Source organism: Dermacentor andersoni, chromosome 10 (assembly GCF_023375885.2).
Source record: "Dermacentor andersoni chromosome 10, qqDerAnde1_hic_scaffold, whole genome shotgun sequence".
Lineage (NCBI taxonomy): Eukaryota > Metazoa > Arthropoda > Arachnida > Ixodida > Ixodidae > Dermacentor > Dermacentor andersoni.
Genome location: NC_092823.1, coordinates 96,686,163 through 96,758,251, shown reverse-complemented (window position 1 = coordinate 96,758,251; position 72,089 = coordinate 96,686,163). Strand labels below are relative to the sequence as shown.

The 72,089-nt window shown below is 43.7% G+C and overlaps 1 protein-coding gene, 1 long non-coding RNA gene and 1 pseudogene across 2 annotated transcripts; 2 read left to right on the top strand and 1 right to left on the bottom strand.

Annotated features, from left to right (window-relative positions):
• Nucleotides 1-16,596: 16,596 nt before the first annotated feature.
• On the bottom strand, nt 16,597-18,275 carry LOC140213474 (uncharacterized; annotated as a pseudogene).
• A 20,441-nt stretch (nt 18,276-38,716) lies between these two features.
• On the top strand, nt 38,717-48,523 carry LOC129380729 (male-specific histamine-binding salivary protein-like). Its single transcript, XM_055062563.2, has 5 exons — nt 38,717-38,865; nt 42,565-42,746; nt 47,225-47,307; nt 47,755-47,835; nt 48,289-48,523. The coding sequence occupies exons 1-5, from the start codon at nt 38,734-38,736 to the stop codon at nt 48,438-48,440; spliced, it is 630 nt and encodes a 209-aa protein (XP_054918538.1). The 5' UTR covers nt 38,717-38,733; the 3' UTR covers nt 48,441-48,523.
• A 9,259-nt stretch (nt 48,524-57,782) lies between these two features.
• On the top strand, nt 57,783-68,075 carry LOC129380730 (uncharacterized). Its single transcript, XR_008608914.2, has 6 exons — nt 57,783-57,913; nt 61,043-61,069; nt 63,155-63,181; nt 65,647-65,673; nt 66,738-66,764; nt 67,948-68,075. It is a non-coding gene; the product is annotated as an uncharacterized lncRNA (long non-coding RNA).
• Nucleotides 68,076-72,089: the final 4,014 nt, after the last annotated feature.

The window sequence follows — 72,089 nt, the reverse complement described above, 5'->3', positions numbered from 1 at the left end:
CAGCGCTGTGGTGTTGTCTTCACGGTGGAGACACTTGGTGACGATGACCTTCGTAGCAGTCTTCTTTTTGTGGTTCGGCTCATGACAAGCGTGAAATCGTCGTCCGACGAGTCGACGCCGTCCGAGTACAACTCGGTTGCCTCGCTGTCCGTGTCACTTGACGCATTGCCACGTTTCCTGGACGCGACCCCACGTGATGGCTTGGCTCCAGGAAGGTCTTCGAGGGCTTCTTCGTCCATTGCCGCAACACGGGAGCGGCAGCTCCCACAGTTTGGAAGGAAACAAAGCGAGACAAAGGTACAAGCGTTCTATGATAGAAACACTTCGTCGTCGTCTGGATTCATAATGCAAGGAAGGGGTAAGGCGTGCAGACACGGACGCTAGAGAAGTGAACACGAACGCCATTAAGGAGGCTAAAGAAGCAGGTGTGTGCAGATGAGCAATAGAACAAGGAAAAGCGCTCAGAGTTCTACAAATCTAGCTGAGAATAACAGAAAGCCGAGCTTATTAGTAAGGATTCATAATGCAAAGAATGGGTACAACGTGCAGACACGGACACAAGACATGGACAACACCGTGTTCATGTTGTCCACTTCTCTTGTGTCCCTGTCAGCACGCCTTACGGCTTCTTTGCATTAGGGTTAACACGCGCTGTACCTCTCAACGTTTGAGCAACTTTGCCAAGCGCTTCTTCAACACGTCACTGGGCTGACAGCTGCGTGCTTTTAAATTATTTCTGATTTTTAATGTTTTATCGCTTTAGGTGAGGGAATACGACGGCCCCACGTAGAGCGTATTCTTGCGAGAACTCTACAGCATTCAAATACAGAGCAATGGAGATAAAATAACCTTTTTAAGAATATAAGTTATGAACTCTAGCCATAAACTAGAATAAATATACGTGTTTTCAGGCAATTCATAGCCAGAGAAGCCATTATTCTCCTTATTTTTACACGCTACAATTGACCAGCGGTCCACGTTGTACAGATTCGAGCTGTTGATTTGGCAACCACATGCCTATTCGCAAAAGCTTCTTGAGGGAAAATAGTGGCCGGAATTAGACGGACAAAATGTGTGCACCAAGGCTGTCTTGTGCTGTAATTTATCTCCGCATCCACAGAAGTGAGCCAGTCACAGCTTTGCTCTAAAATTTTAGTGCAAGTTGAAGATTATTTGCGGCTGATTACTTGTCACCCGCGTCGTGTTATATTCGCGATTTTCGAGCCCGGTACTAATGAGTATTGCTCTATTTAAAAACTTTGCTCTAACATGCGCGATGTTGCCATGTCGACGGATGTCGAGTACAGTATGAGCGACCAACCTGGTGCTATTAACTCAATCAGATGTATGCGAGGTGTGATTTTAGCTCCACCACATTTGTATAGTTTTGCACGTGGCAAATGACAAAATTCTTACTTTTGATATACATAACTTGATCAGGCAGCCATCTTTTCCACGAGAAATCAAAGTGTATATTTGAATATTCGCAGAATTACAGTAATTACGTTTTTGAGTATTTACTTGACAGCACGAATTGCAGCATATGAATTGCAGCTTGCGAGCTTGCAAGAAACTTGAAACCGATTCTCGGGACTTTACAAGTACAACAAATATATTTTAGTGTTTAACTAAATGTGCTCACGTTATAGTTACTTTTGCTTGTTTATGCATAAAACAGCGCTTGCTCAAAAGAAGTGGTAGAATAGTTAATTTTACATCACGATTGACGGCCAATATCGGGAATGCGAAGGTTTGCTCTCTTAAAAGTGACGGATCAGCATGAATATCCGAAAACCAGTCCCATCCTCAGAATTTGCTCCAAGTTGTTCCTCGCAAAACTACTAGGTGCGATACGTAGGTTGATATATGTGCTTCGAGGGGGTCTAATAATAGTATTTATTATTGCGATAGAAATTACGTGGACACTCCAGGCGCAGTTCTGCCGTTGGCGTCGAGATCGCCGTGACATTCCACATAAAGATCAAGGCCGATAACACCATCGCCGTATGCTGTATGTGCGAGCGAAAGCTTGGGAGCGTTAGCCGCTGGTCGCGGCTGAGTCTCGCACGCGCGAGATTCAGCGGGAAGCGGGGAGGGAAGGTCGCCGTCCTCGGTTGCGCACGGGACACCGGTGTGAGGGCACGGCAGGATGGCGGGGAGTGGGAGGGTGTAGCTGGTGTAGTCCGGTGGCGGCACCTTACGGCACGGCGATCGGGAAGCCATACCTACAAAGCGACATGTGTAATATGAGGATTTGTTATAAGACGCAAGAGGCACAGTCTAGGTGCACCGGCAGTACTCGAATGCTGGTCGCGCGCACAGTCGTCACAAGAGCGCCTTCTTCGTCATCTTCTTGACTACAATAGCCCCCGGGAGAGAAGAGGACCCATGCTGGCGACTTACGGCATAGTCATAGAATGGCTGAAGTCGGTTGACATAAAGAAGTACTTGAAGCGGACTTGCCTTGAAGAAGACAAGTCCGCTTGTAGAAACGTTGGCTCCTGCTTTCACCTTGTTCTCGTTTTGCTCATCGCCTTGAGTTTTCATCTCATGCCTTGCCCCTGTTTTTCCTATTTTTCAGCCTTTTATGGATGCCATAGGCCGATTATTGCAATCTGTGCACGTGGGAAAACACTCAAAGGAGATATAAATAAGTACGCATAGGCACACAACTTCTGGAACACACAAGTTCGGCGTCCTTTCCTAGCTACTCAACATAGCCAGCTCATCGTAAATATATGGTAATTTTGGTCACTTTATGTAGGTTGAAATGAAACAATAAAAATTCAGCAGAGTCACATAAGACTGCGCATGTCTGGGAATGCGAAAGCATTATTGATGCTTAGGTGAAATGTTTTCGATTCATGTTTTCGACGTGGATTTAAGTTCTTTCTGACGCGCCGTGGCTGCTAACTGGCTGCTTAGCAATGCTTAGCATGGCTGCTACGCGCGAGCTCGCGGGATCGAATCCCAACTGCGGCGGCCGCATTTCGATGGGAACGAAATGCGGTAAGACCCGGGTTGTACAAATTTATCGAGTCCTCCACTACGGGATGCGTCATAATGAAATCGTGGTTTGGGCAAGTCCAAACCCACGATTTAGTTAATCTCATTTTTAAGCTATTTTCGCTGAATCAGTGGATGTGTTTGCGTGTCAGTTTGTCTCATGCTAGAAACATGCGACCATTTTGCTCGCCGACGATCAATTTTCTTTCATGCCTAACGATAGGCTTGAAGCGACTATGTCGCCTTCTTTTGTGTTCCCTTGCTACGTCTTCTGAGGCGTGTTTTAGAGGGCGAGCACCTTTCGCAGCTGCCGCTGAGCTAGACACTTAGGAGTGCATCGCTGTAGAAAGAGCGCGTATGAAATCCGAAGTGCGAGGGGCGAGCGGGAGGCAGCGAGGTGACGTATGCATTGACGCACGCACAAGGCACACTGCATTAATAGCACTGCATTAATAAGCCTGCCGCACTGGAGGTCCCCGGAATAATTTTTGCCACGTGATGTTTATTACCGTGTACCTAAATCTTTGTACATAGGCGTTTCCGCGTTTACCCTTCGTCCAAATGCCGCCGCGGTGGCTGGGCCTTTCTCCAGCGACTTCCTGCTTATCTACCCACTTTAACCCTTATAGAAACAATTACCTAACTGCCAATAATTTGCTAATATTTTAGTGCACAACTTTTTATAAAAAATAACTAGGTTTTATTCAAAAAGCACGGTTAATCCGTTTCTGCTTCCACTCCCCTGTTTCTAATTTTCTTCCAGTACCATTCCAAGTGGGCTTCACATCAATGCATTCTGAAAAGTAGCGCTGAATGAACTCTAATGGAGCACGGCTGCGACACTTGCGGCTGTCGAATATCGACCATACTCGCAAGTAATCGCACCGCTCAAGTTTTCATCCTATGTATATGTTTGCCATCTGTCAATGGTAGGACATCCAGTATTGCTTGAGTAGATCGGAGGAGCACTGAAATGTCTGCAAAATGCGCATATCCTAATTAATGAGGGAGCCCTCATTTCCCAACGATGGCACAGGAATATTTCGTAGCGTACGCATCTTCAATTGACATTTTAGGCGGTTTTTGTTGGTGTGGTAAACGGAAATCTATTGAATTCAGGGGTTAGATGTGGCAAAACCACGATTTCATTATAAGGCCCAACGCATTGGGGCACTCCACATTAACTTTTTCTACCAGTGGATCTTTAACTTTCCTGCGATGCTCGGAACACGCACTTTCCCACATTTCGCCCCTAACGAAATGGGACCGACTCGGACGGGATGTTATCCCGCGACATCAGGCTTAGCAGTGCTACTCTGCAACAAAGAATATAACTAAACAAGATACGAGCGATTTCCTTGCCTACTTTAGTGCTTCAACCATAGAAGCAGCAGTGCTTGCCCGAACGTGTGATTATTAACATCTCGTGAATTTATTGTTTTTATTTTCCTATAAAACTTCGCTCTACCAATTCTCAATTCAACACTGTCACTTAGGTTTTTTGGAATGTTTTGCAATGAGCAACTATCTAATCAATAAAAATGATCTTGAATGATATTCTCAGTGGTTGCAGTACCTCAGTTGGGCTAGAAGAGATGCCGTTTAACAAACGTCGTGAAAACGTTTTGCTGTGGTCCTCGAATTGATTTATGCATTCCCTACGATTCGGACCATTGGCGAAATATCTTATGCTCCGGAAAGGCTCTGGAGTCCTGTGATGTTATTATGAGCTTGGAATGGTGTCACTAAGCATTTTCAAAGCTTTTCTCGTGCAAACCACAAAAGAAAAGTTATAGTTGGAAGTTCTCATTCAATCATTTGTAAGGTATTACGCACGCGTTTTCGTAACTGGTGCTTTTATTTTGACGCAAACATCTTGACGTTAGCTCAGGTCGTGACCAGAGTCTCATATATAGCCTCTCTCTCTCTCTCTCTCTCTCTCTCGCTCTATATATATATATATATATATATATATATATATATATATATATATATATATATATATACAGCTGAATGATGCGGCTTTCCGGCAAATTTATCCGTATGTGGGCTAATTCATTTGGAAGAGCAAAATAACTTTGTATAATAATTACACTGAGAATTTTTGCTATATGAACTAAAGCTCGGCTTTTGGCGATTACAAGAACCAATGAGAGCCCCACGCATCTGGTTACTTGTAACGGGCTTCATAGATTTTTTCAGGTGGCCTTGGGGTGCGAAATTAAACAGAAAAACATAGCACAGACATCTGAGAGCCAGCTCGCAAACTAAGACGGCACCAACTGTGCAGAAAAAACGATGACGTTTAAAAATAATGTGCGGCGCTGTATCGCAAGGGCATCCTCACACGGCAGCAGAAACGTCATAAGAACGTCACGCAGCGAGAGCAACGGATCGAGGCTTTCCAAAAGCTGTAAACAAAAAGTGTGAACAGATGCTAGCATCATGCGAGCACACAAGGAAACAAAAAAATACAATAACGGTTTTGTTCGAGAAGTTCAGCAGAGTCTGTTTCCATCACTACTGCTTTAGAGTTCCCTGACGTGCGGGAAAGTGCTTAGGAAGGACGATATGGCAGACGTCAAGGGAGGTGCTACGTTCTTAGAATACTGGTACTGCGCCGACGATGACTGGGCACTTTAATAATCAAATTCGCCACACTATCTATGGCACCAAAGAGCGGTGTATGAGCTTCGGCTTGATTTCGGGTTGAGGCAGTGGTGTTCAGAATCATGCATTGTTTGTGGGTGCTTTCGCCATCACCTGATTTCTAACTTCGGGCGTTTGTCATTTATTTTTAAACAAAGCTTGTATTGCCTTACAAGTAGCGTTGCAGTGGTAACACAAAAACGCATTTCCTCCCAGAGTAGAGCAGCTGCGAGAAAGGCACCTTTGATGAGGTGACTGCTGTGTCGGAGCATGAGTCATTAGCAAAGGCTCCGCAGCCAATCAGAGCTGCTATTTCACTCCAATCGGGGAGGGAAAGGGCAGTAAAGGGTATCGCACGCACTGCGCCGGCTTCGTTTCCGCTCAACTCATGCTCTGAAAATGGATGGGGCGCCCACGCGTTGCGCATTCCCCCAAGGAACGGGCAGCGTTCGACGAGTGGTGGTGAGAACTCGCTCGTGATAGGGCTCGATTTCGGCGCGCCGATACAACCCTTGAGTCCTAAATACACACTGACCTATCGTTAACGACCTATAGATTCCCCGATGGTTCGACGCACTGGCGCCGCCAACTTAACCGGACGCAGCGAACGCGCTCCGACGCACCCGGCGTCTAACGACGCTCGCCAGTGCGCGGAACGCGTCGGACTATAAACGCGTTTATGGAGCTGGCCGAGCCCAGGCAATCTGACAAAAACGAGACGATACCGAGCTGAGGGAGCTGAGAGAGCGGGAGGCCGAAGCAGCCCGGTACCGTTACCTGTGGGTTACCTAACCATGGCGAAGACCAGGTGCACGAGCGATAAGCTTCGGTTAGCTCCCCCTTTCCGGTGGGGGAATGGTTCGCAATCTTTTATTGATTTATTTATTGAATTTTATTGACTGAGTTCATGTGACGTCTTTAGAGCTATACAATTTAAAACCTCCAAACCGCCTTTGCTTGGTTTTCTGTCCCTTTGGAATTTGTTTTCTTGAAGCCAACGCTGCCATCGTACTGCTGAGACAGGGACATTAACTCCAGCATCGACGTCGCTATATGTTGAAAGATAACTGCTACGCCACGGCCGGGGCGTCATGAGCGTTGTGAAATGGTGTTGGCGTCATCTAAAGATATTTCAGCTGTTTACAGATGATCCCTTGCTAACGGAAGTATCTGAAAGTGTACAGTTGAGACAGATAACACGCACGCTGTATTATTTTGTTGGGCAAAGAGCAGTACGTATATTTGGTACTGTGCTCTGTATATGATTAAACTTTATTTGACCAATGCGGAACAGCAAAGGTGAAGTCGATTCCCTACTATAATGGTGATGTTACCAGGTTTTTAATATATTTAGTTTTCACACTTCGTTTACTTCTGCCCCAGGTTGTGTTCGTTGTAAATAATTGAGTCACTGATTAACATATCGATGGGCGCACCTTCTATACCAATAGCGCTCTTTGCCTATATATGAGCAAGCATTTCTATGCCTACCCTACAAGCAAACCCGTGCGTTTCCACGTAACGCATTCGTTTCGGAGATACGGCCTGCAGCTGCGAGTGATTTGACCTTTGTGCTGGCTCTTTCTTCAGCCCGAACTAAGCCGCGAGAAATCAGTGAACATGAAGCCATAAACTGTCGCCATCGATGATTGTTTTCAAGATTGGGCCAGCGCGGCCCCACCATACGTAGCCCTCGCCTGAGTAAAGCTGATCACGGATGATAATTGAGAGGAGGCAGTGCCCCCGACCACGTCTTCATGCGAGGTCTACCAAACGTGGCGCCGTTCGATTACGTCACGAACTACAGCACACATCGGTCAGTGCTCATGTTCCACGAAGAGGCCGCGTCATCGAAACACACAGTCATGCAACATAGGCGAACATTGCTACTTCTCACCTCTTCTTCATCGTCTCCCGCTAGTGTCATTTAATATTTCTATATTGCAACACGCTTCTCCGTTTCACGATTCTTTCGCGGTGTTTCTCGCAATTATATCAAACACAGCTGCATGCCACAAAGAAACAGCAGGTAATTAGTAGCAAATGCTTACGCATCACTTACACAGCTCATACAGTAGATTCTTCATTTATTATATTTAGCCTGTTTTGATGGCAGTGGCCAGACATTAAGCGGGGTGGACATGTAATCCTTGCGGATTCGAGTAATACTGAGGTATGGTTTTCCAACGCAAAATGAAGCTCTTTTAGTCGCCTGTGTGTCGCCTGAGGCTTTAAACTCTTGGTCTGTGGTGGCGCTAGCTTGCATGCGTTCGTCATCCATGCACTCCGTTGCGCGACGTGTCATATGACACGTGACAAATGACGACGTGACGTGATGACGTGACGCGACGACGTGACAAATATGGCTTCGCATCTCTTCTCGATATGTGTCATCTCATCGTAGCACACCACAACAACTTCTAGAATGAATTGCAAGAACCGTTGGATCTTCGGGGCTTAAATGCCAATAGCCGAAGGAGCATGTGGCCTTTAATAATAAATGCGCACAATTGCAGCCGTCGTCATGCCACGCCTGTCATGCATTTGTCATTGTGTTGTCATGCCAGCGTCGTTTTGATGCCGTGATTTCTTTGTAATCGTGCCGTTTGGCTCATGCTGCAAGCGTTGTTGGACCGTCGTTGGCATCATCACGGTTCTGTAGTTCTCTTGCAACCATCGTTTGTGTCGTCTGCATGCCATGCTGTTTAAGAAATCATGTCCTCAGAATTTGTGCTGCGAACAATATTCGTTATTTACAACGACATAACTCATTTGTACAATTGTTTGCGTGTCCATTTGACTTCTCTGTTCTGCTTAAGCAATTCGCTTCGTCTAAAAATTATCTTGGATTTTATATAGAAGGTGGTTGCTCTATTTCAGCTAATCTCGTGGTGAGTAGAGCGCTAAGCTAGGCCAAATGAATCAATAACTCAAAACCTACAGAACGTGAATAAGGAAAATCAGTTCTACGGAAGCCGGAATTCGCGAGCAAAATTGATCAAAGTGCCACCCTTTCACGTAGTTTCTCCAAATCGTCGCCAGCGCAAAACAAAAAGCTGTGGATTAACGTTGAAGCCGGTAGCAACGTTAATATATTCAAAAGTTACAGTGCGAAGAACTCCAGCTCACGGAAATCTGACTTGAATTGTCGAAGAGACAATGTTTTCCCGAAGGCAGGCTTGAGAAAGTATACTCATTTAGTTGTTTACAAAGAAAAACTTGATGCAGTCATGGCAAAGGAAGACTTTTATGCTGCTATCACAATGGTTGTTTAGTTGCGCTTCCTTTGGTCGTGCTGGTCTTTAGCGACATTTAGGCTTGTACTTCTATAGAATTTTTAATATTGATGTTTTCCTTCCACAGAAAACTGCTGCTTCAATATTTATGACGGTAATCCTGCAATAAACCTTCAGGAAGGATGGACACTTTTCTTAAGAAAGCTCATATTTGGAGCCAACATATTAAATGTATTGATGTAGTTTTGGATCTAATGTTTCAACTTTTCAGTCTATAGGTGGGCCACTGTACATCGCCTGCAGGCCTGACTGCTGTATGTAATTATATAGTGCCCCTGTTTTGCTGCCGCATGCAATCAGATGGTTCAAATTCACGAAGAAATTAAGAATGTCACCGGTACCAAAATCCTCACAATAATTTGGGGAGCAGCCTATATGGAATCGAAATTCTGTGGGTACAATACAATACAATACAATCTTTATTGTGCATAAAGGAAAACAAAGCACAGATAGCAGGCCTACCAAAGCCTAAAAGGGCTTGACTGGCAGTGCCTGACAGTCGGGTCACAGAAAATTGCACAGGGTTAATAGCGGAGTTAGCTCTGCTATTAACCTTATTATTAACACTATTATTATTGTTGGTCCAATATAACACTCCTCGAAGCCATTCTCTTTTAGAACCGCAAAACGAAGTAAAACGCTCAACGTTTTCAACTGCAACGCAACTGAGATATTATAAGTGCAGCATCTAAAGCAGCGGTTATATCGAAATGGAAACAAATGTGTGCTAGCGAGGTCCGGACCAGGGCATTACATACGCTCACGAGCATGTAAGTGGACGTCGACTAACGTGCAGAAGTTTCGAACGGACCAATGTAGAACTAAATAGAATCGCATATATAGGTGTAAGGCAGCTCGTATAGCTGCGATATCAATTACACGTAATCCTGCTGTGTTAAAAGGCGAATGAAAATTGTTATTAGAGCACCTTTCAACTTCTTTTAGATAACAAGATGACTCTACCTGGACACATTGCGAAATTTTCGGTACAAAGTGTGGGCGCATATCTTGCATTTACGGTGCATCATATAATGCTGGTATAGTGGAACACGATCGTTTTCATATCGGAACAATGGAATGCACCACCTAATAAAGTTGCAAACACCGCGGATGAAACTGTGGTCCTTACAATTATATTACATTACATTATCAAAATGTATTGAGCCAAGTCACTGCTTTCTTTTTTTTACGTTACGTTGTCCGTTATATATGCTACTAAATTAGAGAGCGTCCCTGTACGCTTTTTAGAAACTCACATATGCCGATGAACAAGGACCTTTAAACTATGTGGACGCAGGTTCCCACTTCAATATTTAAAAAAAAACGTCGGAACACATGAGTATCTCCTAAACACTGCAGAATCATCAAGAGAAATCTCAGAATATGTTCTGACGTAAATGCTCTTAAAATATCTGCTCCAATGCCTCGTTTGGAGACAAACAGGCGCAGTTGTTTCCAAAGAAAATATAAATATAGATGCTGGGGAACTTTCTTTCGCTTCTACACCTTTCGAGTTTCCAGCTGTAGTCACCGATGCGACACGAATCTTGCTTACGTTTGAACAAGGAAGTGCAGGAAGAGTTGCTGACGGCAATTACTGCTCGACGTAAATGCTAAACGGCCGTTACGTACGTCTAAAGGTGGGCGGAGCAAGCAAGAACACACAAACAGGCGATAGCGAAAGATTTCTATTTCAGGCCGAAATTGGCCGTTAGTACAGGTCACAGTTTTCATGATTCACATCCGCTATACATCTAAGCATTTAAGGAACTTTCAAAACTCTTCCAGCATACTTCAATGTTTTTTGAACCGCGCTCTCTATGTGAAATGTCTTAGTTTACTCCTTTATTTTTATGTAAATTGCCGTGTTGGTCACACACTTTGCATAATTTCACTCGAAACAGGATTCCGTTTCAAATCTAGCAGAAGAGATATAAAATGAGTTCTTAAGTAATCAATGGCAGATGTTCTATTCATAAGATACGCTAAAGAGCGGCTTTTTTGGTCGAATTGTAGAATCAGCGACGCCGTTATTGTTCTCATGTATACGATCTAAAAATTGGCAGCGGTCGATGCTGTACAGAATCTATCTGCTGATGAGAGGACCACAGTCTGGTTCTCAAAGGCTCTAGAGAAGAGTTAGTTACAGCAGTTATATTGGTGAAATACAAACTGGAACGTTATCTTCGAGGGTAAATATGTCGGAAAATAATTGGGCTTTTTAACTTCGAAAGACAAATACTTACTGTAATACACCTCCCATACTAACTAAGCGCCAAACCGCAAACAAATTCTTGAATAGTTGTGTTTCACGAAGCAACTGTAGGGCGTGGTGCAACTTGTGCCTCGAATGAATCAGCAGTAAAAAACAACAGTGAGAAGGAGATCCCTGTACACAGTGCTCGTTGCAGGAATGGCATTCATACGTTCGGACGGTATAGTTAATTTCAGTGAGGTTCCGGATCTCAAATGGATACATTATTGCGCCAAAAAGGAAAAAAGAAAGACTTAGGAGAGAAAGTATACTCTCTCTCCTAAGTCTTTATTTTCCTTTGTGGCGCTATAATGTACCCATTAGATCCCAACCAACTGGCCCAACAACAAGTCCTGCTCTGAATCTCAAGGTGCCCAAAGTACATATTGACGCTTGCCTTGTGCATTCCTACTTTTCCTTCTGGAATACACAAATTGCGCGTCATTTCCAAGCCACTCAACATAGCAAAGGTTACCTATTGCTGCAACCGGAAATTTAAAAAAACATGTTAGCACACGCAAAATTCAGCTAACATCATTACCCCGTGATAAAAGCATGTCGCCCGAAGTGCAAAAACTGCAGGCACCTCCAAAGTGCCATTAAAATAACAGCACCGCAAACAGTTATACACACGAAGTCAAATGTAGCGTTACTGTACAAGTTATGATGTAATTTGTATGCTTGAATACAAAGCTCCCTCTGTAAGAAGCAACACATTGCTGCAATGGGACAATGAATGAACGTCAGATTAAATGGACATCGCGCCGACACAGCTAAAAACATTCCCAAAGCCGTCGCGGAGCATTTCAACCAATGAGGTCATAACTTTGATGAACCATAACTTTGAGGATCTGACTGTCAAGTTTCCGTTCTGAACGAGAAAGGAAATACAGATAATCATACCTTATGCATAAGTTCAAGACATTGCAACAAGAGGCGTAAACGCTTCAAATGGAGCTTTGAAATCTATTCGCTATGCTAGATTTCAAGCTATAGGCAATAACACTTAGCTTGGTTGCTTTACTGCCTTTTCCTTCCGTTTTTTCCTCTATTTATTTATTCATTTGTTGCGTTTCAGTAGTTCCTCTAATTTTTTTTTCAACAGCACCGGTTTCTTCCGCTCGTTCTATTATCTCTTTCAGAGACGCGATAACCCACGACCCCCAGTGAAACAGGTACCAGATGGGTTCTGTGCACGCCGTTGACGCGATGGCAGACACACGGCCGTTGACACGTGATTGACGGACGGCCGTGTCACTGGCCTCGTGAACAGCACTCCTTTATTCTGAATTTGACACCCTTGCCGGAAACACACCTTCGCAGGTTGCCCCACACACCCGGCTTACGCCCCCTCCTATTTAGAAGAACCCCAAAAATATATATACTGTGGCGAGGAAAGCATATGTCGCCTTGAAGATGACAAGTCCACTTGTAGAAACGTTGGCTCCTGCTTTCACCTTGTTCTCGTTTTGCTCATTGTCATGAATTTTCATCTCATGCCTTCCCCCTGTTTTTCCTGTTTTTCAGCCTTTGATGTATGCCATAGGCCGATTATTGCAATCAGTGCACGTGGGAAAACACTCAAAGGAGATATAAATAAATACGCACAGGCGCACAACTTCTGGAACACACAAATTCTGCGTCATTCCCTAGCTACTCAACATAGGAAGGTCATCATAAATATATGCTAATGTTGGTAACATATTTAGGGTACTTTAGGTCCTCGCCGGAGCATGGTATATCCCCGTAAGCAAGTGAGCTGATGTTCACTAACAAGTTCACTTCTTGTCGGCAATATACATGACAAGAGTTAAAAGCGGATGCCGAGCACGAAAGCTTAGAAAAGGAAAAACAACGGTACCGTGCGGGAGCCGAAAATTCTTTCCGTTTATAAACTGACCTAAATTTCCTCAGAAAAGAATATAGCTTTGTTTGCGCGAACACTTTGTCCTTTAAAGTAGCTGAATCAAATTATGTTAACGTAAACGCTATCAAAATGCAGGCTCATGAGCCTCTCCTAATGACGAACAGGGGACATTGATCGGGGAAAAAGATGTGCGAGATGTGAAAGCTATTGAACTTCTTTTTCGTTTCTATGCCACTTGCACTGCCAAATGCCGTCAATGAAGGGCTTGAATGCGGTTGACGTATGGACGTGGAAATACAGGAAAAACTGGTGGTGAAGCTTAAAGCGGGAGATAAGAGGTAAACTCCCTACATTCACACAATATACACGGTGGCATCAATAAAACAAAAGAAACAATTGCTAGCCTTTCTGGCGAAATGTCTGTCCTTGGTGCTTGCAACAGTTTTTATCTTAGTTCTCAGGATTAACACGCTTAGAACGACAAAATTCGAGCTAGTTAGTAAGGATTCATTATGCAAGGAAAGGGTAAGGCTTGCAGACACGGACACGAGAGAAGTGAACACGAACGCCATTGAGGAGGCTAAACAAGCAGGATTGTGCAGATGAGTAATAGAACAAGGAAAAGTGCTCAGAGTTCTACAAATCTAGCTGAGAATAAAAGAAAGCCGAGCTTATTAGTAAAGATTCATAATGCAAAGAATGGGTAAAACGTGCAGACACGGACACAAGACACGGACAACACCGTGTTCATGTTGTCCACTTCTCTTGTGTCCCTGTCAGCACGCCTTGCCGCTTCTTTGCATTAGGGTTAACACGCGCTGTATCTCTCAACATTCGAGTGACTTTGCCAAGCGCTTCTTCAACACTTCACTGTGCTGACAGCTGCGTACTTTTAAATTATTTCAGATTCTTCAATATTTTATCACTTTAGGTGAGGGACTACGAAGGCCACACGTAGAGCGTATTTTTGTGAGAACTCCACAGCATTCAAAAACAGAGGAATGGAGATAATATAACCTTTTTAAGAATATAAGTTAAGCACTCTAGCCATAAACTAGAATAAATATACGTGTTTTCAAGCTATTCATAGGCAGAGGAGCCATTATTGTCCTTATTTTTACGCGCTGCAATGGACCAGCGGTCCACGTTGTACAGATTCGAGCTGTTGATGTGGCGACCACATGCCGGTTTGCGAAAGCTTCTTGAGGGAAAATAGTGGCAGGAACTAGACGGACAAAATGCGTACACCAACGTCCTGTTGTACTGTAATTTATCTCCGCATCCACAGAAGTGAGCCCGTCACAGCTTTGCTCTATAAAATACTTTGCTCTAACATGCGCGATGTTGCCATGTCGATGGATGTCGAGTACAATATGAGCCACCAGCCTGCAGCTCTTAACTCAATCAGATGTATACGAGGTGTGATTTTAGCGCCACCACATTTGGATAGTTTTCCACGTGGAAGATAACAAAATTCTTTCTTTTGAGATATATAACTTGATCAGGCGGTTTTCTTTTCCACGAGAAATCAATGTGTTTATTTGAAGAATAACAGAATTTCAGTAATTGCGTTTGCAGCATATGAATTGTAGCCTGCGAGCTTGTAAGATACTTGAAACCGATTCTCGGGACTTCACAAGTACAACAACTAATTTTAGTGTCCAGCTAAATGTGCTCACGTTACAGTTGCTTTTGCTTGTTTATGCATAAAACAACGCTTGCTCAAAAGAAGTGGTAGAATAGTGAATTTTTACATGAAGATTGACGGCCAATATCGGGAATGCGTAGGTTTGCTCTCTTAAAGGTGACGGATCAGCATCAACATACAAAAACCAGTTCCATCCTCAGAATTTGTTCCAAGTTCTTCCTCGCAATATTACTAGCTGCGATACGTAGGTTGAAATATGTGCCGTGAGGAGGTCTATTATTAGAATTTATTATTGCGATATAAATTACGTGGACACTCCAGGCGCAGTTTTCCCGTTAGTGTCGACATTGCCGTGACATTCCACCAAAAGATCAAGGCCGATAAAACCGTCGCCGTATTCTGTATGTGCGAGTGAAAGCTTGCGAGGGTTAGCCGGTGGTCGCGGCTGGGTCTCGCACGCGCGAGATTCAGCGGGAAGCGGGGAGGGAAGCTCGCCGTCCTCCGTTGAGCGCGGGACGCCGGTGTGAGGGCATGGGAGGATGGCGGCGAGTGGGAGGGTGTAGATGTTATACTCCGGCGGCGGCTGCGTACGGCAAGGCGATCGAGCAGCCATACCTTCAAATCGAGATGTGTAATATGAGGTTGTTATAAAACGCAAGAGGCACAATCTAGGTGCACCGGCAGTACTCGAACGCTGGTCGCGCGCACAGTCGACACAAGAGCGTCTTCATCGCCCTCCTCTTGACTATAATAGCCCTCGGGAGAGTAGAGGAGCCTTATTGGCGGCTTACGGCATAGGTAGGATGAGGGGGCCATAGTGCATTGAGGTCGGTTGACATGAAGAAGTCCTTGAAGCGGACTTGCCTTGAAGAAGACAAGTCCGCTTGTTGAAACGTTAGCTCCTTCTTTCACCTTGTTCTCGTTTTGCTCATCGCCTTGAATTTTCATCTCATGCCTTCCCCCTGTTTTTCCTGTTTTTCAGCCTTCGATGTATGCCATAGGCCAATTATTGCAATCAGTTCACGTGGGAAAACACTCAAAGCAGATATAAATAAATACGCATAGGCACACTACTTCTGGAACACACAAATTCTGCGTCATTTCCTAGCTACTCAGCACAGCAAGCTCATCTGAAATGTATGGTAATGTTGGTAAATTTATGTAGGTTGAAATGAAACAATAAAAAAATATCAGCAGAGTCACATAAGACTGCGTATGTGTGGGAATGCGAAAGTATTATTAACGCTTAGGTGAAATGTTTTCGATTCATGTTTTCGACGTGGGTTTGAGGTATGAGGCCACCTTTCAGAAAAAATGTTTTGGTATCGAATGCAAAGTGGAAATTAGTGATCTTTATTAACGATTGCCTTCTTGTGTTCTAATCAGAGTGTTGAAATACACACAAAAGATTTATATATTTGTATTGTAAAAAAATTTACTAATAATGCATCCCACGCCACCAGTCATTCCTCATATATACCTCACCACAAGAAAAATTCCTCTTGCATTTTTGTACATAAGGTCATGATCTATGCAATGAACTAAAATAGTTACGATATCGTCAATCGTAGTTCTTTATTTACAATATTACCAAGAACGACGGTTTTCAGCAAGGAATGTTATTAAAAGAAATGCAACAATAACAAATATTATTGCTCAATTTTATTGTCTCTAGTTGGTTGCACAGCCTGATATACCAAGAATAAGTGTTGAAAGTTTCGTTAAAAAATTTACTCGAGGAAAAAAGTTAGGAATGTTCGCGCAAGCTGAAACGGCAGAGAAGTAAGTTTCGAGAAGAACAACAAAAAAGATTTGATAAAGCTACATATGCCATACAGTAATATCCAGGAGGGTTAAAATCCACCACATTTGTAGCTCAGGTCCTCCTTAGGTTTGTCTTTACTTTTTTTCGCTCGTGCGTCTGCTCAATTTCTTTCCTTGCGTTTCTTGCGGCATCGGTAGACTGACGGGATGATCTCTTGATGCGCTGTTGGTCACCTGTCAAGCAAGCTTTCTTTGTTTGGCGTCCAGGCTCGATCCCAGTGTGTTTCAAGACATGCAGCGTTCCTCTGTTGCCATTGTTAAAATGGCACATGGCATCATACAAGGCAAACTTCAGTGTTGGCAGGATGACATAGACATTTTTATGTACCCTTTGCCAGAGCATGTCGTTGAAACATTCATTGACATTCTGTGTCTTGCCATGCAAACATTTCTTGAGGAGCTCGTCTGAACAAAGGTCTTTGTACGGAACCTTTACTCTGTTCAGAACGTCATTTGAACGTCCTCCCTTGTGCTTGTAGTTACATTGGCCAGCCGCTTTAGCTCGGTTGAAAGCACACCAACTGTTTGCTCCTATAGGGCACAGTCCACGCCTTGGATTGTCGTCCGTGGATCTGCAGTGGAACAAACTAGCTAGCGTTGCTTGTTTCATTCCTGCAAGATTTCCGACGTTGGCTCTGATGGCAATGCCACAGTAATCTTGAAGGCGGTCAATGAGCCCATCAGTCAATTTTCGTTTGCCACCTAATCCACGCACTGTCTTCTACAGCTTTCTTAGCCGGCAGCCAACCCGTTTTTGGACATGGCCAATGCATTCAAATTTTTTCACGCTATTTGGTCCATAAATATCCTTCACTGTCGAGTAGCTCTTTGAGTCTCCATCTCCGTAGTAGTGTTCATATTTCAAACCGCGCGTTGTTTCTGACCTCTCAAACATGCGCTAAAGTCCAACTGGCTCCATACCACCGGCAGTGCCTGTGTGGTTGGCCTGACATGTTGTGTGGTTCGCCTTCCATTCCAGGAATTCACTGCTTGTGGGATTCAGTTTGCTCTTGGTCTTGGATGACTTGCATGTGCTGGACAAAGCTTCCACATCAATTATTTTTCCTGTATCCACAGATATCAAAGAAACACAGCCATTCAATGAAGAGTGGCCACGTTTTTGCCATGTGCCATCCCCTGACACTCCGCACTGATTACTTTTGACAGCCTTCTGCACTTCAGCTGCTGCATCAATCATAGACTTCGATGCAACCTCCTTTGCAGCGCAAGACACCTTCAAAGATATATTATCGTAAGCGGAATGCGATGGGGGTGGAGGCATATTGATAACTTTACAAAATGTTTTCGCACCCATTGCCCACTTCCTAGCTGTCGCATTGCATATACAAGTCGAACATTGTTCTAGGTTGAATGCCCCGACTTTCTTGATGACGAGAAATGATCCTCATAGCCACATTCAACGCACAGAGCAGCCAACACACAAGACACGCCTGCACAGGAGCACTCCTCAAGTTTCAGGGATTTTGCCAAGCACTCCGGACACGCCAGTGATGAAAACACATTTGACACGATGTCAAGGTCAATTATCCTGTTTCCTTCCGGCGTAGAATACGATTTAAGGTCATCGTAGTCCTCCACATCGCCGAGTTTCAAGGCACTTGCCGAAGCACTCACGTTGGCGGAATTGGGTTCGTCGCCCACTTCACCTGTCGTGTGTCTATTTGCGGCAAATTTTCGCTTTCGTCTCCTCTGCGCTCTAAACTTCCCCATTTGCGTAAAGCGCGTAACAACTAAGTGATGTCGTTGAACCACACGAGTCACCGAGCAAGTAGTCTGCGGCTTCTTCAATTTGCGCAGAAACGCTCCAGGGTACACAACGCACGTGATCGAAACATCATGCGTTCTTCTTGGGAAGACGTTTGTTATTAAATGAAAGCAAAAATAGACACAAACGCTTAGAAAAGTTATGATTGTAAACTGAAAAATTGTGGTGCGAAAAAAGGTAAGACCTCCAAAGGAGCCAAATATTTTTTGATATGTGGCAACCGAAACTGTGTTAGTTTCGGTTTGGCAAAACGCACTGGGGGTTACGTATTTGGCTGAATCTTTGGAACGGTTTTAGTTAGCAGCATAATTTTTTTCGCAAATCATACAGAAATGAATGTGTAATGTGATAATATAAAATTCAAAAAAATAAAGTTTTCAAAGTGGCCTCATACCTTAAGTTATTTCTGACGCGCCGTGACTGCTTACAGGCTGCTTAGTCATGCATAGCACGGCTGCTAAGCACGAGCTCGCGGGATCGAATCCCAACTACGGCGGCCGCATTTCGATGGAGACGAAATGCGGTAACACCCTAGTTGTACAAATTTCTTGAGTCCTCCACTACGGGTTGCGTCATAATGAAATCGTGGTTTTGGCAAGTCCAAACCCACGATTTATTTAATCTCATTTCGAAGCTATTTTCGCTGAATCAGTGGGTGTGTTTGCGTATACGCTTGTCTCAAGCTAGAAACATGCGACCATTTTGCTCCCCGACGATCAATTTCATTTCATGCCTAAAGATAGGCTTGCTGCGACTACGTCGTCTTCTTTTGTGTTCCCGTGCTACGTCTTCTGAGGCGTGCTTCCGAAGGCGACCACCTGTCGCAGCTGCCGCTGAGGTAGAAACTTAGGAGGGAGTGCATCGGGGTAGAAAGAGAACCGATGAAATCCTAAGTGCAAGGGGCGAGCGGGAGGCAGCGAGGTGACGTGTGCATTGACGCACGCACAAGGCACACTGCATGAATAGCACTGCATTATTAAGCCTGCCGCACTGGAGGTCCGCGGAATAATTTTTGCCACGTGATGTTTATTACCCTGTACCTAAATCTTAGTACCCAGGTGTTTCCGCGTTTACCCTTCGTCCAAATGCCGCCGCGGTGGCTGGGCCTTTCTCCAGTGACTTCCTGCTTATCTACCCACTTTAACCCTTATAGAAACAATTACCTAACTGCCAATAATTTGCTAATATTTTAGTGCACAACTTTTTATAAGAAAATAACTAGGTTTTATTCAAAAAACACTGTTAATCCGTTTCTGCTTTCACTCCCCTGTTTCTAATTTTCTTCCAGTACCATTTCAAGTGGGCTTCACATCAATGCATTCTGAAAGTAGCGCTAAATGAACTCTAATGGAGCACGGTTGCGACACTTGCGGCGGCCGAAAAACCAACCATACTCGCAAGAAATCGCACCGCTCAAGTTTTCATCCTGTGTATATGTTTGCCATCTGTTAATGGTAGGACATCAAATAGTGCTTGAGTAGATCGGCGCAGCACTGAAATGTCTGAAAAATGCGCATATCTTAATTAATGAGGGAGACCTCATTTTCCAACGATGGCACAGGAATATTTCGTAGCGTACGCATCTTCAATTGACATTTTAGGCGTTTTTTGTTGGTGTGGTAAACGGAAATCAATTAAATTCAGTGGTTCGATGTGCCAAAACCACGATCTCATTGTAAGGCCCAACGCATTGAACACTCCACATTAACTTTTACTACCAATGGATCTTTAACTTTCCTGCGCTGCACGGAACAAGCACGTTCTCGCATTTCGCCCATTACGAAATGGGACCGACTCGGACGGGATGTCATCCCGCGACATTGTCCTTAGGAGTGCTACACCGCAACCAAGAATATAACTAAACAAGATGCGAGCGATTTCGTTGCCTACTTTAGTGCTTCAACCTTAGAAGCAGCAGTGTTTGCCTGAACGTGTGATTATTAACATGTCGTGAATTTATTGTATTTATTTTTCTATAAAACTTCGCTCCGCCAATTCTCAATTCAACACTGTCACTTAGGTTTTTGGAATTTTTTGCAATGAGCGACTATCTAATCAATAAAAATGATCTTGAATGATATTCTCAGTGGTTGCAGTACCTCAGTTGGGCCAGAAGAGATGCCGTCTAACAAGTTTCGTGAAAACGTTTTGCTGTGGTCCTCGAATTGATTTATGCATTCCCTACGATTCGGACCATTGTCCAATTATCTTATGCTCCAGAAAGGCTCTGGAGTCCTGTGATGTTTTTATGAGCTGGGAATGGTGTGACTAGGCATTTTCCATGCTTTTCTCGTGCAAACCAGAAAAGAAAAGTTATAGTTGGAAGTTCTCATTCAATCATTTGTAAGGTGTTACGCACGCGTTTTCGTAACTGGTGGTTTTATTTTGACGCAAACATTTTGACGCTAGCTCAGGTCGTGACCAGAGCCTCACATATAGCCGCAAGCACAGCATTCAAATACAGAGCAATGTAGATAAAATAACCTTTTTAAGAATATGAGTTAAGAACTGTAGCCATAATTTAGAATAAATGTACGTGTTTTCAAGCAATTCATAGCGAGAGAAGCCATTATTATCCTTATTTTTACACGCTGCAATTGACCAGCGGTCTACGTTCTACAGATTCGAGCTGTTGATGTGGCGACCACATGCCGGTTCGCAAAAGCTTCTTGAGGGAAAATAGTTTCAGGAATCGGACGGACAAAATGCGTACACTAAGGTTATCTTGTACTGTAATTTATCTCCGCATTCACAGAAGTGAGCCCGTCTCAGCTTTGCTCTAAAATTATAGCGCAAGTTAGAGCAAATTTGCGGCTGATTACTTGTCACTCGCGTCGTGTTATCTTCGCAATTTTCGGGCCAGGTACTAATGAGTATTGCTCTATTTAAATACTTTCGTCTAACATGCGCGATGTTTCCATGTCGACTGATGTCGAGAACAGTATGAGCGACCAACCTGCTTTTAACTCAATCAGATGTATACGAGGTGTGATTTTAGCTCCACCACATTGATATAGTTTTGCCCGTGGCAGATAACAAAATTCTTACTTTTGAGATATATAACTTGATCAGGCGGCTATCTTCTCTACGGGAAATCAATGTGTTTAATTGAATAATAACAGAAAAGCAGTAATTACGTTTCTCAGTATTTACTTGACAGCACGTATTGCCGCACATGAATTGTAGCCTGCAAGCTTGCAAGAAGCTTGAAACCGATTCTCGGTACTTCACAAGTACAACAAATAATTTTTAGTGTCCAACTGAATGTGCTCACGTTGCAGTTACTTTTGCTTCTTTATGCATAAAACAGCGCTTGCTCAAAAGAAGTGGTAGTTCCCTCGCTGCTGTTGCCGTGCTTCTCCACTCCAGCGTTTTGACAGCGAGTGACACTGTGCTTGTTTATCTAGTTAGTAATCGAAAGTTTACAAGTTAGATAGTAAGTTAGATAGTAGCCGATAAATCTACTATCCCACTTCTTACAGCTGCGTACTAATTTATTATCACAATCGAAGCTTCTTCTTCCGAGCGATACATATGCGACGTGCACCAAGTGCGTAGAGTGCTGGTAGCCTTGCATGCGCTGTGCTTGTAGCGTGTTCACGGCCATAGTGTAAATTACTTATAGCCACTGTATCAGTTATTCAGCCCAGATTCTTTGAGAAAATATACCAAGGAATGGCAGAACATTGAACACAGACAAAATAAGCTCATAAATAGAGCGATATGGGGATTTGATTTGATTTATATACGGCAGTACTTAAAGCATACGCTTCAGACGCCACAATTTTAATTTTTTTCTACTTCTAACAAAGGCCACATGGCCAACAGACGATTACACACAACGTTTCTCTGACACAACGCTCAATCGATTCTGTTTACATACTAAAAAAAAAAAACTGGATGAGACATTTTGCTACAATATTACTTCCCCTGTAGCATTCTTGAGGTGAGGTACCGTTTTTTAAATCTTAGTCATTTCAATGCGGTAGAGGTGTTTAGAGTGCACATTAGGCACGTTGCCCGTGCCTGTTCCCACCATCTGGCAACACTACCGTCAGAAAGGCCGCAGGCAGCATCTTGTACTACGATTTCGAAGTATTATACCTGCCTCCCATCAGGCTTCACCCCCGCAACTAAGCCATCGATTCCTCCATGGTGTTTGGCTCGACCCGCAGTACACCTCACCGTACCAGGAATCAGGAAAAAATCTGAGCTATCATCACCTGCTCTTAAACAACTAACTCTGCTCCTTTTGCACGAGAGGTACGCCGAACACGTACATATTTATACTGATGGATCGGCAACTCTCCAGTGTTCCTCGGGAGCCGTGGTCTTCCCAGCGAAAGCCACCACCATCAGTTTCAAGACATGTCACCCAACGAAACCGATGGCCGCGGAACTTGCAGCCCTTCGCGCTGCACTTCGTCTCGTCAGCCAAGAATAACCTCGAAGATGGTCAATATTCAGTGACTCGAAGGCTGCACTGCAATCTCTGCTATCGGCCCTGCGGCGCGGACCACACGAACAACTGGTATTTGAGATTAGAGAACTCATTCATACCTTAACTGATAAAGGACACCACGTGACATTTCAGTGGCTTCCAAGTCACTGCGGAGTCATAGGGAACGAACACGCTGATAACGCCGCTCGGTCGGCTCTTGAAGGGGACGAAGAGGAGCCGATACCGTTATCAAGGACAGATGCCGCTCGAAAACTTCGATTGATTAGCCGTGACATCACGTTCTCCTTGTGAAACGCTGGAAGTTTTCACGACTACCGACTCCACAATCTTGACTCCTCTCTACGCCTTTGTATTCCGCCTGGACTCTGCCGTCGCGAAGCTACCCTGCTTTGTCGACTATGGCTAGGGGTGGCTTTCACCAAGTCTTTCGCTTACCGAATTGGATGGGCCGACGACGCCTCGTGTGAGGACTGTGGTGACGAGGAGACTTTTCAACACCTTCTTTGTGACTGTCCTCGATATAATTTACAGAGACAATCACTCGCAAACGCGATAGCGCGCTTTGACCAAAGACCTCTCACAGAGGAACTTATTTTAAAATACCGCCATCATAAGCCTTCGCAGCAGAGGGCGACGAGTGCACTGTTGCGGTTTTTGAGGGCGACAGAATTGGACAGGCGGCTGTAGCCTGAACAGATGTTGACAGTGCTTCAAGTGTCACTGTGCTGCGCGATGACAGTATTCAGTGACAGTGACCGATTGTGATTGTGTGTCTATTCTCTTTCCTTTCCTTATCTCTACTTTGTCACCACTTTACCTCCCCCTCCCCTCTCTCCCCAGCGTAGGGTAGCCAACCGGATCTCTTTCTCTGGTTAACCTCCCTGCCTTTCCCCTTTCCTCTCTCTCTCTCTTAGTCATTTCAAGAATGCGGGGGGTCTAAACTATGTTGATAAACAAATCTAAATAAACTATATTTCAAGTGTGCCTTCCAAATAGTCGAGTTGCTACAAAAATAACTGCGCTTACGCCGTGATTATTAGTGGTCATTGGCGGTAGCTAGTATGCATCACGATGTACGGTGGTGTGAACCACTGTGTGAGAAATTTGACTTAATTTTTACACAATTATGGATCTTTACATAACTATCACATCTTCACTGCTTGATTTTGATTGTCGGTGAAAATTAGTCAAATAGTAGCGATGTAGGCAAACGAGTAGTTTTGGATTGGAATATGCGTCGACAAGAACAAACAAAACTTTCAAGATGTGTCGGGTTCAAACACCTATAGGTTGGTGACGCTCTTCAATAAAAAATTCCTGCTGACGGCATTCATGTTAGACGTCACTCTTGAAGTCAAGTTTTATACCAAAGAGATTCGTTTCTAAAAGTATGGCCTGTGAATGACTTCTTTTAAGTAAACAAAATATTTTATATTAAGCACTCGCCACGACCTAAGGCGCTGGAATGTAAGTTCCTTTTGATGCACCAGCACTTCTCCGGTGCAGGAAAAAGATGCGGTGGTCGCGTTGGTGGAACACGGCGTGTGGCGTTGACTCCTCACGATGATGGCTGTCTGACACCGCTAGCTCTACGCGCATTCCCCGCGATTGCAGCTGCCGCTGATGAAGTAATATGTTGGTGGCACAAAGAAAGGGACAAGCGATAAAAATTTACAAGCATCATACCATCTAGCAGTTGCTGAGGTAACGGCATCGTTGCTGCTTAGGTGTAAAAGGGCGCGTGAAGTTTGCGTTTGACTGTGTACGTTTAAAATCTTTTAGCTGGCAATGCGGTAAGAACACGCTGGTATCGCTAGCAAGGTGTAAAAAAAATTTAATTATGGTGTTTTACGTGCCAAAATCACTTTCTGATTATGAGGCACGCCGTAGTGGAGGACTCCGGAAATTTTGACCACCTAGGGTTCTTTAACGTGCACCTAAATCTAAGTACACGGCTGTTTTCGCATTTCACCCCCATCGAAATGCGGCCGCCGTGGCCGGGATTCGATCCCGCGACCTCGTGCTCAGCAGCCCAACACCATAGCCACTAAGCAACCACGGCGGGTAGCAAGGCGTATGCGAACTGGAATTAGACATGTCTGATATGTGGTGGCTTCTTGCGACCGTCACCATCTGCGTGCCCTGGGGACAACTTCTCTTAAATAACATAAAAAAGAAAGAAAGAAAGAAAGAAAAAAAGAAAAAGAAAGAAAGAAAGAAACCAGGAAGTGAGAGGGGTGTCGATATTTAGTGCTGTTTTAGCGCGAATGTTTCATTTCCCTTTTTTTATGGTCCGACCACGCTCCGATTTTTCGACAGCAATGCCAGCATTTTTTTGTTTTCTTTTTGTTAGCTCGCAACTCGGCTCCACTTATACCTTCGCCAGCGTGTCAGTAGTCTATACCAGTGTCCTGTGTCTTAATGTGACCATAACTACACTGTTAGAGATGGCACTTGACTATGTTCCTTCCTTGAAGAACCTGAGTGAATGTGATGGAAATGAATGACACTGCCAGAGTGGTTTGGAAAGACGACTCACTTTTGTGCCCAGTGGGCTTGGACAAAATAAAATTGATGAAAAGTAGAATAGGCAACACACAGCCCCATTATATTGATATAAGCGAAAGTTTACGACAGAATTATTGAATGAAACGCAATTTTTTGCCATATCGTGCCTTCATATCCAAAGGTTATCAGAGAAGACTGCGTTGCACCATACTACATATGAGGCATTGCAAGCTGCTTAATTTGCGGCTTTTGAATCCCAGTAGCACACGAAGACGCTGGGAGTGAAGGAATATATTGCTGGTGGCGTTCCTTCGCGTTGCAGTGGTCAGTCATCGTCACGGCCTAACACAGCGTGACCGATGCCTCAGCGTGAAAATGCACGATCACGAATACTCTTCACTAAGACGCTTCACCAACAGATCACGTCCGATATCTCAGTTGAAATTTGAATTGAACAAACAAGCCTGGATCAAAGGTGCAAATAAATGAAGAAAGCGTCTACAACGCAACACGCTAAGTAGATTATTTAGTAATGGAATAAATTATTGGAGTGCTTTTATAAAAAAAAATATTCTATCAATGCAAAGGCTCCCTTGCGAGGATGTTCTTGTGCTCTATTGGACACAATTCGTGCGACCATGTAAAATCAACGGATGCCTAATGAAAAAAAGATTTTTAAATAAATGATCTTCTTTGTGATATGTGTTACGATATGATACGTGTCGGCACGTGGATGATGACATACGTTGGTATCAGACACCTCGAGGCAAGCGCATTCGAAATCATCCCCATTTTTCTTGGTACTTCTGAAGCGCTTGTAAACCGAGATAATTATCACCTAATTTTACGGAAATTACCCAGTTTCGCATTCGAGGTCGATAGTTTCAAAGTAATGGCGAAACTACCTTGTGTCGTACCTGATGGCGGGGGGAAAAAGGGTCGCAGTTTATTTCTTGCAAGCCAAGTGCAGGAGTCCCAATGTTACAAGCAATGCCTGTCTTCTAGAGTGACGTGCTACAGGAAAGCAGATACCCTATATCTGGCAGGAGTCACGCAGGAGTGCTTTTATTAGTGGAAAATCTCAATAAAAGCTTTAGTTTTTTTGAGCGTCACTGCTAGTTCGAATATTTCGGAACGTAAATGTTTCGGAACTGCCAAAGTAAATGAGGTTGTTTTCGACACACTTGTGTTCACGTTTCCAATGTCACAATATAGGTAGTCAAAAGTAAAAAAAGGTGAATCATTACGGTTTTTCTTTCATGTTCACATTACTGTATGGCAACACCATCAAATCGCACGAACGCATATATATATAGCTGTATGATGCGACTTTCCGGCCACTTCATCATTATGTGGGCGCATTCACTTGGAAGAACAAAACAAGTTTAATAATAATTACAATGAGAATTTTTGCTATATGAACTAAAGCTCTGCTTTGGCGATTTGAAGATCCAATGAGAGCCCCTCGCATCTGGCTACTTGTAACGGGCTTCATAGAGTTTTTCAGATGGCCTTGGGGTGCCAAAGTAAACAACAAAACATAGCACAGACATCTGAGAGCTAGCTCGCAAACTAAGACGGCACCAACTGTGCAGAAAAAACGATGACGTATAAAAATCATGTGCAACGCTGTATCGCAAGCACATCCTCACACGGCAGCAGAAACGTCATAAGAACGTCACGCAGCGAGAGCAACGCATCGAGGCTTTCCAAAAGCTGTAAACAAGAAGTGGGAATAGATGCTAGAATCATGCGAGCACAGAAGACTACAAAGCCTAATAAAATAAAAGCGTTGTTCGAGAAGTTCATCAGAGTCCCTTTCCGTCACTACTGCTCTAGAGTTCCCTGACGTGGGAAAAATTCTTTAGAAACGACGATATGGCAGACGTCAAGGACTTGGCTGCCTTCTTAGAATACTCTTACTGTGCTGACAATGACTAGCAATAATCAGATTCGTCAGAAGCTGTTTTATGGCACAAAATAGCAATGTATGAGCTTCGCCTTCGTTCCATGTCCAGGCAGTGGTGTTCAGAATCATGCATTGTTTGTGGGTGCTTGAGCTATCATCTGATTTCGAACTTCGGGCGTTTGTCATTTCTTTTTAAAGAAAGCTTGTATTGCATTACAAGTAGCGTTGCAGTAGTAATACAAAAACACAGTTCCTGCCAGAGTAGAGCAGCTGCGAGAAAGGTAGCTTTGATGAGGTGACTGCTGCACAGGAGCATGAGTCATTAGCCAAGATTCCGCAGCCAATCAGAGCTGCTATTTCATTCCCTTCGGGGAGGGAAAGGGCAGTAAAGGGTATGCACGCGCTGCGCCGGCTTCGTTTCCGCTCAACTCATGCTCTCAAAAAGGAAGGGACGACCACGCGTTGAGTATTCCTCCAAGGAACTGGCAGCGTTCGACGAGCGGCGGTGAGAACTGGCTCATGACAGGGCTCAACGTCGGCGCGCCGATTCAACCTTTGAGTCCTAAATGCACACCGACGTACCGTGAGCCACCTATAGATTCACTGATGGTTCGACGCACTGGCGCCGCCAACGTAACCGGGCGCAGCCAACGCGCTCCGACGCGCCCGGCGTCTCACGACGCTCGCCAGTGCGCGGAACACGTCGGACTATAAACGCGTTTTTAGAGCTGGCTGAGCCCAGGCAATCCGACAAAAACGAGAAGATCCCGAGCTGAGGGGGCGGGAGGCCGAAGCAGTCCGGTACCATTTCCTGTGGGTTACCTAACCATGAAGAAGGTCAGGTGCACGCGCGATAAGCTTCGTTTAGCCCCCATTTGCCGGTAGGGAAATGGTTCGCAATTTTTTGTCGATGAGCAATCAGTGCATGAGGATAGCTACAGGGTCTTGTTGGTTGGCATATCTCATTTTGTTTCAGCGCGTGCTGAACAAGGACAACAGAAAGGCACATCAGACACACAAAGCGCTAACTTTCCAACAACAGATTTATTTCCCGTTCTCGTCGCTATATATACAGCCTCGAAACGTCATACAGTACATGTAAAATTTTGGTAAAAATGAACAAAAAAATGTAAACTGGGAACCACACGTAAGCAGTTTTTTGACACATATTCAGACATGTACAAGTTCAGTACGAACAAAGATAATTGAGCTCTTTTGAGGACAATGAAATGGATGGTTTAGTAACGCATGCGTCGCCGAGTGTTGATAGGTATCTAGCTTCTATTATCAAGCGCGTCATCTCATACCTGCATCTCACACCAATGTTTGAAATGCGAGTTTGTACGCTTATGTCCCATATGACAAACACACTCACAAACATTTCACTTGTACGTAGTGCAAGGGGGGTGTACGGGCACAACTAAATTTAGTGGCCGCCAGCTTGGATATGAAGTCCCACCGAAAGCTGCCATCTTGGATTCGGGAAGCCAAAACTATGGCGCCGCTTCGTCCCATGACATTAATCACGTGGTTTCACCTCAATCCGCCATATTGGACCTTTACATCATCATTCGCACCCGAATGTAGCCCCTCCTTTTTATTTCAAATTTAGAAACTATGGCGCAATCTTTCATTTGACGTCACACTCACGTGATTTCACTTCTAGCCGCCATATTGTATTATGACGTCATCATTGGCACACGAATTTTGCCGCCATCTTGAAGTTGAGATTCGTAAACTATGCCGCCATTTTTTATTATGATGTCATAATTACGTGGATTTACTTCTATCCGCCATGTTTCATTATGACGTCATCATTGGCGGGAGCATTTGGCCGCCATCTTAGATTACGATGTCACAGTCATGTGGCGTCACCAATCACCAATTGGGTTGCTATTGATTTACTGTGGGGTCCGCCATCTTCGGTTTATCAGTGACGTCATCAATTGGCGGCCATCCTTGATATATTAGTGACGTCACCCATCAACCAATCAATCACCGATTAGATATAATAATGACGGCACCAATCAAACGCCAGTTGGGTTGCTATATTGATTTACGATGGGGTCCGCTATCTTGAATTACTCAGACTGAAACTTTCACGCGAAAGGGAAGTGGTAGCAGACCCCAAGAAATTGAGAAGCGTGATAAGAGCTAACGCTCTCAAAAATTGCGCAGGAGACAGAAAGGATGATTATGAATGTAAGTGACTAGCAAAATGCTTCTTAGCTATTCGCTTCATTAACGATATGATGCCCCTGAAAGTGTATATTTGCTGCAGTCAGAACATGGAGGTTGCATTCATTGTTTCATTAGGTAATTCTGCGCAAAGCAAATTTATTAACCTGCAAATCCGAAGGTGCACTGTAGGTTCCTTGTACATATAAGTAGTTTTGTTATGTATACGTTTTGTTTTGCTTTCAAGTGGGCGCGCGCTGGTGTGGAAGATGTCTTACAATCTCCTATTTCGCGGTTGCCACAGGGGGAAGCATGGCGGGGGACAAGGAGGGTAGTGACTCCGGAGTCATACACAGCTGGTTGGAGTCATACACAGCTGGATGGTTGGCGCTAGGCGCCACATGCACCCGAAACTGGATGCTGCTAGAGCATGTGGCCGTTGCATCAGCCACATTGTATCGTTAGCAACAGTCCGACCACCAGCGGTCACGAAAACAAGTTAAATTGCTACAGAAAGTTGTTCATTTTGAAGCACACAAGAACTTCTTTGAACATAGCCATATACGTAAAACAAACTTGACTGCTCTGCAAGAGTCTCCGTGAGGGTCCTTCATAGAACCATCGCTTCTTGCTTGTAGGTAAACGCTATCATGGTGGAGTCCTGGGTAATCTTTTACCAAGCAATTCGAGCGAAAGGATTCTTCAAAATTCTTTTTTTTTCATTTTATTTATCCTAATGGTCAATCGGGCATTAGATAGGAAGGGGGGAACATTTTAAGTACAATAAACACTAAAGGTTACATGCACACAACAGAAAATATAGCGGTACATTATGATAACACTTGCATAAAGACTCTTGCATAAAGAAGTATACGTACAATTCACCCCCAAAAGGGGAATACCAAAAATAAAAATAAATTTACAGAAAGCAATACAGGAATCTCGACATGAAGGTAATGAAGCGCGGGATGATTTATTTGATGCATCATAAAGAAGAACTCAAGAACACCGTAATGAAAGTTAGAGGATATGCCATTTGCGAGTGTCAAGACTACCGAACATGTTTCTGATTACGTGAATGGCTTTCGGTAGGTGATCAGAATTGATTAAGTGCTTCTGAAAATTTATCAGCGTTTTCTTTTTCAGCGACTGGTCTCGGCAACTCGTTCCACTCCTGTATTGCCAAATGGAAAAATGCAAAACGAAGTAGATCGGTGCAGGCATATGGTTGATGATAATTAACCCTTTTAGACGTGACTTAATCCCGTTGATTGAAAACTTGCTTTCACCATATCTCTTGCTTCTTCAGAATCATGGAAAGTGTAAAGCTGCAAAAAATATTAAGAATTTTCATTTGTTTAGTGACCTTTTTCAAATGTACAATATTTCGACTCGATGCGAAAACTCATTATAGGAAATTTAAATATGAGAACATACACTATTTCGTGTTTTGAAAAGCTTGAAAAGCACTTATTCAGCCAGTTGAAAATTATGCACAGTGCATGATATCGTGAAAAACAATGAAAGAAGTGAACCCGCTACATACAACATACTGACACAGAGAGAAAGCACCCAACCGTGTACCTTCCCACTCATTTTGCCAAAACATTCTGCAGATTATTCAAAATTGGAGCACAGACCCAATAACAAATGTTTCAAGATCTATGAAACACATTTTAAATATCATTACTTTCATCAGTGCTTTTGCTGTTGATGCCCTATCCCGCTGTGCACAATTGTGTAGACAGTGTCTCAAAGGCCAAAGAGAGTGGTCTAAGCGAAGAAATGTTGCAGCTGGCGTCGTTATTATTGAGGTAGTGTAATTTGTATGGTTTTGATATGTATTGCGAAAGAATGTTAAATGATACGCCTTCCTTCTTCATTGTAGTGTTGTAAGGTCAACGCAGTCTTTGGTTTTAGATACACTTTAATAGGGAGAGTGGACTCATTTGATGAACCTAGCAATTTTCTTTTGTAGTGATTCAAGCCTCTTGATCAGGTATGCGGGATGCGAGTTTTAAATACCAGACCAGTAGTCAAGTTTGGATCGAACCATTTAGTTGTAGGCAAGAAGTTTTGTGTCTTCATCAGCTTGGTGAAGGGTGCGTCGGAGGAAGCCAAGAGGCCGATTTGAGTTGCCCAATCGCTAGTCAATATATGTTTCAACTCAGATTAGAACCTAAATGAACATATAAATATTTAACTCACTAAGCCGGTTCAATTATCTCATTATTTATTGTATAGGTGTGCAGCACAAATATTGTACAAGTAGTGAACCGCAATAAATTTGTTTTCTTAACATTATTATTCATCTGGCAATCGGGCCACCACTCATTTAATTTCCGCAAGTCATTATCTAATTCCTCGCAATGGCTATGGTTAGAAACAGAACGGTTAATTACGCAATCGTCAGCAAATAGACGAATTTTAGTGTTGATACCAGTGTGAATATCGTTAATAAAAACTGACAACAACGCTCCGTGGTGGAAGCTCAACATTGCGAGCAATTCGCTGCAGCCTCGAGTTAATCGGCCTTGCACCGTTACTCTAAGGGATAAAATTAGACACGGGATGCGTAGAAGCCCTGAGCAAGAGCTCCCTCACAATACTAAAGGGACAAATGCACCCTTCAGAGAAAAGTGTAATAATACTAGGCGCGCTAACAACTTTGAAGCATTTTCAGACTTTCAGCAATTTCCAACTTATTAGCTTTATCAAGTAAGTGCGTCCGGATCGCGTGACAACGCGACCTGGACGCCATCTGCAATGCACGTAGGAGAGCTAAGACCTTGTCGCACTTGACGTTTATAGGGAACACCATGGCTTCTTCGAAGGCTAAAATCCACCTGGAATGTTCATCTCAATCAAAACAAATCTGGGGAGTGCAAGCACTTCCTACGGGGCTATTGCCACTGTGACCCACGCCAGTTATCGCCGCAAGCAAAAAAAAAGGAAAATTTCAGTGCCCTTCCACTCTGTGAAGAATGATGACCAGCGAAGCTGTGTATGTGGGTCCCTTAATGGCGAACCGCACATCCGCCGCGGGTCGGCCCAGCATTGCACTAACTTCGGCATCGGCCCACGTATGGGGAGTGCTTAACGCCTGCTTCACCTCTGCCGTGGGTCGGCCCGGCATTGCATTATCTCCGGGATCGGCCCAGGTATGAGTAGCTTTTTTGCTTACCACAACGGCACGAAAATTTCCTTGGACGATAGAGGTATACAGCTTCGCTGTAAAATGGAGTTCGTTCGCGTCAGCTAGGCACCAGAAGCAATGAAATAAGCCCAGGAGAATTTCTGCCGCTTTAAGTATTCCTTTATCCAAAGCTGGGGAGCTGGCTGGTCGGAAAATTTCAGCCCTTTGGGTTGCAGCAGTTTAACGAAATGTCTTTGCAAACACTATCGCTGCGTATTTCTTTGACAATATGTTTCGCAGAAGACTCATTTTATATTACTTCCTTGCCAAGAAGTACGTATTCCCCGAAGTGCTAATTGTTCAATAAATGATGGCACTTGTTATCCATGAAGCACCTTTCTTCCCATTTGTTTTGTCTTCATTGCTATTTCAACAACTACATTATCACCATCTGGGTCAACGTGAGGGAACCCCAGAGCGAGCCCATCTCGCTTCATGGTCTCTACAACGTCACTCCAAGAAGGTTTTTGGACGCAACAAGGTAAGTTCTAAACTTGTGCCGTCCTCAAGTAAGCAACTTCATACCCCTCATTTTTCGCTGTGGTCTAGCGACAATATCTTCACGGTAGAGCAGACACATCTTTCAAATAGATTGCACCGACATAATTAAATTTTAAATAAATTTTATTCATTAAAGTATGCGACTCATATTAGTCTGTTTCAAAAATATTTCGGATTTAGATCACCTCGCGCGGCCTGTGTTGGGTGATTAAAGGCAGATAAAGAATATGGCTCGAAATGTACACGTATTTTTGGCATCTGTTTTCTGTGTGTCAAATAATATTCCACACTTGCATAACAAACAGCCGGTAGTGAAAACAATTAAGACAGGAATACCTAGACCCAGCGTGGTTGCCTAGTGGTTACAGTGCTGCACTGATAAGCTCGACGTCGTGGGATAGAGACCCGACCACGGCGGCCGCAGTTCGAAGGAGGCGCCGTGATCACAGTCACAATCATCGACGGGGACAGAGCATATAGCGTAATGCGCGCTGCTTCTCACCGCTTACTGCGCATTGAAGAGAGAGGCAGCACGAAGGTCAATTCACTCTCTCCTGCAAGCGGTATCTTGAAAACAATTGTCTGACGTGATTTAAGAAGAAAAGAATGCTATTGGTATAAAACGTGCCATCATCGAGATTTGAAAGAGTAATTCAATTATTTGCAACGAACACTTCCTGAGGCAGAAAAGAACGAGGTCTGAAACTAAATATTTTAACTACCTGGCAACTGCATCAGTCTAGTAGGGAATCGACTTCATCGTTACTCTTCCGCATGAGACAACTACACTTTAACCATATATAGAGGGTTCTAGCACCTTTTAACGTTGTCTTACTTGTTCAATAAACGATACATTTGTACGGGTTATTTGCTTCAGCAATACACTTTCGGATTTTCCTGTAGCAAGGAATCACCTATGAACTGTTAATATATTCTTCAATGACGCCAACGCTATTTCCAAGCGTTCCTAACGCCTGTGTGAATATATTCTTCAATGACGCCAACGCTATTTCCAAGCGTTCCTAACGCCTGTGTGAACTTTAGCAGGTTGTTTGCTCTCAGGTTATAGTGACGTCAATGCTGACTTTGAGGTCGTTGTCTGAACAGTACGGTAAAGGCATTGGCTTCACGAGAAGCAAAGACGTTTTGAAGACTTTAAATAGTACAGCTATACAAATGACTGACGAATGCCGCCCGAAGCTGGAAACTAATTTCTTGTTTCTTGTTGAACAAATTAGTATGCGACGTTTACCTTGAACGCGACAAGTGTTTTGAGGTCTCCTTGGTCAATAAAGACTTGAAATCACTTAAATTGCGTCATTTTTTGACGACATATTTCAGGCTAATTTGACATTACGAACGATGATAAATAAGGTCTTCGAGCGGCGTTGGCTTATATTTCAAACATGCACGTGAGGAATGGCTAGACATTTCGCATAGCTATTTTTTTATGGAATTACGTAGCCTTGTAATTGCTTGCGGGCCCCGAACAGAGGCGATTTACCGTGAAAGGTACCGAGCGGAATGGTTTTGCCAGCAGTGTACGTGGTGCTGGAAAATACAATGTCTCATTCACTCTTGTTTCTTAGAATAATCTATTTCTCTAAATGCGTAGATGGCGTCTATGTGAAATATATTATGTGCAGAGAGTGCTTAATTGGATGTGAAGGAACAATTAGGGGGGAACATAAACCATTTAGGTGAGAATTTGCAAGAAAACGAGATACCTCTTACGACATTATGATACTATGTATTCTTTATGTAAAACAGGCAAACTGTGGTTTAGATAATTAAGTCCTGACTTTACTTCATTCATTATTTACACTTGCTTCTGTAAATACAGCAATTCATTTTACTGAATAATAAGTACGCGGAGAAAATTTAACACTCTCACTTGCAACGTTTGAGTAGGATAGAATAATTTAAAGCAAATGTATACCTTTATGTGATTATGTATTTTCAGCAATTCGGTCAATTAAGTGCGCTAACTTCAGCTTTTGTTAGACATGGTTCTGCTTCACTATTTCGAAATACCTTACTTATATTGTGTTAAAAATCTTATTTGATTTCCGCTTCTAATTACGGTTAAATACTATTGCGGTCCCAGGATAATCTTCAGAGTGAGAAACTTCTTTTGTCGCAATATCTAGGTTTACTGTCAAACAAACTGGTTAAGTTCCCTGCCTTTATTGATTAGAAATGCATCACTTTATTATGACGAAATATTATCAACGGTGAGCTGATATGCGTCATTGCTGTATGTAAGGTGGTATTTAAGAGCACAGTAATATATTTTACACAGCTTGGCAGCTCCGTCGGTATGGCCTTTGAATGTGAACAAATAGGGTGTGTCCCCCCAGTCGTGTGTGTCCTAACTACCAGATACGACGTTGAGACCAAGCGCGTTTTGTTATCCGCCACCTTGCGCACACATTACTTGATCACTGATAACACAAAAAATTCACCCAATGTGCGCAATAGTCATAAATATTTACCAAAAGAATAAATGATTTCAATATTGTGTAAGCTAGAATGTCGAATTGTGTAACACATTTGAAACATCATATTCAGCTACTTCCAGGTCGCTACTTGTTTCAGTTACTTTTCCGCGTCTGAGTATTGCGGTGCAAAACGCAAAAATAAATGCGAGGGGAAGACAGACAAGCACGTCTCGCGCATGTCGTTGCAGTGCTCACCAAAAGGGTTTTCAAAAGATTATCACTAATTCCCGACGTGAAGAGCGCGAAAATACCTCAAGGCCATGGCGCAGCTGTTGGCTGCCGTGCAGAGAACAAGCAGCCACGTCTTGCTGTTCGCTAGAACATATGTCAACGGCTTTGGATGTTGACAATGAATAGGACTGAAGTTAACCGAAAATAGAAAGACGCGCATTCGCCCAAAAGGTGAAACGTCGGATTGCGATAGCAATTAGTGAACAGCAAACAAACGAAGTGTACTAGTTTTATTGACCGTATAAACTTGCAAATAAAGGCACGTTTACTAAATTAGCATCAATGCTGCCAGGTGCCCACAAGCAAACATCAACACATCTCACTGTGTGACCGCGGAACTACGCAGTCAAAATGCTGGAGTGAGGAAACGCGGCAGCAGCAGCGAGCGAATTGACCCTCGTGCTGCGTCTCGCATCATCAACGCCAACTAAGCAGTGAAAGCGTCACGCAGTGAAAGATGGCGAGCTTCGTCCCCGCACTTCGCTTTCTTGCGTAAACGAGATTGAGCCGTCATCACCGGATCAACCTCGCACGCCTCCACGCGCACATACAGCATACGCCACGTGGTGACGATTTTAGCGCCATTGGAATTAATACGAAACCTCGAGGCGACGTCAACGCGACTGCAGAAATGCGCCTGGAGTATGCATATAATTGCAATCGCAATAAGAAAACAAATAATCGCTCTGACGCAGCTGTTTGCCAGTAGCAGTAGCCATAAGGTAGGCCGCCATTTTGGTACTCTTTCGTGGTGACCACTTAAGACATTGAGTATCTTCATCTTTATTGTGATAGCAATTATATGGACACTCCAGGCGCATTTCTTCCGTCGCCGTCGGTCGTCGCCGCAAGGTTCCGTATAATGTCCAGGGTCGATAAAATCGTCACCGCGGGCCCTATGCTGTATATGTGAGGGAAAGGGTGCTAGGGTGAGCTGGCTAACGTGGCTCAATCTTGCGTGCGCGAGTAAGAAAGGCGGGGAGGAACGCACTTTCTACTTCCGCGAACGATACACGGGGTGATATTAGGTTGGGGGGGGCGTTTTTTTTCCGGCGGGTACTGGTTACGGCGAGGCCGTGAAAGCACCGTATCTTGAAACCGATCTGCAACGTGGCCAAAGTGCCCGCCCGTGGTGGCTTTATCTTCAAAGCGATCTGCAATGTTTGGAGAGTGCACATAGTGACGGTACCTTGGAATGCACTGTGTTTTCGACGTCATGTTCGCATCGAAGGGACAAATGTACGAACTTGAGCTCACTGGCTGCTGCTGCCACGGTTCTTCACTCAGAGTTTTGACATCGAGTTTCCGTGGTCATCGAGTGAGATGTGCTTATGTTTACTTGTGCGTGCGTGACAGTGTGTTTGTTAATTTAGTTAGTAGGCGAATGTTTACAAGTACATACGGCCAATAGAACTACTACCCTTGCTTCGCACAGCTATCTGCTAATTTGCTATCTCAATCGGTGCTTGGCCTTTCGGGCAAAACTAAGTCCTTTTAAAACACGTTTTGAGCTCTACACTCGCGTCCTGGAAACTTGTGGTAACGTGTTCAGTCGGAATTTATACTTTAGACATTTGCCCCATAGCGTTCACACGCTGAACAAATAAATGGGGAAAATGGAGCGAGCTGCAAATTGCTAAGTATATGGTTGTGAAATGCGATGAAAAATTTTACGGTGAAGCTGAAAAATTTATGCAAATAACTAAAAATTGACGAATTGAACCAGTGTGCACAAAGTGACTCCTAAAGGCTCACTGACACTTGACCGAGCTGACACCGATTTCGGTCCATCGACTGTCGGCTACAGCGTTTTTACGTTCGTGTCGGCACCTCTGTGACACTGCACCGAGGCCGAGGTCCCCCCGACCGTCGGCAGATTGTCCGCGTCGGTGCAGTGTGACAGAGGCGTCGACACGAAGGAACAAAACGCTGTCGCCGACTCTCGGCAGACTGAAATCGGTGTTGGTTCAGCCTAGCGTCTGTGAGCATTAACAAAACACCGTTGGTATAATCGTTGTATCTCGTAGCCCTTTTTTAAGCAGCCTGACCCGCGTTAGCCACAAACGCTTTATATATGGGAACCATGAGTTTCATTCGATGGCTCGGACAAACAACAAATTTTTTTTTTTGTTTTAAATAAGAAAGGCAAACGAATACGAACTCAAGATACTCTCCGATTATTTATTCATGGCACCGTCTAGCAAAGGCAGATCCTTCATATATTTGAAAAAGATGAATATCTTTCATTCTTTGGGTAGTCTGACAAAATAAAGTTGCTCGGATTCTGGTTATAATGCCACACACGCCCTATCGTTGCAGCGGTTGCAGCGTAGGCCCTCAGATATTTTCGGCCATTTCAGTTTGTGACGCTGCATCTCGATCGACATGCATGACTGCTCTCGCGTGTGTGTCTTTCTCTTTCGCCAACATTGCAATGCGCTCTCTGCACTGGGAGCTGGCACCAGGATTTCGTTCTCAACATGTAGGCGCCACAGCCAGTGAACCACTAGGGTGGGCGAAAAGCTTGCATGTTGAAAAACACCGCAAGGTGTAGAAACTAAGATAGCTTTTGTTGTACACGTGATGGAATGTGCCAAGGTAAAAATGCACCGACTAGTACGCTGTGCCCTACGTCAATCCTTTCCTCAGTAGTGTGCGTCGAACGAAGTGAGAGCTGCATGTGCGTAATTCAGAACGATTTCTAAATATCAACTTCTACGCTTGAAACTTCCTAGATCACTGAACTTTCATTCTAAGGTTACAGCTGGTATGAACATATGAATTATCAGGAGATCTTCCTTGATGCATGTGGTGACGTCGTTCATGGCTGGTGAAGTTTTGTGTCACTCAGGCACCTCCACCTATAAATTGGAGGCAGGATTGCCTGGTTCGCTAGATCTGCCTTCGCAGCGGCTTCATGATGCAGGTAGCACTCTTGCTTTCTCTCTTTTCCGCAGCTGTCGCTTCAAGTGGCAGCGGCAAATCAGCGGACACCAAGCCTCTTTGGGTGAATGAAACATTGCTTGGAAGATATCAAGATGCCTGGAAAGTAAGTGGTCACACTTTATTCGCCAAAACACAAAAAAATATTGTCTAATGGTGCATTTGTTATGCTAAAGGCGACTACATTATTGATATCAGCACGCGGATATGAAAAATACATTCCAGATAATATACCCTAGTTCTTCCTATTACAATATTTGAATACTTTTTTTCAGTGTCCTTCTGGGTTGTCAGAGCGCGTTTGTTATGTAACTAGCAAATTGATAAATGATGCTTTCAAAGTGTTTGTTGAAAACGTTCCATAGACGCTGTCACGGTGCTATCAGCTTAAATATTGGGGCCCTGTAACGTACAACTATTCCAATATGTTATTATTCCAATCTCCTGACGCCAAATTTACGTAATCGCCGACGCAAGCATCGGAAAGTCACCCGCAGGGTTGTCTGAACAGACAAATCAAACGCTCTCCTCGTTTATAGGCGGTCACTTTTGACTGCTTTAAAACGAACAACATTGTCTACACTGAGCGGACTGTCTTAACTAATTGGCTGAAAAGAGGCGAGGAGCACGCTGAAGTTGAGGGGAATTCGATGGGGCCGAGCCAATGCACTGAAAATTGACAACCGGATGAAGAGGGTGGTGCCGGCGCCTGCGATTGGTCCGCTTTCCCTTACTTTGCTTGAGGTGGTGGTCGAAAATAGCGGTGGCATGCAACGGAAGGTTAAGAATTCCACTAAACCGGATCCTTAGCAATGGAGACTTGGCATAGCGAGGTCGTCAACCTGCTGAGAGTGCTCGAAAATGTTACACTTCCACGCCAAAAGGTTTATTGTACGCAAATAAACTCAAGATCTGTAGATGCGAGTAGCGAGTGCCTCAGCGATCGGCGGCAGCCGTCTTTTATTCCTTTCGGAACGGGGTCGCTTGCTGCTATTCAGGAAAATATTCAGTCTTTTTCGGCATATTAATGTACCTTTAACGCATACACGTCACTTTACGCAGTGACTTTTCGAGGTTTCGTAACGTCGCGTGACAGGCAGTTGAAGTGGGTGCAGCCCGAAAACATTTGACCAATAGCCGTGGCCTAATGGTGGAAAACCGTCGAATCAGGAATAACAATATTCCTTTTGTTCGGTCCAGTCATGCATAATCAGTGTGTTGTGTACACGTCATATTGGACGGGGAGCTATCGCTGTCTTCGTGACGTCGGGTGACAGACAGGTGAAGTGGCAGTATGGTATGGTATGAAGAACTTTATTCAGGTCCTGAGGGATCAGTCTGGGACTGATGCGGGCCGCTCCCACGTTGGTACAGAGAGGCAGGGCCCCTTTGCCGTCACACGAGCCCTCTAGACAGCCCTGAGTTGGTCCGCCAGCACTTCACTGTGCAGCATCCGCTGCCACCACTGTTCACCTCGAGAACCATCACCGGCCAACGCCGAGCAGCGCCAAAGCATGTGTTGTAAATCGAGCAAACCCCCACACTTACTACAAAAGACTGAAACCCCGCAGTCCGGATTAATTTTATTCATGATGACCGGGTTAGGGTACGTTCTTGTCTGCAGAAGCCTTAATGTAACCGCCTGTGGCCTATTTAATTTAGAATGCGGCTGGGGGAATGCCCTGCGCCCTAAGTAATAGTGCTTGGTGATTTCGTTGTAGGCTAACAGTTGGTTCCTGTACTCAGGAGCGGTAGATCCAGCCCCTTCAGGGAGTACACGGCACCCTAATCCTCGTGCCTCCCTGTGCGCCGCCTCGTTGATGTTGAGGGGCTGCCTCCACTGTCCCCATGTGCGCCGTGAACCAAGTAACTGTATGTGAAGAGATATCCTTACCCTGCAGCAGTCTATTAGCCGGTTCCGCAACAAGTCCTCGCGAGAAGGCTTTAATCGCAAATCGCGAGTAACTAAACACAAGAACTCTTCTTGAATCAATTAGTGCTAGAGCAATAGCCACTTGTTCGGCAACCCCCGGATCTTTGGTGTAAATGGAAGCGGCATTTCTAACTCTCCCTTTGCCATCTTCCACCACCACCGAATATGCATTTGTACCATTAATCCATGCGGCGTCATGAAATGCAGACTCCTCCTCCTGATCCTTTGCCTATCGCAACAAAGCCCTAGCTCTCGGTACCCGCCTCCCTACATTGTGCACGGGGTGCACATTCCGCGGAAACGGGCGAACCACGATATTTGCCCTAAGGTTCACGTTAAACTCGTGTAGGGGCGCCTATCGTGCGATACAGCCAGCCATTCTTCAATTGGCTCTAAAATATACCTACCCGCTGGTGTACCTAGCAACCACTCCCTCTGTGCAGTACGCTGAGCCTCGGCAATTTCATCTAAAGTATTATGAAACCCAGTCGTAACAACATATCATTTGACGTAGTCATAGGCAGACCAAGGGCCGCCTTGACGGCTTTTCTGATTAATGCTCCCAATTTATTTTTCTCCCCCCTATTCCAATTTACCATAGCTGCCACATACGAGAAATGACACCTAATAAATGCGTGCACTAAGCGCATCGCACCTTCTTCTCCTAAACCCGTAAGCCTATTAGAGATCCTTCTTATGTCTTATGGCCCGCTCCGTCTTCTTTTAATGTTCTGATGGTTATAATGTTCGATGTAATGATCTAATGTTCGATCTAATGCTCGTTTTAATGGTTCTAATGTTCGATCCGTTCGCTTCAAGTACAAAACCCAGGACCCTGATTGCTTCAACGTTGGGTATCACCGACCCTTCCCTAGTATGAATTCTAATGCAAGGCTCAACTTCCGGTACCCAACCCTTCGGCCTACGATCTAGCTTCTTAGATCTGAAGATCAACAACTCCGACTTTTCACTGGAGCACTTGAGCCCCGTGAGACCCAGATACTGCTCCGTAAGCGTGACCACCTTCTGCAGCCTAGCCTCAAGCTCTCCATCACTACCACCAACACTTCATATAGTAATGTCATCCAGGTAGATAGAATAGCCAATATCCTGGACAGTGTCCGGTGTATTAGCCAACTGCGACATCGCCAGATTGAATAACATAGGCAAGAAAATGGATCCCTTCGGAGTACCACAGCAACCCAATTTAAAGACTTCCGGCTTTATCTCCCCGAACCTGAGACATGTCCTTCAGTCCATGGTTCAAAAAAGTTTTTAACCATTCGCGCAGGGCTGATTGAAATATTGGAATGGAAAAGTTTGGAATAGGTTTACGTTATAGCGCCCCTGATGTTGTAACTCCATTGTTAACTCTCCTCAGCAAAAATTACGAGCATTTTATTTGAGATTCGTGCAACACGTTTTAACGCTAAAATTTTTCGCTTAGCTAGAGCCTGCTGATAAGTGAGATGGTATCAAAACTCTTTTATCGAGGCATTTCACATAGTATAGATTTGAGAATCAAGTAATTTTTTTTATTTGGAAATTGGCCGTGTTTCAGCTCTCTATGCGAGAATGCCGAGAAGGGCATATTTTTTTATGGAGCGTGTCCTTCGTCGCTGAGTAATCGGTGCTCCAAATGCACAAAGTGAAATAAATGTGGTAGAGCAGCAACAAAGTATCGGGGCCTATTAATTATTTAACATCTCACAGAAGAATACATGGATATGCAGAGACATACTAGAGCATGAATTAGTTTGTAAGTTATGCAAAATGATTCAGCAGTCGGCAGTCAATATTTTTTAGAAATATCAAACAAGATACAAGACTATCATTTTAATTGCCATTTTGTGCTGTTACTACGATTTTCAGAGCATTGGACAAGACAGCAACGTGACTTATGTACTCGCGAAGACCACATACGAAAATGATACCGGATCCTGGGGTCAACAATTCAAGTGCCTGAGTGTAAAAGAAACCAACAAGAATGACACAGCTCACACAGTTAAATCTGTTTTCACGTTCAGAAATGCGTCTAGCGTGGGTAATACATAGTGAGTATCTAAACATTTCACTCGATTAGTCGAAATCACTGAGGAGATATATGTAGTTTTAAAGTTTAAGTAAAAGGGTGCTTGGCGTCATCGTCCATCCTATCTATATACCTTGCTAAAGATGTTTACAATGGTTATTTTCTCGGCAAGTACCCTTTAGCAATGTGTATTGCTAAAGAATGCTTAGCAAGGTGTCATTCCACAAATTGTTTTAAATCGAGCCATGTCCTAACCTATGTCTTCAAAGTCAGCATTCCCTAGCTTAAAACACTTCATTTCTTATGATCCTCGCAAGTTATCAAAACAGCTGACGTGTTTCCTTCTTGTAGACTACTTTGGGAATATTCAGAATATTACTTATCCGGCAGTACAGCAACGAAAGCTTATCTCAAAGATTTATTGTTCTTTCACAATACGGCACTCATGGACATTAAGTTAAAAAAACAAGGCCCCATTGCAGTCTGTCAAATATAGGTACTACTAGAAATTCTTCAAATATTGTTGAACTGACCGCATTGCAGCTATGGCTTGTAACGTAGCGAAAGCTTTACAGATGTTGTAAAGTTCCGATGATAACCAAGGCCCTTAAGCGGTGCTACTTTCAATGATGATGGAAGACGAGAAATGCTCTGAAAAACTCCGGCATGTCTTAAGATGTGTATATCTTATGTCATAAAAGTGAAAGAAATACTCTAGTAATTCATATATAGTAAGTGTTGTATCAGAGCAGGGCCGTAATGACAGATAAGATTTCTCCCTTTGAAGAGAGACAGTTTTATTGAATTCTCGCTGAAATACTCTTACAGCAGCAAATTATCTGCTGTGTTCTGCCCGGAGTTGAGGTGCTTGCGTTCCTTATAGTAACAGCTGCGCCACAAAATCGGCAATGAAAAGAATAAAAAACACTCCAATAAATATATCTCTATTTATATGTCAAAGATCGAGGAATAAGCTAAAGCTAAAAGAAGCTATTAACAATTTAGGCAACCGCGGCGCCATGATTCTCTCCAATATGCTATATATTCTCGCATTATAAATGCGCTAAGTGTTCTGACTACAAAAAAAATTTAGCACCTCAGATCCTCTTGTTATTCCTACTCATATCATATTACGGCCCTCGGATATAGTCTTTAAACACTAAAGGTGCATAAGAGAATGTCTGTTCTAAAGCTATCGTACAGCGTCATAACTGCAGCTGAAGTATTGTTTCTCATCGGACGCCTTCTCCGTGAGTGGCGCTATTTCAAATGTCAGAGATGATTTTCCGCACATAGCAATACACCAGAAAGTCTGCAGTGGGATGACGCCGCAGTAGTTAAATGGTGAAGTACCGCAACTGCCTTGCTGAGAAAGTAGATTCTGCATCAACCTGGCGATAGCTTCTCTGGAATTCTTTCCCTTTACAATCAACATTCTGCATTTGAAAACAACATGTTATTTAGTTCGTCTACACATAGTAAGGCGTCATTGCCTGTGTCTTGGAATGACCTCAGCTATAATGCGGCTTTTGAAACTGAAAGAGACACATTTTTCAATATGTGATGCGCGAGAAAGGGCTACAAGATCGTATAGCGATTCGTAATTGAACCTTTGCAAAGTGTATGACGTTCCTAAAGTAAACAGCAAAAAGTACACACAAAAAAAGGTGCTGGTAAAGCTAGAAAAACATTATATGAGTGAAAGATTCCGCACAAACCTTGAATGAGCGAAAGTATATTCTCTCGCATATGTTATGAACGTTGAGTTAACAGGTCACAAGAATCCAGCGTTTGATAAGGCTGGACGTATTAAATATCAAGCGCATGCCCCTATAAGCATTTCATTCGTCTCAGCCATTTGCTGTAAACAGCACTTACGAGCGCCCCCTTTCCGCAAGCACCTAAAGCAGCTCATATGAGCACGCAATATTATACATGAGAATATTGAATTTCCCGCCCTATTTATCGTGCAAGCTAAAGTTGTTTGGTACGATTAAGTAAACTATATCCAGAAGTGTTCCTCCCAAGTCTAAAGAACGCTGCTTATGGTCTCACAGAGTCGGCTAGATGGATGAATGAATGTTATGAGCATCCCCTTTGGAACGGGGTGTTTGGTTGCGCCACGAAATTCTCAATATTTTATTGCATAATGTAATACATATGTTGAAAAATTAAAAAAAAGATATAGGAATAAAAACCATGATGAATTCCCCAAACCAAAGTTTCTGAACCCCTATTGTGAAGTTTGTTTTTGTACGCCTATACTTTTTGTCGTTTCGTTTTTTTTCTTCCATAAATCTTCCAATCGCCTCTTACTAAGCTCTATTGCGGACATGTTTACTTTCCCCCTGCTCTCGCTGAACGCAGGGGTTCAAGGAGGCCAATGATTCCTAAGTCGACGGAAGCAATACATGCGATTCAAGCTATGGCGAGCATAGTCTCCAGCAGGCGGCCCTTATTACTGCCATCCTAATCTCGGCCAGTTTGCCGCGTAAGCTTTGTGGTTCGGGAACGTGTAGAAAAAGAGATGAAAGTCCTTTGTCTTACTTTGTCAAAAAACAGAACTTAACTATGCACAGCTCCATGTTATAATATAGTGTGCGTAATCAGCAATACATAGGGATAATACTCAATGCAAAATTTTCGCTCTCAATTTCAGTTTTTTTCAGCAAAATTTCAATTTTAATGAACAAGGACTGTTTGGTTTTCACTTGCCGCATTAGTTTATCCTTAACGATGCCACTCATGCAAGCCTAGAAGTGTCGTCAGAAAGCAAATGGCCCACTTCTGACATATTGCCTTGTATTTGAACAAAACACAAATACATAGACAGTCATAGTGAAGAAAATGATAAAAAATACTTAGAGAAAAAAACTATTTAAGCTATTCCAATTATGAAGTACGCTTTGTTATGGAAGATGGCACGACCAATGAGTCAAATATAAGAAGCCAACATACAGTAGACATGTGTATTACCCTTGGAAGCAGAGTAGACATCGACAGCTTGAATCACATGGCAATAAACTATTTTTTTCGTGGAGACACGCGACACAAGCACTCCACCGACTTCAGCATGTAGACCTGCGGGAAAGCAAAAATCTCATGCGACAACACATGCAAATCAAATGTTTAATGGGAGCATTGTGATGAACGCGCCACTTTGAATAAGAAAAGTTACAACTGAAAAGTTAGTTATCTTATTTCAGCGTCCGAAAGACCCAAATATTACATATTGTTTATCTAATAAATATCGCAATCAAATGCGCATATTTCTCGCAATGCAGGCGTTGAGTAGGCGTTTCTTGTATCGTCGCGGAATCGCTTAGGTAACAGAGCCGGCGACACTCACAAATGCATGAGTGTTACGAGTACATCGGAGAATATGTATACACCGATATATTGTATGCGTGCTGGGATGTGTTGAGCCAAACCTGGGTTGAGATTAAATTTTGCGGAACCGACCTAAGCAGGGACCTCGGGAAAAACCGCCCCTGCAATAAAAATTCCGGTTTGCCACGTGGTGAATGTCAAACCGAATAGGAATACGCTTTGCGTAAATTTGGCCTATTCAACTACCTATCTTCTTTAAGGCCGTTACACTAGAAGTGCGCCGTTTGTTTGTTGAACACCCGAGTGCTAGAATGGCGATCTTGTGAAATTCAATATCTGTGAACCTGTTAACGTGATGAACGCCTACAGTTAGCATATGATATTTGACTTTGTTTAAAACAACGCAATTTCATGCGAGTTTGCAATTGCTTCCACTGAATATCACCGTTTCTCTATACGGGCGAAGCAATGATTGCGATAGTATTGTGTAGGAACACAAGCGTAAAACTCGTAACTGTGTTGGCAGTGTGAATTAAACGTGAGCTAAGTAAGAACGTGCAGTTGAGCTAGGGGCCCTCTGTTTGAATAAAGGCTACCGACAAATTCATTCACGTTCATTAATACCAGCCTGCATCTTTCTTAGTAAATTTATAATCACTTGTCTCTGTCGAATAAGTTTCAAACCTTAGTCGAAGGTTAACCCCCAGGTATTGTACAGCCGCGCCAATGAATATACATAATTTGATTCGTTGAGCTCAGGTATTGTTGTGCACTTTATATATCTTAAACTCTGGGAAGATATTAGATCAAAGGCATGCGCTTTCGGTGTATTGTTTCATGATATTTGTTTGTGGGCTACCATTCTGAAATATTGAGGAATGGTGTTGACAAGACTGTAACACCTGGTATGAGCAGCTTAGCGATAGAATAATGGGGCAATATAACACGCACACAGCGCATGTATTATAGCAGGCAGTGCCATATAACATACATGTACTTAAATATGTGCGAAACCTCGAGCCGATGCTGACGACAACTGAATAAACTTCGCTTGGGGTGTCCATATATTTGCTATTGCAATAATGTACTTTTTGACTATTTTGCGCCATGCACTATTGAGCCGCTCTTCTTCCGCCACACAAAGCTCTGCATTATATTTGTTATTCGCAGTTACAATGTAACAGAAACAGTGCAGGCCGTATTCACCCATGGCTACAACACGACAAGAAACGCAATTAAATACCTAGATTATGGTAAGTACATCCAACTTTTCCATAAGACAGCAGCAGAACTAATCCTTTACTATCACCCATGAAAAATGAATTGGGTGTGCTAGCTCTTGACTCTTTTTAATGAACTCATGGGTAACACGTTGTATATGTATAATTTGCCAAAGAAGAACATGGTTTTTTCTCAGAACCTGGCAAAATTGATATTCCCAGTACTAGATGCCCTTCCATGTCTGTGAATTTATCAGTATTGAATATTACAGGAAGAGAAATGAGGCTTCCACAAGCAAGCGCACGAAATTTCTCCTAAATACAGCTCTTTTTGCTTTTAACGATATCTTGCATAAAAATCTCAAATAGTATTGTCCCCATGAAAATGAATCAAGTTAAAGCATTTTGTTTTTATTTGGCATACTTTTGAATTATACATCATTCTACTTACAATGGTATTGTGCTTTCTTATTTTTGCAGTGACAGAAAACTTCACAGACACACTCATCTTTTCTGATGGAAAAACGTGCGATGTGTTCTACGTGCCTTATCAACAAGATGGTATGCAGTTATAAGGCGCTTACGTTTTGTAAAAACGTGCAATTGTTTTTTGAATATGCATGGTATAAGTGCGTGTTTTCTCGCTGAGTTTAAAAGCACCCGAGCTAAGATAAGCAGTGGTTATTATCTCTAGACTAGAAGAATGCTCCGGCTTTTGGAATACCGCTCTCCAAGCGCGAAATAGCTCGGTAATTGAGAAAGGTTACAGACGCAAATTCAGGAAAGAGAAAGACCAAAGGAAATGAGCAAAAAATAGGAGATATTGAGTTTCTTTCCTCTTGATATATAGCTTACATAACTAGATCAATACTTTTATTTGCTAAGTAGATGACGTACAATTTCAGTTGTATGAGAGTCGTGCAAAAAGATTATTGGAGCTTTAATTCATGGCTCATACATCAACTTCTGTAGATGTGTTTGTGCTAATCATTTCTGGACTCGCGTTTTTTTCAGGGTGCGAGCTCTGGGTCGAAGAAAGTTACGCGAGCAACATCCCGCAATGCTGCTTGTTCGTATTCAATGTGTTCTGTGGGAACGGAAAAACAATTTACGATAAATACAATGCAACAGAATGCTCTACTAGTATGAGCCCAAGAGCTAAATGAGCGACACTCTTAAAAAGCTCACTTTTTTTGTAGCACGCTTTATGAACTTAGGTATAATAAAAGCGTATTAGATTGCAATTGCATTTACATTGCATTATTTCGGAAAGGGGCATCAAGCCGGTGCTTTATGCTGATCTAATAACCTTAAGGAGTCTGGAAGACTTTTCTGAATAATGAGACGACAGTGTCACAAATAAAGGAACGCATGCCACAGTTCTGATGCCACAAATATTTTCGAATACTTTTTGAAGCCAGCGCACGACGTCGTTGGGTGCTTTTCAACCACCTAAATCTTGTGATCGCTTTCGGTTGGTGGGGCGCTTCTACTGGTACCTTTTGCAGCACGTAATAAAGTGGTTGAGGTATTGGCTAGTTCCACCTGAAGTTCCAAATACCTCTTGATGGTAGAAACAGAAGCCCAATGCCAATGACAACTGTTCCCCGGGCCAGCAGAAATAGTCTAGGATTGCCCCCCTAGCTTAGAGCTTCCGAGGCTGCCTTGGCTACTACACAAAGTGTCATGCAAGGTGCCGCATCAAGACATTACACGTTGCAGAATCCACGAATTTCGAAAGTGCTCCATGGTTCCACGTTCCAGGACATAAAGAACTGGGTGGCTCAGTTGGAACGCGTTGCTACGCTCAATAAATGGAACGATGCAACTAAGCTGAAGAATCTGTAATTCGCCCTAAAGGATGGCCCACACACCTGGTAGGAGAACTCCATGAGCTGTTTGTATTATCGAGCAAGCTCTGGCTTCACCTAATTGAAAGCTACACCAACGCTTATAGCCACGAACGAAGCGAGTGGACCATTCATTCACGGATCTGAATGGCGAAAGAAAGTGTTACAGCGTACCTTGAGAGCATGGCGCCCCTATTTCTTCGAGCTCAACCCAACAGGACTGAACCTCCGCCACCTCATGCGAGGGGTTAAGAAACATCTATTTCCAAGCCTCGTCCGAAGTCCCCCAAGACAATCTGGGCGAGTGTGGCGAAACTAGATTTTGGAAAAAAAAAACTGCAGCAGCGGTCATTTTTGCACGACCGGCCATTCAGTATTGCTGCAATAATGGACCCCATTGGAGCTGCCGGAAGCAATATTGACTGCCTTAGTGACCACATCCGCTCAGTGGTGCACGACGAGCTGTGGTGGCCTTACGGCCATTTTCCGCCTCATCCGAAACTAAATACAGCGAGCTCAGCATGTCTCGCCATCCTGTGACGCGCACCCTACCAGTCCAGCAGGTACAGCTCCAGCCGGTATCCTGCGTGGAACCTGTACTACATTCCGTTTCCGCTACAATGCGTTTAGCTGTCACTACGCGTCGCGCCACGTTTTTATCATTGCAGCCGAACCAGCAGAAAGAGGGTTGGCGCCGACTGTTGAAAAAATATCATGTCTGGGAATATTATGAAATTTAGGGGTTTTACCTGGAAAAAGCGAGATATCGGTTATGAGGCATGCCTTAGTGAGATTACACAGACTTTTTGTGCTGACCTGCGGATTCTTTACCGTGCATCAAATGCACGGCACAGGACGCTTTTTGCACGGGTGTTTTTGCGTTTCGCCCACGTAAAAATGCGGTCGCTGCCGCTGGGATCCCATTCCGGCGCCCTGTGCTTCATAACGCAACGCCAAAATCACTAAGCGAAGAGTGCTCGTAGACGTCTGGCGTACACGTGACAGGCTGCCCCCCTGCCATCAGTGTGGTTAAGCCACACATGTAAATTGCCAATGTTCACACCGCCAGTTCGAACTGCACGGTTTGGACATCAGTCACCAAGGCCGAGTTCTGGCGAAAGACAAAGAGTGATAGAATAATACCTATCGGTGCAGGCCATGTCTCGGTCCCTGCGACCGAAGTCCCAGTGATCTTCCGCAACTTCTCGGAGCTTTGCAGTGGCAGCACAGCGTCGCTCGCAAAACATTTGCCAGGAAAACTAAACACGGTAACCTTCGGGGGTGAGCCGACGGGTCAGGCGTACATTCCGGAATATATATCTCTCACCAGCTACCTTTTCCTTCGCAAATGCTCCAGATACTTCCTCTAGAAGTGCAGTACTATTATAGACCTCCGATAACGCACCGTCACCTCATCGTTATGGAGACCTGCAGACAACATGAACGAATGCTACTGATGAAATGCTACTACGATTTGATGAGTGTTTCGTGTCGTCGTCGAAGGTTCCCCAAAACGCCAATCTAAAGCAGCGCATAATCACGTATAACGACGCCCCGCCCATAGAGCAGCAGCCTTAGCGGATTTATGCCAGTGAACGCTACATGTGCAACCCAAAGAGATAAAACCTACCAATTTTCCGCGGTGGTCGGCGGTCGTAACGCTGGGCTTCTGTGCTAACAGAAGCGAGCTTTATTGTTTCAAACAGAAGAGCTATTCTTCCCCTACTCCACATCGATGATCCACTTGACAAACTCCGCAGCGTCAAGTATTTTCCGTCTGTAGATTTGAAAAGTGGGTATTGGTAACTTTAATTTGATGAAACGGATCGCGAGAAAACTGATTTGATGACCCCTTACAACACGTACGAATTCGACAAGCTCCCTTTGCCTCGGCGGCCGCCTTATGCTGCCAGCGAAGTAAGAAAACAGCCGGGAGCTGAGATTTTGGTCTATGATAAGGAACCCCAGGTTCTCCAAACTATTCCGAAGTTCCCCGATACGGCATGCCTCATAATAAATTCGTGATTTTGGCACATAAGACCCTGTAATTATTTAATTGCTCCCTTTTCACCAATTTCCTGCAGCAGCTCGGTCCCATAAAATGATAGGCACTGTTCTTTTCGCTCTGAAGTTGCACAGTTGTCTCGTTTGTCTAGATGACGTCATTCGGATTTCCGCGACCTTTGAAGAACATTTGACGCAACTTCAGACGGCTGGAAGCACTTCGATCGACTGAGTTTGCGCTAAAACTCGAAAAGTGCCACTTTAGTTAAAAAGAGCTGAAGTTTCCTGGCCATGTCTTGAGCGACGAAGGTGTTCGGTCGCACCTTGACAAGACGGTGCGTAACCACGATGCGGTTCTCGGTGACAAGTGAGCAGTGCACTGCTTTTTAGGAATCTGCGCGTACTATCACCATCACTCACGTTCTTCAAGGAAAGAACATAGTCTAGTGCATCTACAGCAGCCTGATTATACTCACCTTGACACACCGGCCACTTGTTAACAAATGGCCACTTACCATTTCTTACAGGGTGAAAATTATCCACCGGTGAACGAAATAGAAGTACACGTGTCAATATACACAAAGGCTCAATGCTAAAAATGCGGACTGGAAGTGTCAGCGAGATTACAATGACCACAAAGGGATGCCAAAAACAAAACCTATGAAAATACAATAATTATACTACCTAATTTTCGCATTATATATTTTTTGGTTTATTATGTTGTGCAGAATGTGCCCCATGCCGGGCCAAATAGCAAAAACATAAGAGCCAAGTTGTGCCTGTGGATGTAAATTTCGGCATGCTAAACTCGAATTGATGCCGCAAAGATATGGACCATTCTCCTTAGCTGTTTTGACCACACGAAGGAAGCAGCACTACCACAAGGAATACTTCGCATTTGGACTGACGTAGCGCAATCCTCTTCTCTTTGTTTTTGAACTTTCCAGCCCCAGATGCAGCCCGCCTAATATTCATAGTCGTTAATCTAACACACATAATGTATTTTATCTTTTGGACTGAGTGAATGTCCTTCCTCAAGTTATTTACGTGCTGGTATGGTAATACTACCTAGCATGCCCCATATTATGTACACTACAGTAAAATTTTCACAGTTTATTTTGAGAACAAGTCTCTTCTGTTCTAACATGACATAACTATATGCTATTTCCCAACACTGTCGTTCTTTAAAAATAGCACATTAGGGCGCCGAATAAAATCATTTTGAACAGCTTGGGTTCATCATTTTTTCGACGCGATTCGTCATAACACGCAACCGGAACGTGTATTACTAGAACCATCGGCAGCTTTGTTGGACATTCACTGTTGCTAGTGGATGCATGAGCATGAGTCGTATTTTAGCCCAGATGCATGAGCCGTATTTTATTAAATACAGTTCCGTCGAAGGGCCATGCAGTCACAGCAATAGGAAGCACGCGAGGCCTGTGCAGCTGCGAAATCCAAGCAGAATCATGGAGGGCAACAAGAGTGAGGGGTCAGGGTTACCGACGTGACTGCTGGTCCGAATGTGGCGAGAGGGCTTTATTACAGCTCCGGTGTCATCGCACGCTCAGCCCCCACACAAGTTCTAACTTGAGCCGTCACGGCATCATCGTGTGTTGATAATAGGAATTTTAATTACTTTTCTACAGGCTATTATGGCAAAGCAAACACAAAATGCTGAATAATATTATCATACATTGAATGCATCTTTACTTCTATTATTATGAGCAGGGAGGACGGAGAACGAGAAATTAATAATTAGAACAAAAAGAAGTAACACAAGGCCTTCCTTGAGACTGCCACATCTGTCTTTATCGCTACACTGCAGTCGTAAAGACACTCATACAAATATATAGCATCCATACATACATTTATGCGTATATATCTGGTTGGCGTGAACTTGCAGAGCCTTCTTGCATTCCTGGCCCTTTTACGACCGTTCTACTGTTAGCGTTGATGCGGACTACTTGAGAGACTTTGAGACTTATAATTTCCGGTGTACCACTCTGAGGATATGGACTCCTCATTCAAAAAGATGAACAACTGTCTGCCAGTTTTCCTGTGGCCGTCGAGCACGCTCGCGAGATAAACTAATTACTCGTCCAAAAAAAGAAAAAAAAGAAAAATGAACCCCTCCACTAGCGGAAAATGGGGGGAAAGGGAAGTTTATCACACGTGAATTATAGCTTCGTCAAGGATAAGTAATCCACGGTAGCGGTACCGAATTGCTTTGGCCTGCCACTCCCTCTCAGCTCAGGATCTTATTCTCGTTGCTGTTAGATTGCTTTGGCTCGGCAAGTGTCGGCAGACGCCGGGCGCATTGGAGCTGATTGGTCGCGTCCGGTTACGTTGGCGGCACCAGTGCATCGAACCATCAGTCAAACCGCAGGTTGTTCTCGCCAACGTTACTTGTTGTGCGCGCGCGTTCATGACACATAGGACTGTATTGAGGCCTCAACGGCTGGATCGGTGCGCCGACGGCGAGCCCTATCACGTGCGGGTCCTCGCCGCCGCTCGTCGAACGCTGCCATTTCCTAGGGGGAACGCACAACGCACGGTCGTCCAATCCGCTTTCAGAGCATAAGCTGAGCAGAAACGAAGACGGCGCAGCGCGCGAGATACTCTTAATTTTGCTGCCCTTTCCCTCCCCGATGAAAGTGAAACAGCAGCTCTGATTGGTTGCAGAATGCTTCTTAATGCGTCATGCTCCGGCACGCGATCACCTCATCGAAGCGCCCTTTCTTGCCGCTTCTCTACCCTGGGAGCAACAGGGCTTTTGCGTGACAACTGCAACGCTACTTGTGGGGTAATAGAAGCTTCGCTTGAAAACAAGTCACAAATGCCCGAACTTAGAAATCAGGTAATTACGTAAAGCACCCACAAAGCATGCATGATTCTGAACACAACAGCTTGGACACGGAATGAAGGCGAGGCTTATACGCTGCTATTTTGTGCCATACAACTTCTTCTGACGAATCTGATAATTCCTACTGCATAGCCCTTGTCGGCGCAGTAACAATATTCTAAGAACGCAGCACAGTCATTCACGTTTGCCATGTTGTCCTTTCCAAGCAGTCGTTCGCACGTCAGGGAACCCTAGAGCAGTAGTGACGGAAAGAGACTCTGCTGAACTTCAAGAATAACCATTTATTTTACTAGGTTTTGTTTTCTTGTGTGCTCGCATGATTATAACATCTGTTGACACTTTTTGTTTAGAGCTTTCGGAAAGCCTCGATGCGTTGCTCTTCCGGCGTAATTTTCTTGTGACGTTTCTCCTGGCAGGCAAAGAAGCGCATAAATGATCACAATTTAATAGCGTGGAACATGATTTTTATATAGCGTGGAGCATGATTTTTACCCGTCATCGTTTTTTCTGCATAGTAAGCGACGACTTAGTTTTCAGGCTCGCTTACAGATGTCTGTGCTATGTTTCGCTATTTCCTTTCGCGCCCCAAGACAACCTGGAAGATTCGAAAAAGCCCGTTACAAGTAGCCATATGCGAGGGGCTGTTCTTTTTTTAAGTTGGATGAAGTCACCGCGTCACTCGCAAAGCGCTCCCGACAACAAGCCGACGGATCTGACGTCACACCTACCCTCAGCAGCCGCGGAGCGAACTAACCGGCTGCGCAGTTTTGTTTTCTTCGCGCTACGCAGTGCAAAATGCAAAGTTCTCGTGAGAGTGATAGCATGAGCGGAGATTATGACTCCCAATGGGATGAGCGGCCTACTGAACGACAACGAACGATAAAGGCGTATGCCTACGATCCGTCCGCGTCGTCAAGCGAAATTGACGACGACCCGCCCCCTCAGTGGTGCCGATGGAGTCTGGACCAGTAAAGTGGTTTTTACACTGTGCATTCCATGTACACGCGTTCGCCTCGAGAGATCAGGGACATCGTCATAAGTGGAAACCAGACATAAACGCGGTTCCTGCGACTCGGATCGCAAGCTCGCACCTGTCACGAATGAGTTAGCGAGACGAGAGGCGCACGCCTCATTGACAGTGTTGCATCCGTGGCAGTGCGCCCAGCGTGATTCACTCACGCAAACGCTTTGCCATGTTTGGTTTCAACAGAGCGGAGACGCTTATGCCTCAGGCTATGCAATGTCAGGCGACGTAAGGAAATTACTCTGCGTTCTGCGCAAAGCGGCTTGCTCCGCCCGCTTGGTTGTATATGTTATGGGTAGCTGCTAGCGCGTAAAGCATGAAAGCTACCAATGCACAATACAGGTGCCGTGAGTACACACTGTACAAAAAAAAAAAAAAAAAAAACAACAGCGTAGAAATCGTTGAAGATATTGACGCGTGTAGACCTCCCTATACCTACGCCATCGGCGCAGGTGTGGCCGGCGGCGTGAGCATAACAGTCGGCTGCCGACTCTCGCGCGGCAGGTGCTTGATGCGCGCAAGTAGCTGTTATTGAGGGTCGATGCGATGAAGCAAAGGGTGAGGATTGAAGCCAGGCATGTGCAGTGAGTGAAATGCGCTTCTGTAGGCAGGGAGCGTCTTGGTATTCATGGAGTGAACGAGTACAGCCGCAGCGGTTTCAGGGTCCCGTTGTTTCATCGCAGCCGAGCACTCCTTCCCTTGGTGCAAACGAGATGGCGCCACCACTCTCATGTCGGCGAATTTCTTTTCGCCAGCCGTCGCTTCAGACAATGCGGATTTCGATTCATTCTGACAGAATTGGCCAAACATCGGCTCAGATCGTCGTACAAACTACAAATTTCGGTCAAACGGCACCTGTGCGCAAAACTACAGCGTGAACAAGCCAGCGGTTCACGGGAGAAGCATTTATGAGAGGTACGCTAGAAAAAGACTACCGCTGCCTGCCGTTTTCACACGCGCACAGCAGACACTCGGCATTCTGGGGCGTTCACACGGCTGCTCCACACATCAAACCATAAATCCACGAGATGAAAGACGAGGTTTTCGAACAGCTCACACGAGGAAGCCGTGCGAATAGGACGGTCAAAGAAAGAAAGCGCGTTGCTGCAAACGTCAACTCGCCCCTTCGCGCGCTCCGTGTGGACGATCGCGCACAATGGGCCTCGAGGTGGGTAAGCGTGACATGATATCCGGTTATACCGGAGCTTTCGGAGGAGGCCGGTAGGTGCTGTGATTTGAGAAATATTCACTAAAATAATTACTTTTCGCTCACTTCTCCTCAGAAAGAGTGTTGTTTTGGTCGCTCTCGGTGCGACAGCTATCACTGGAGACAGAAATATAGGCGACAAAGTTTTTATTCACTATCCCTTTAACACCTGCTTCACCTCCACCGTGGGTGGACCGCGCATTGGGCTGTCTCCGCAATCGGCCCACGTAAGGGGAGTTTGTTGCTTACCAAGCCAATTACACTTTTAAAATTTCCTTGGACGGTAGAGGTATATAGCTTCGCTGTAAAAAAGCGCACACAACCAAGAAATGGGAAGCAAGTGGAGATGCATAGTACATATAGACGGCTCTTTACTCCATTTGACACCAGGTAAATAAACGTCCCCAAGGAAAAACTCGCGTAAAAAACTGTACCGTGATTCGAGCACGTTATCCTCATCGTACGTATCATTTACGAAATATAACAATTAATTTCTGGGACGCTCAAGAACGCCTATGGTAATTTTTCTGATGACAGATTTTGAGAATATTGCCCGCACATTTAATGCTGCTGTTAGTATGAGTGAGTTGCAATTACACAACTTTGTGTACGGCATGTAGTACAACACTGCTTCTGCATTGCCATTCCCGATAGAGTGGTGTGTAATGAAACATGAACCGTGTGGCAACTGAAAAGTTTCTTGATGGATCATTTTCAGGTGATTTCTAACGACTTAAACGGCTACGTGTACCAGTGCACCTCTTGAGCGGGAAGTGTTTTAGTGACGTAAAACGGTCGTATACCCATGTTGCAACGTTACTGATGTTCTGCAGTACGGGTCCTAATACGGAGAAAATAACACAAAGTGCTTGTGTTTAAATTGACTGCTGGCAACAAAAAATAGACGCCCGTTCGTCTACGTGGATTCTTCCCTGAAATAGGTGCATTTCTTTTAGTGAAATAGTAAATTCAGTAGAATATTTCATTGAACTGCAGAGGTGTGAACAAAAAAAAAAAAAAAAAAAAAAACAAGTTCCTGCTACACTTACTGAAGTACCCTGTAGAGAAACTCGTATATGATTTTCAACATTACGGTAGCTCGCACAACTCCCGAAAGATTGCAAAGCTCGTGAAATAATAAAATTGTCCCTCTAAACAAGCCGTCAAGCTGGCAGGATCAGATGTTCTGCTATTAGCACACACACAATACTTGCGTTTTATTTCTATTTTTTTAAGCCAGAAGGAGCACAATGGTGTTCTTTACAGCGCTCATCTGACTGTATATTTAATAATAGGTCGCTGATGTCATCACAGGTTGCATCACTTTCCTTATATTTGCACGTTTCTTTTTTTTTTTTGCTGTGTAGAGAACAATGAGATTTTTTTATTGTTGCAAGTGTATGGCGTGTGACGAAAATATACAGCATCTCACTATTGTCGTCAATTTCGTGGCGAAGTCATAGCCATTTATTTAACAAAAATTTATGGAGCACTTGAAGTCTCAAACAAACATGACCCCCGCTATCTGATCTGACAACGTGTAAACACATGGAGCAATAGCACAGCGTATATAAAAATGCCGCATCAAGTGAATGTCACTTCAGCCATGGCGATCATCGTTCAAATATCAATGCTTTGTTTGCTGCTGCTGTCGGTGTCTTGCAGCCCGGGAAGCGATACGGCTGAGCGTAAGTAGAACTTGCCTACGCTACCATTTGTATTATCGAAAAAACATTTTCTGGAAAGACTGAGAACTACATTTGCTACATCAGAAAAATTCAAATATACTATTTACGAAATACAATATACTAATAGCAAACCCAAAAATTCTGCTAAACCCACGTGAGTATTCTTTCCACGTTAATGCTATTAGCATCGAATCAATGCAGCGATAAACAGCATTCACTGTGGAAGCTCGTCATGTATGGCGCGCACGCCAGAACATCTCCCTCGCCAGAGGGAGATGTTCTCTGGGCCCGTTGTGCCATCTAGCGAAGGCTTCATGTGGCGGGTGTCTGAATGCATTCTCGGAAACCGAGACGTCGCGGCGGAGCGCCTGAACAAGAGGAGCAGCGTAGCAGTCTTCTAGAACCGAACTGCGCGTGGCACGCTTGGGCATCGCGCATGCCGCGCCCACCCTTATTTCCCTCTTGTTTTGCAGCCGGCACCTAGGCGCCGGCTGAGAGCGGCGCCCCTAGCGTCCCCGGTTGGCCGCGTTGGTGGGCTCTACCACATATTTGGACAGGACTGACGGATAACGCATGACGTTGGTTCGATTACGCCCAGTTCCGGAGAAAGTATAAAGACTGTTTTGTCAATGAAGTTCCGCAACTACCTAATGTCCCACCTTAGCGTCAAAGTTGCTCATTGAAACGTGGCACACATGTATAGCAACATCCACAGAGAAACAAATCGCGAGGAGAGCGGTCCGTTGAAGAGCGACTCCCACCTGGTGGCTAAAGGTGTCATGAATGTGGTCCATCAAAACCGACACATACACACAGGCATATAATTCTTGATCCAAATTTCTCTGAAAGAAGTGAATGCAAGGGCGGCCTCCCCCTGGCATGCGGAATTTTAGCCTGTGGGATGAGGCTTGGATGGTTTGGTGAATTTCCACGGGTATTTGTTAAAATTTTTGTGTCACCGACAAAAGCGACATATTGGTCTGGACATCCGGAGGTGCGATAGATATGCGCATCACTATTTTGTTACCGTGGCCGGACTGCGCATGCAGTTACTGGAGCATTCTTAACATGTGGCACTAAGTAATTTCAGAAAAAACTGCCAGCTGTGTATATTTATTCAGCACATTTATTCTGCATGAAACGACGCCTAATGCTCCAGATTCACCTACCTAAAGTGAATGACTGCTCTAAGCGTGTCTAGCTTAACGTATTTCACCTTATCTCCTAATGCTCCCAGTTCTGTAACTGTAGTTTTTTTTCAGGTACCCTGACTAGCATTGTAGTCACGCTATTTTGAACTAAATATCCTTAAAAATAGACGAGAAGGCGCACTACAGAATTTTTGTGCTATTCTTGAGCATATTAAGCTGCATATAAACGAATGAACATTAACTTTGATAAATATTTGATACCACTGTTCTGACATGTTCGAATAATACTTTGCAATAATATATTCTTATTTGTTAGGTTGCTAAAAGTGTTTGCTTTCTTAACAATAACCTGTTTTATATACTAATTATTAAAGTATTCGGTAATGCATCGTAGAGCTCATCAAGGTAAAAAAGATATTGTTCGCTTTACACAGTGGAATAATACGACCATGAAGAATGGGTTGTAGAGCATCTGCTTGAAAGCCATGTCGTATTTGTTCCCACCCTCGGCAACTTCTCGTATCCGTTTGCTTGCATTTTCGAGGCTTCGAGCTTTATGGTAAAAGCTGCCGTGAAACTTCCAGAGCTCCCGATGCGGCAGAGATATCCGAGTACCCCACTCTTACTGCCTAACGCAGTAAGGGGGGGGATGTTTGAACAAACAGCGTCATCTGGCAAACTTTCCGGCAGTTGTTCCGCCCGAGCATATCTTGTGCTTCCAGCATAGTCGCGCAAGACCGCCAGGCATATCACGATTGTACGTTAACGCGAAGCTTTAGTGTGATAGGTCGGTTGCTGTGTGCGGTGATGCCTAGAGGTATGTCGGCGCATATGTTTATGGATACATACGAAAGTTGTACGCGCACCGATGACGAGTACTGCCAAAAAATCCAACACGCACCTCGTGTGTGGCGATTTACTAATTATGTTAACACGGCGGTTAGGCTTCCATTTTGGGGCATTTCTGTGTACGTGTACAAGATCAGCTCTTGTAGCCACCGCTCCAAAATTCCACGAAGGGGGATGCGAAAAATACGTTTTTGTGTTTGTCGTGTCAAGACTGTAATCGAATTATCAGGCACTCCGTAATAGGAGACTCCAGAGTATATAATGGCTGGAGTTATTCACCATTTAATGAAATATAAGTACACGACCGTTTTTTTTTCGTATATTTTGCTTCATGTAAATGCGGCCAATACCGCCAGTATAGAACTCACTGCCTCGAGCTCAGTAGCACAGTGCCATTGCCCGCACCTGTGTCCACACTAATACAAAACATAACAAACCTATTTCGACATCAGTCCTCAACCTATAATATTGCTGTACAGTTTAAAGCGCACCAGGATATTTATTGAGCGGTACATTGTATACGCTATACTGTGCTATCTGGTCGCCTTTGTTTCGTTAATTGTTACGTGCGTGCCACGATGTATGCCCTCATCCTTGTCAAATTGTGGTGAATGATTATATGCCAGTACGGCAAAACAAGTCCTCCACCCCTAAACTTTACTAGAAACGTGTCGTATTTCTCTACACACGCACATGACTTGGCAATTTTTCACCCCACAACTACCCCCAAATGAAGGAAAACAGTTTGAGATATCTTGTGCGCGGTGCAAGCATAAATATCGCAGCATAATAAAATATAACCCAGAGGATAAGCATTCCTATTGCATAAGATTGCTCATGACACCACATGAAAGCAAATACAATTGTGCAAGTCGCAATCATGTAGTATTTATCATTTCTCTAAATTCTCGTTGTACATCAAGTCCCTGATATTTCTTGTATCTTGTAAACTTGTTTTCCTCAATTTCTCAATCAATTTCTAAGAAAGTGTTATTGAATAATATACTTATCAAAAGTTTTCACTGTTTCTGCTGAAGGCTTTAGTCAAACAAACCATATATTGTAAAAAATTTGGCGCATGTTGGTGTTACATGACCATCTGAAAGTATTTTTTGTCTTTCATGTTCAGGATCTGCGTCGGGCTCTTTTACTCCAGGTATGTGTATTAGAAATATCAGTGACACAAATACAAGGTATATTTAATTTCTACTGCATAACCAACTTTTCTAAACTTGCACTTTCTAAACGTAGAGATTCGTTTTATGGGAACGATTTACGCAGCTAGGATGCAACTTTAATTTCTTTTTTCGAGCGATAATTTCCCCAAAGTCCATGTAACAGCCAAATAGGTAAGTGAGCGTGGTTGACGTTTCTATGGTGTAGTACTCACGCTCCAGTGACGGTGATGCTTGAGGCAGGGGCAAAACAGTGTTGCAAGTTTACCTCTTTATTTGGCGTACTTGTGGCCTTTAAGACAAGTAACTCTTGAGCACTTCGATTGCGGCGAGCGTCAACGATAGTCAACGATAGTCAAAAGCGTGATCTGTGGGTCAAGCGCGTGAGCTTTTATGCATGACTCGTCGAAAGTTGCAGGATAATTGCTGGTGCCCAGTGCCGACGGGAAAATACTGCACAATTCATGTCGCACATGGAATCTGATTATTCAGTGTTCAGCAAAAGCGTAGAGAACATACAGAATCAACGATAACACTAGAGTAAGTTATAAACCATGCAGGTGCGTCTTGCACTGAGCGATAAAGTTAAACCCTTGGTAGCCGGTGGAAAGCGGTCACCGGCGAAACATAAAACAGGTACATGTGTCAATACACCGCTCAATTACTTTTTCTTGGGCAAGTCGGTACTTGCTCAACGACAAGACTATGTAGCGCAAAAACGCCCAAATGAAAGATTCACACCTCATTCGGCTTTCACTTCTGTGGTGGAAACCTTGCTGCAGAAGCTAGTGTCAGCATAGTGTCAAAATAGTCGAGAGATGCAAGCACGACAGTCGAAAGAAGTCGCAGGTGGGACTACGCTACCACAAGATGAACCACAAACACAGGAAGGCGGCGAAAAGGTGGGTTAGCTGTTGCGTTTTTCACCCCAAACAAATAATCTAGCCTATGCCCTCGAATGACTGGATATGCCGTGAAAACGTGTAACGGCAAGTAGGCAAAACGCCGCGTACACTCTTCCGCAGCAGTGTTCTACCAGGTACCGCTAATTGAGGTAAATAATGCGCCGGACATTCCAGCCGTAGTTTGAACTATAGAATGCTGGATCACGCCTGTAATTAAAAAAAAGGTATGAGCGCACATCCTTCTGCGCATTGCGGGTCTTGCTGCTGTGATCCACAATTTTCTGAGGTGACAATTCGGAGTAGCAGCAGAGATAAACCGCGCCGCCACTGCTTTATCATATTCATTTCAGTGGGCAAGCTTGTGCGAGTCAAACACCTGTTTCATTATATGACACGAAAATTGCTAGGTTTGTCTCAAACAAGATCGCTTGTCATTTGTTCTTTGCCGCGCCTCGGTGTCGAGAGTGTGTGCGGGCTAGATATGTAGCGAGCGTCGCGCCTTAAAGACAGACAATTGTGGGCGAAGCGCCGTCTTTCTTTCACCTCTGTTTGTAGTTGTGAATCTATCTTGTCGAGCTCTTTTGCGCTGCAATATCATGTGTTTCAGCGTGGCAATATGATCACCTAACAAAAATATACAGTAGTTAGTTGTTCTGCTTTGAGAGATCATTAGGGCATTAAACTAGGTAAACAAAAACAAAACATTTATTCGGCTATGTGCATTGCACTATAAATTATTAGATAAATCTCAAATTGTTGTACACGAGCACCTTATGAGCGAGCTAACCGGCACCTTAAGAGTTACCAGCATACCAGTTTATTTTACACTGTTTTCCTTATTAAGGCTGGAGAGATCGAGCTGTGCATACATACGCTGCTATGTAGAAGGTACTGGCTACTGAGAAGAAGCAGGCCTTATTGTCGCATGTTCGCTCCATCGAAACTTTTTTTTCTTCGACCTCTGTTACTACTGGAAGCCTCTGTGTTTCTGTAAGCTCCCGTCTTTTTGAATTCTATATCTGTTTGCTGTTTTTAATGGCCTGTAAAGCGTAATTCATCTAGTTTGGTAGGACAGCGTTTCCTTATGAAACGACGAAAGGTACGATGATCGACCTAATTTGCCGAGGAAAATGAACACATTGCCTTGTCTGTTATATGCAGTAAGCCATGGACTTGGTAAAGTGACATGTAAGTTTGAAATTTTGGATTACCTTCCATACGTAATCTTTTCCGCTTTCTAAATAGCCGTGAACTCTCGAACTACCTAACGTTCTTTTTTTATATACATGGGGTTTTAAGTGCCAAAGCCACTTTCAGATTGTGAGGCACGCCATAGTGGAGGACTCCGGAAATTTCAACCTCCTGTGGTTCTTTAAGGTGAACCCAAATCTAAGTACACGGGCGTTTTGGCATTTTGCCCCCATCGAAATGCGACCGCCCTGGTCGGGATTCAATTCTGTGACCACATGCTCAGCAGCCTAACGACCTAAGTTACTCATGTCGATATTTTGGATCCGTACTGTTAGAAAAAGTGCCTCGCCTGCACTTCCAACTCTTTTTGCGTGCGATTAGTATACGCGTGTCGGTCGAGTTCAAGATTCTTTGGATGGCGCGGTGACCTCATGCTCGAATTTATTAAACTTGCGTCGTCTTGTATTATTGCTCTCTGTGTAAGTGGCATAGGCAGCGTTAAAAATGCTTGATTTAATTACACAGGTATATTACGGCTCCACTGATTCCCAACAGAAAGAAGGCGTATAGACGCCTCTACAATTGGCCTAATTATACTCAGTATCACTATTTCGAATGTTTTGGTTATAAACAGGTACGACGTTCTCGACATCAACCAGAAAAAAAGTAATAACGCACAACGTGCGCCAATTATTTTCCTGTCAGAACTCGGTTTGAGCGAAATAGCCTAGCTGAAAACTTATGAGTAGAGGAGGAAGAAAGCGTTCAGCGTGCCGCTGCGAGAAAACTCGCCCAGATGCAAGGAAGATAGCGACATCGAGATAACACTTAAACATCCTACCAAATAAAGGTTTGCTTTTTCCAGATGCGTGTCTATTTTACTGTTCGTCGGCGCCGAAAAGACGAAGCGGATTGTGTAGCAGGAGCAAGCAGAGGGCGCCTTGGTGGTCTCACATAGATCATTTTATTCTTCGTGTTGCGGATACATTAGTGTATGGACTGAACAGATTCAACGATATGTAGTACCACCGAATAGTGCGGTTTCACGTAAATACTCATTCTTCTCCTGTACTGTTGGTTTAACTTCTCGACGGGCATATTAGGGACAATAAAGCATTTGCTGCGGTAGCAATTATATAGATACTCTAGGCACAACTGTGTCGTCGCCGTCGCCGTGAGGGTCCGTATAAAGTCCAAAAGCGGCAAAATTGTCGCCGCGTGCCGTATGCTGTATGTACCAGTGTAAGCGTGCGAGGGTGATACCGCGAACGCGGCTTAATCTCGTAGGCGCGAGCTAGGAAGGCGAGGCGGAAGTGCACCCTCTACTATAGCTCGCGAGGCACGGGAGTGTGGTGAGGGAGGTGTTGCGTTCTGCTCCGGCGGCTGCTGCTTACGGCGCGGCCGTGTGGCAACCGCATCTTCAAAGCGATCTGCGACGTGGTCAAAGTACGCGCCAGCTCAAGCCTCATATTCATAGCAATCGGCGTTGTTTGCCGTGCTGGTAACTTCGTATGGGCTGTGCTTTCGACGTTTCGCTCGCCTTTAAGCGAGAGATGCACGAAGATAAATTCGCTCGGTGCTGCTGCTGCCGCGATTCCTCGCTTCAGCATATTGACAGCGAGTTTCCGCTGTGATCGAGCAAGACATGCTTATGTTTACGTGTGCGCGGGTGGCACCATGATTGGTAGTTTAGTTAGTAAACGAATGTTTACAAGTTTGCACTGATAATAAAACTACTGCGCTTACTTCGCATAACTATCTACTTATTTGCTGTCGCAATCGACGCTTCTGCTTTCGGGAGAAACTGCGACTTTTACTTTCGTTCGATGGTAAATTATCAAAGCACTCAGCCGGAATTGATGTCCATAGTTACGCCGTTCTATGGGGTTGTGCCCTTGCTACACCGCCTCTTTTAAGGAAGTGAACAGAAGTATCAGTAATCATACAGAGTATTACGACATGAACAAAATCAGTAAATAACACAGTGACAGAAAATGAATGCGCAATGTTGACACGCAACATTGTACACCTTAAAAACACAGTGACACAGTGAAATTTCATTTAGTATCGTATGGTTACAGATTACACTCAAATATAAATTACAGCTGAGAAAATATTTCAAACGTTTAAAACTAAGGACGGAGAATGCTAAACGCTAATCTATACTGCATAGAAAATTTATTATTTTACATTTCTCTGCACAGTGGCTTCCTTCAACTTACGTCGTGAATTTACAGCCACTTCACATTATTCACCAGAATATTAATCTGCGCGGAGAAGGCGGGACATGAATAGAAAGACAGACGCACACACAAAATGTCTGCTTCATAATATTACTATGCACGTCTTGCACGTTTAGGCTACAGCGCGTCACAGGGAAGTTTTTTGTTCTTGATATATCAGTGAACACATGGACGATGTGATTTTAAAAAGAGATAATCGTTCGGTTCTTTCTTTTTCAGTGCGACCGGTAACAAAGGAAAAACCAGGTATGCTTTAAAGTTATTCAGAAATATTTAAAAAGGAAGCATAGATTGTATCTCTATAACATACCAACTCTTTTAAATAACTAACCCATTATTATAAATACTTCACCTGATGTCTTACATTAATGAAGTACAAAACTTTGGGCGTGGTTGATTAGACCGAACTCAGATCACACACGAGCTTGTACGTCTACGACCTCTACGTCACGCTGAACGAACTGATGCAAGAAAAGCGGGAATTAAACTGGCAATGATGGCGAAATCGTCCTATTCGCCCAGTTCTTGTAACCAACTGTCATTTTTTTCCAGACAAAAATACTTTTCCGAAATATTTGAAGAAAGAAGGATCATATCTTCTTTAAATACAAGCATGCCATTCTAGCAAACCGCGTAGGCCCAGGGTACTAGAAAAGCACACCTGGGTCCATTTTTATGTGACCCTATATATAGGAATTGTATATGCATTGACAGTCACGCATAAACTACGGCAGTTGTCCATGAAAATTAACTTTAAAAATTAGCTTCGCGAAGCAAGTACTAGGCATGATAGAAAAAATTTGGCGGCTCACACAGCCATACTTGCACGTACCACACTTTTCCAATTTTGACGATGAATAGATCAATGGCATCACAAAGCCGTGATAAAGCTACAGCGCTGCTGTTTTGGCAAACCATGCTTAACAAAATGGCATACAAAGAAAAACAACTTTTTTCTTTTTATTTCTTTAAAAAATGGTGCTGTGCTTTTATACACAGGCCGCTAACCGGTTAGCTGATGAATGTTCGGCTTAGCAGTCGAAATTGCGCTCCATTTGGGCTAGGATACCTATAATTCTGTTATATCTTTCGTAACATCAAATCCATTTCAGAAGTCCAAGCTTGTGCCATGAGCTGCCTCGAAATGTAATCACTGGTGCAGTATTTTTCGGCACCAAGATGACCAAAGCTTGGTAGGCGAGCATTTACTTCTGAAACATAACAGGTTACAACCACATGACATAAAATGACACAATCAAGGGAGCGACCATTGACATAGCTTAATAAAATGATATATTCGCTATTTCTAGGCCTGGTCCTGCGCTTTGGAGGTTAAGGTACGTATTCAAAAAGGCAGCAGTGAGCTCGAGCAGTACAATGTGATTTGCAGTTTGCATCGTGCTCTTTCAGAGCGTAAATTTCAAGTGCTTGTGCGTGAGAGATTTCAGTTTGACAGAGAAGTCGTTGCTCGTTTCCGTCTTGAACATGCATTACATGGTAAATTGTTTAGACGTAATTAAACTGAGAGTCCTTCTTGCAATATTATCCGGAAACGAAAAATCCTAAATCCGTTTTTCCATCCTATAGAATTAGTTAAAGCTGGCAAGGTATAGCGACGCGTCCTCTTTTATAACAGTAATTTTAAATTATTTCGTCGGCGTTTGTAGTCGAGAAAATTAGATGTAGCCTTTTGAGTGTTTTGTCATAAAGCGAGGTACTATTTTACCAGTTTTCTTTGAAAACAGCCAGTTTTCAAAATATTGATGTGTGCCTCATTGTTCTAAAGCTGCAGTGCTTGCTCTTTTAAGCGGTCGTTTAGCTCTTACGCTATACTTACATATGCAAGGTGTCCCGGCTATCTTTAGCCAGTGTTTAAAAATATGCGAACTCCACGTAGCTGGACAGAACCAAATGAATGCTGTTTGCGGTCGCTTATAGATACTCAAATTATTTTTTTTTCATTCCGCCTGATTAGAAAACTTGCCTTGAAGATTTATTACTTCTCAAATAATATAAATAAATGAAAAGTCTAAAACTTTCCGATACAGCGTTCTCTGCTGCTAAGTACTTGCTACATGAAAGTGCTTTTCCGAGCGTGAAAGAAGTCTGCAAATGCACGAAAATTTACCGCGTGAGTGGCCGCTCAAGGCACTTTGCGTGTATTCGCGGGCCTCATTCTCGCTCGGAAAAATAATTTTATATTGCACGTATTGAGCAACGGAAAGCTCTGTCGGGAGTTTTTTATGTCGTGCTACAAGTTCTTCATTGGCACTTTTCATCAAATTATATATTTTGAAGAAGTTAATTAAATAATCAGGAATAATTACCTAATTAGTCGGAATGAAAAAGAAGTTGAGTACCTCCAAGCGCCGGCAAAAGATCGTTACAATTGTTCTGTCGAGATACGTGGCATTCGCATATCTTTAAACTCTGGCTAAAGTTAGCTGGGACAAACTGCAGATTTATATTTTTGCTTGAAATGTCTTGAAATTTTGACTTGAATTTTTTTTAATTCTGCAGAAGACTAGACTTCACGAAAACGAACAGCCCAGGGGCAGCAGCACCATGTGAAATGCAATACTTGGAATATATTGTGCCGCAGTTTGCCACGAACGTGCAACAATAAAGGTGTCGCTGAATTTACTGCACACGCTACTGAGAATATTCTATATGCTTGTGTTATCTCGATGCATTTGACAGTTTTCTTTGAAAATTTGGCTAATGTTTTTGTTGTTCATTTGGCTACAGTTAAGGTCAACGCGCAATAACACGGCTGATTGGTTGGTGCTGGCCCGGGTGGTTTCACGCAGTATCGGAGGAGCGTATGAGGTGGGCGGTCCAGCTGCGAGTGACCCCTTCTTACCAGCGCATTATCTAGATCAGCAGTGCGCGTTGCCGACGTCATGCACTAGCAAATAAGCACGTGATGGGTGCGTGCGACATATGCGAACGCCCAATCCACCGCAGAAATCTGTGCACAGCTGCAGCGAACGCATGTGACGTCAGCCAATAAAGGCGAAAAAAGCGCATGGCCGCGGTTTTGAACATTGACACTTCTAGGGTCCTAAAGCCGCGGTTTGCAAAGTACATAAGCTTGATTTTTGGCTAGATCAGGTCAAGTGAGCTGCTGTTCCCATTGCGAGGACTGGTGGCGCATATTACCGCACCTTTTCAAAGTATCCAGCTTATCTGGACACCAAGGTTTAGTTCGCGGAGTGCCACCACCTGGCGTAGTGTCGTTAAGGTTTTCAAACTTCCCGTAATGGAGTATGATGACGTCAGCAAAAGAAAAATAAAAAAAATAAAGCTATCCCTGTGCATTCAAATTCGCCACCCAGCTTGTGCCACCGGCGTTTATCAGTGTTATTGATAATGTTTGGCCACTGGTGGGCTGGAAATTACTTGTCATCCTAAGAAAGGTTAGACGCGACGAGGCAAACGCATCAGCGATTGATTCTGGGCTTTTTAGAGGCTTCCCAATAAGCTACCAGGGTATTTTTTGATTTTTTTTCGCCTTTTTAATGCTGCGAAGTCCACGGGTAAGGATAATCGTCGGAAGCGCTTTGTCGCAGCTCAACTTTGGGCCCAACTCCGATGTAGCTTTTGAAATTCATGTAAAAGGCAGAAACGCTTTTCTGAGACAACCACTGGGCCATTCCTAATGAAATTTAGTGCATTTGAAAGAGGCCGTTAGTTAAAAGTGAATGTCAGAAGCAGAAATTCGAATTAGCTTGATGTATTAAAAGAAATTTTCAAATAATGGTAAGCTTGAAAAAATAAAAGCATGAAGCTTACCAATTCGCAGCTCTGCACCTTGCATAGATATTGCAGTTCTGTAAACTATTCCCATCAAAGTATCCAAAACGGACAAATTTGATACGTCGATTTTTGTGTTACGTGAATTGGCTACGTTGTTTAGAACGGCCGCCCAAAAGTTCTACTCACAAATTTGTAGTATTTTTGACAGTCATGTATAACACCTCAATCCTTCGTAATAAACGATATTTCCACTTATGATCCTAATGTTATTGCTACTTCGTTCAACTCGTATTTGTAGTCAGTATTATCTGCAGACAACATAGAAATCCGTCTTTTCGGTTCAGAATTGCGGCTTCTTATCAATAACCTAAGTGTACCTATGTCAGCTGTCTTAAACTTAGTTTTAAACTTCGATTTTTAAAAAGTGTTGTAGTTCTGATGATATTCACAATTCCTTTCTCGTACGGTATGCTCTCTGGTCCAGCAGGCTTCTTACAGTAATATCTGATAACTTCTTGCAAAAAAGTACCCTTCCATCAGCATGGAAAGATGTGACAGTTATTCCGTTGCACAAGTCTGATAGTAAACAAGACCTATCCAACTACAGGCCGATTTCCTTAGCCTCTAGTTGCCGTGAACTTTGAGAACATGTCGTCAACAAACATATTATTGAGTTTCTTGAGAAAACAATATTTCAAGTCTTCCAGCATGAATTTCACAGTTGCCTCAGCACTATTGTCAGTTGTCTGCCACGGACTTGACCTAGGCCTTCGAACTGATGCCGTATTCATAGACGTTTCCAAAGCTTTTGATACAGTTGTAGATTCCAAGCTTCTGAATAAACTAAATAGCATTTTAAATAATCCTCGCCTAGTTATCTGGACATGTAGTTTTCTCTTAACTAGGTGGCAGTACTTAAGTCCCGATTCTGCATAATCACCTACGGCGGCCGTTACCTGTGATGTTCCGCAGGATTCTGTTTTATGCCCAATTCTCTTCCTCCTGTATATAAATTACCTACCTAGGAATGTGCTACCAACTCAAATCCCTTTTTACGCCGATGAGTGCGTTATCTACCACACATTTAGCAGTCATGAAGATCCCGCCATTCTGAAGAGAGAATTTTCCAACTGTTATACTTGGTGTAACGTGTTGCAGATGAACATCAATTTGCGCAAAACTGTCTAGAGGCATTATTTATTCAAGGAGTAGAGCAGGCTTACGTAAATATCTTGGAAAATATCTACAAAGATTCCACAGCTACCTTAAATCTCCACAAGGAGAGTAGGAAGATGCCTGTAAAGAAAGGGGTCACAAAAGGCAACACAATCTCTCCAATGCTATTCACTGCATGCTTGGAAGAAGTATTCAAGCTAGTAAATTGGGACGGCGTGGGAGTAAGAATCAACGGCGAACATCTCGGCAATATTCGGTTCGCAGATGACATTGTACAGTTCAGCAGCACTGGGGACGTGTTACAACAAATGATTGAGGACCTTAACAGAGAGTTCGCAAGAGTTGGGTTGAAAATTAATATATAGAAAACAAAGATAATCATCAATAGCCTGGCAAGGAAACAAGACTTCAGTATCACCAGTCAGCCTGTAGAGTCCGCGAAGGAATACGTTTACGTAGTACAATTACTCACAGGGGACCCCGATCATGAGAAATAAATTTACAGAAGAATAAAATTGCAATGAAGCGCATGTGGCCGACATACTCAGATCCTTACTGGAAGCTTACCATTATCACTAAAAAGAAAGATGTACAATCAGTGCATTCTACTGGTGCTAATATATGGGGCAGAAACTTGGAGGCTGACGAAGAAGCTCGAAAACAAGTTAAGGCCCGTACAAAGAGCGATGGAACAAAGAATTATAGGTGTAGCGCTAAGAGACAGGAAGACAGCAGTGTGGATCAGTGAGCAAACGGGCATAGCGAATATATTAATTGACATTAAGAGAAAAAAAATGGAGCTGGGTGGGGCATGTAATATATAGGTTAGATAACGGGTGGACCATTAGGGTTACAGAAGGGGTGCCAAGAGAAGGGAAACGCGGTCGAGGACGGCAAAAGACTAGGTGGGGTAATGAAATTAAGAAATTCGCAGGTGCAAGTTGGAATCGGTTAGCACAGCACAGGAGCAATTAGAGATCGTAGAGAGAGGCCTTCGTCCTGCAGTGGACTTAAAATAGGTTAATGATGATGATGGATATCCATATAAATAAAGCACTTGACATGTTACTGAAACTTGCAGCACAGATTCAACGAGAATTGTTTTAAGATGCATGTGGTGCGTCTTAAATATAATTATTTTCGTCACTGCTTTTGCTTTTGATATACCTGTGCACGCAGCAGCTTATGTGGTAGAGCTTGCATGCACTAGAATATGAGACCTTTTTTACTATTTAAACAACTATTTGGTAATATGGAGTATGTCGTATATGCACAATGCTATATATAAGGCTTCAATTAGAAAAAGGCTTGCAGTATACATAGTAAAATTATTCTGTGAAGGCTTTGGACTGTGACCTACAATGGAAAAAGTTCTAATCTCAGCTGCCGAAGCAACTAAAACGTTATTAAGAATGAAATACTGTTTGCATTCTGTTCTTTCTCCTGCAGACGTCACAAGATTTTGAATCAGTTATAAGTTCAGAGTGGGCACTCCACCCTGTTGCTTTCATCGCATTTGTCTCTTCTAGCTGTGTCTTTTGTCACTATGAAAACTTGCCCAATTGTCTGCTTTTGCCTTATCAGCACACTGTCGTCTTAGAGGCGATGCGAAGCTTTTAATATTGACTTGCAGTACATCTACACAGTGTTATGAAGGTGGAAAGTGCTTGGTTTAAGTGAATGGTGGTGCATCACTTACTGACTCATTCCACTATCACTAATTAGCA

What these genes read in the sequence shown, in the direction of transcription:
- LOC129380729 (XM_055062563.2), top strand. Translation starts at nt 38,734, where the DNA reads ATGATGCAGGTAGCACTCTTGCTTTCTCTCTTTTCCGCAGCTGTCGCT. An exon ending in GATATCAAGATGCCTGGAAA is followed by an intron (nt 38,866 to 42,564) that starts GTAAGTGGTCAC and finishes TACGATTTTCAG; the next exon opens with AGCATTGGACAAGACAGCAA. An exon ending in TCTAGCGTGGGTAATACATA is followed by an intron (nt 42,747 to 47,224) that starts GTGAGTATCTAA and finishes TGTTATTCGCAG; the next exon opens with TTACAATGTAACAGAAACAG.